The 72,089-nt window shown below is 45.5% G+C and overlaps 1 protein-coding gene across 1 annotated transcript; it reads left to right on the top strand.

Annotated features, from left to right (window-relative positions):
* Positions 1-19,116: 19,116 nt before the first annotated feature.
* Positions 19,117-69,078, top strand: pde1a (phosphodiesterase 1A, calmodulin-dependent). Its single transcript, XM_056579310.1, has 16 exons — positions 19,117-19,170; positions 27,329-27,355; positions 45,511-45,624; positions 45,758-45,940; positions 46,596-46,662; positions 46,743-46,859; positions 51,308-51,448; positions 54,286-54,386; positions 58,551-58,676; positions 62,548-62,649; positions 65,976-66,096; positions 66,689-66,770; positions 66,880-67,000; positions 67,739-67,923; positions 68,244-68,438; positions 68,960-69,078. Exons 1-16 carry the CDS (start codon positions 19,148-19,150, stop codon positions 69,076-69,078), a joined length of 1,824 nt encoding a protein of 607 aa, XP_056435285.1. The 5' UTR covers positions 19,117-19,147.
* The last annotated feature ends 3,011 nt before the right edge of the window (positions 69,079-72,089 follow it).

Here is a 72,089-nt window from a genome sequence, read left to right as displayed (position 1 = left end):
CCAGCAGGGGGTGGTGTAGTTGGGGAAGGGCAGGGCTGGAGTGGTCCAGCAGGGGGCGCTGTAGTTGGGGAAGGGCAGGGCTGGAGTGGCCCAGCAGGGGGCAGTGTAGTTGGGGAAGGGCAGGGTCGGAGTGGTCCAGTAGGGGGCGCTGTAGTTGGGGAAGGGCAGAGTCGGAGTGGTCCAGTAGGGGGCGCTGTAGTTGGGGAAGGGCAGAGTCGGAGTGGTCCAGCAGGGGGCGCTGTAGTTGGGGAAGGGCAGAGTCGGAGTGGTCCAGTAGGGGGCGGTGTAGTTGGGGAAGGGCAGTTGGGGAAGGGCAGAGTTGGAGAGGTCCAGTAGGGGGCGCTGTAGTTGGGGAAGGGCAGAGTCGGAGTGGTCCAGTAGGGGGCGCTGTAGTTGGGGAAGGGCAGAGTCGGAGTGGTCCAGTAGGGGGCGGTGTAGTTGGGGAAGGGCAAGGTCGGAGTGGTCCAGCAGGGGGCGCTGTAGTTGGGGAAGGGCAGAGTCGGAGTGGTCCAGTAGGGGGCGCTGTAGTTGGGGAAGGGGCGGAGTCGGAGTGGTCCAGTAGGGGGCGCTGTAGTTGGGGAAGGGCAGAGTCGGAGTGGTCCAGCAGGGGGCGCTGTAGTTGGGGAAGGGCAGAGTCGGAGTGGTCCAGTAGGGGGCGGTGTAGTTGGGGAAGGGCAGAGTCGGAGTGGTCCAGCAGGGGGCGCTGTAGTTGGGGAAGGGCGGGGCTGGAGTGGTACAGCAGGGGGTGGTGTAGTTGGGGAAGGGCAGGGCTGGAGTGGTCCAGCAGGGGGCGCTGTAGTTGGGGAAGGGCAGGGCTGGAGTGGCCCAGCAGGGGGCAGTGTAGTTGGGGAAGGGCAGGGTCGGAGTGGTCCAGTAGGGGGCGCTGTAGTTGGGGAAGGGCAGAGTCGGAGTGGTCCAGTAGGGGGCGCTGTAGTTGGGGAAGGGCAGAGTCGGAGTGGTCCAGCAGGGGGCGCTGTAGTTGGGGAAGGGCAGAGTCGGAGTGGTCCAGTAGGGGGCGCTGTAGTTGGGGAAGGGCAGAGTCGGAGTGGTCCAGTAGGGGGCGCTGTAGTTGGGGAAGGGCAGAGTCGGAGTGGTCCAGTAGGGGGCGCTGTAGTTGGGGAAGGGCAGAGTCGGAGTGGTCCAGTAGGGGGCGCTGTAGTTGGGGAAGGGCAGAGTCGGAGTGGTCCAGTAGGGGGCGCTGTAGTTGGGGAAGGGCAGAGTCGGAGTGGTCCAGTAGGGGGCGCTGTAGTTGGGGAAGGGCAGAGTCGGAGTGATCCAGTAGGGGGCGCTGTAGTTGGGGAAGGGCAGAGTCGGAGTGGTCCAGTAGGGGGCGCTGTAGTTGGGGAAGGGCAGAGTCGGAGTGGTCCAGTAGGGGGCGGTGTAGTTGGGGAAGGGCAGGGCTGGAGTGGTCCAGATTTGGCGGAGGGGGAGGTGTGGCTTGGGACTGAGTGAGAGAACTCAAAAAATGGCGGCCGTGGTGCTATAACTCTGTGTGACCTGTCTAACACACAAGAGCGGATGAGAGGCTAGGGGGTAACTCTTGTCACTTTTGGAGGAGGAGAACGAGAAAAAAGGAAGAAAAAACAGGGGGGGAAGCAAAAAACAACAACAGGGCCTAGAGGCGTCATTCACTACATCCAGACATTCCTCATAGCCAATAATCGTTATCTATCCTTTATTGATTAATCTGCTTCAACAGACTAAACCGTCAACCAAGCGGCAAAGAGATGTTGTTTAGTATCGCATAGATATGCGACAGGTCCAGCAGTAATTCAAAGAAACACAGTAAAAGAGATATCACTTATCCTTGTCAACTTATCTAGGTCTAGTTTTTAACGGGTCCAACAGTAAATGGAAGCAACGCCGTAAAAGGTTATCTGTCATTTGTAAATTTATCTAAGTTTTAGTTTTAACGGGGTCCAACAGTAAATGGAAGCAACACGGTAAAAAGGTTATTTATCATTGTCAATTTATCTATTTCCGCAGGTTAAGCCATAGACCGAAGCAATACGTCAGAGAGACATTATTCATTATTATCAATCTATCTATTCTTTCCTTTACCCGTTTTAACGGGCGAAGATAGAGCGGACCACGCATACACTCACTGATTCACTCACAGATTCTCTCTTTCGCGCAGACGCACACAGACACATATCAACAGACTTCTCATTCTGTGTCCCGCACCCACAATCATCAGATACGGCAAAATAGCGTTGAGCATAACAAAGCAAGCAAGCGTTGCACACATAGCCGGGTTATCATTAATTGATTTATTTCTATATTTAGCCGGCCCACAAATACGCTTGTTCTCTTTCTTTCTCTCTCTCTGGGCCTCTCACACACACACACACACACAGTCTCTCCGTCTCAACCTCTCTGGGCCTCTTACACACACACACACACAGCCTCTCTCACGCATACACACACTGTCTCTCTGTGTGTCACTCGTGCCCCAGGCATACGGTTTCCTCTGCAAAGGGACTCTAACCTTCTTACCACATAGAATTATTTAATACACATTCATTACTTGGCCATCGGTAGTCTTGTATCACTATGACCGATTCTTATAGGCCCTAGGGTCTCGAGGGTATTTCATTCACCATGCAACGAGCCTAGTTTCTTCTCTTTTCCTCTGGGTTCCACCCGCGGCCCAGGCATTTATTACTAGGCCATCGGTAGTCTTGTATCACTATGACCGATTCTTATAGGCCCTTCTCTTTCTTCTCATTCCCTCTGGGTTCCACCCGCGGCCCAGGCATTTATTACCACATAGAATTATTTAATACACATTCATTACTTGGCCATCGGTAGTCTTGTATCACTATGACCGATTCTTATAGGCCCTAGGGTCTCGAGGGTATTCTTTCACCATGCAACGAGCCGATATTCGATGTGTCACGCGTTCAGGGTCAATCGGATTTATGGGGAAATACTGAGATGCAGTCCTATTCGTCCCCACGAGATATCCTGTAGCGAACCGCTCTCACAGTCTCACCTCCTAATGTGATTCCTATATAACTATGCAGAGTTTGGATTTTATCAACAGGTTCTGCCTACCTTTTGTTGGGCCCGAGGTGAGACTGCAGGAACCGGTCCGGTGCTCCGGGGTCCCGAGGTCGTGCCGCTCTCCGTCTCTCGTTTCCCAGTTGCGTGTTCAATTCAGAAAAAATCACGTCGAGGGTCACCAAATTGTTGGGAAAAACGGTCTGTCTAGTTACTGGACCAGATGAAATGAGACGGAGAGGTAATAAAGTCTGTCGGCACGAGGACCTTGGATTTATTAAGTAAAGTGGCAACGGTTATACAGAGTCATAAAGCGTGAGAGATCGAATATGTCTAAGTCCCTAATCAGCGCTGATGGTTCGTCCAGAGCTTCGCCTCCGTGGAAGGTCTGCTTCAGAAGAAGGGGGGCAGAGTACCTGTGTGATACAGTTTTATGCTGTCTCTTCCTCTCGATGAGGTGTGTGCGTTTAAGATGTGTATGGTTCTGTGTGTCTTTGCTTGACCTTGCTTCCCAGGCCCTAGTGTATGCAGGTGTATCTTCTTGTGTTCTTCCTGATGGGGGAGAGCCTCACAGAATCTCCTGTTTGTGGCCCTCCCGTTCTGAGGATGAAACGGTGCATTGTCTGAGTGTTTACATTTGCTTGGAGGAGAAATGGGGCCTTGGTTCTGGCCTTCACCTGACTATGTTATCCAGTATGTGTTATGTGTTAAAAGCTGACTATATTGTATCGTGACTGCCATGTGTTGTGCTCCTCAAGCTAGGGTGGGAGTTAGCTATATTTATATGTGCTCAGCAGGTTATTTTGCCCAACAACGCCACCCGGAAAGCTGTTGTCGCGGTAGCATTGGCAGAGTACCAGGCGGTCCAAAATAGGTAGGCCACAGGCAGAGATACGGACTGCTGAGTTCTTCGAAGAAAGTAGTCCAATCTGGATCGCTTTTAACTCACTTTATTTGTCAAAGTATTTCGGTATGGTAACTACAGAGCAAAAGGAGGGGAATTGTATCGAACACGTGCTGAGCGACTCCCAGCTGATCAAAACTCTAACCCGCAAGTCTGAGCTACCGAAAGTTTCTGACCTCCAACCTCTCTGTCGAGATTGATAGGGTCAAGTCAGCGTGGCTTATGTGAAGTGGGCGTGGCCGGTGTGAGGTATTAGCCTCGGCTTCCTCACCTATCTAACCCGGGGATTCCACCGGACGCGTTACGGCAACGTTACGGCTGCGGCACGTCTTGGCCGCGACTTTGCCCTGCTTGCATTTCCACCGGGCGCGTTACGGCAGCGCAACGCTGCCTTGCGAGCCAGCCGTATTCCCGCGAGATCACGAGATCCCGCGATAATCCTAAACCTAATGTACTCACCTTCCACTCCCAAAACTACTGCAATTAAATGCCAGGCTTTGTCCTTTCTGACATTGTTCTTATAAAAAGGATGATTTGAGACCCTTTGATTGATTGACTGCTGACCTGGTGCCATCGGTCATGACGTAATAATGTTGGTGTTTTATTTATTGTGTTTTATTTTGAAAATTGAGCGGAATGCTCTATGGCTTTTACTTTTTCACTTCCTGCCCTGATCGATCTGCTCTGTTGAAATTGACGCGGTTCAGCAGCGGCTCGCGGCAAAAATAGGAATGCTACGGAATGATAGCGCTGCGGCGCGGCACGCCGCTCCTGGGACGCTGCTGAGACGTTCCGCAGCCGCGCCCGGTGGAAATCGTCTCATTGATTAGAGTGGAACCTATCTGCTGCGGTGACCGCGGCCAAGACGTGCCGCTGCCGTAACGTTGCCGTAACGCGTCCGGTGGAATCAGGCCGTGAGACGCTGCGTTCCTCCTGACCCGGGGATTCCACCGGACGCGTTACGGCGACGTTACGGTTGCGGCACGTCTTGGCCACGACTTTGCCCTGCTTGCATTTCCACCGGGCGCGTTATGGCAGCGCAGCGGCAGCCGTATTCACGCGAGATCACGAGATCCCGCGATAATCCTAAACCAAATGTACTCACCTTCCACTCCCAAAACTACTGCAATTAAATACCACGCTTTGTCCTTCCGGCTATTGCCCTTATAAAAAGGATGATTTAGTACATAAATGACGTTGTGATAGGCTACATGAGCTGAGTATTGTGCTTTATTTTGAAAATGGACCGGATGCTCTTTGGCTTTTACTTTTTCACTTCCTGGCCTGCTCGATCTGCTCTGTTGAAATTGACGCGGTTCAGCAGCGGCTCGCGGCAAAAATAGGAATGCTACGGAATGATAGCGCTGCGGCGCGGCACGCCGCTCCTGGGACGCTGCTGAGACGCTCCGCAGCCGCGCCCGGTGGAAATAGTCTCATTGATTAGAGTGGAACCTATCTGCTTCGGTGACCGCGGCCAAGACGTGCCGCTGCCGTAACGTTGCCGTAACGCGTCCGGTGGAATCAGGCCGTGAAGGTGCTGCCTTCTGTGGATGGAGCAGCTATTGCAGCCTTCAGTGAGCTCCTGCTCCCCTTGTGGCTATGTACAGTATTTACGGCTTATATGTTTGGTCCTGCTTCCTAGTGGTTATGTGAGGGTGATACAGCTTGTGTGTTTGAATCTGCTTCCTAGAGACTATGTGGGGGCAGCTTATGTTCTTAAAATAACAGGACGCAGTAAGGTATTGCAGTAATACGAGTGATTGAAATTGCCATTTTAACCACCAAAGCGGCCCAAGCACAATGAAAACAGTTCAAGCTTCAAGTCACACTGGGCGCAGCCATCTTGAATTCTGTCTCGGAATTTTGCTCGGTAACCACTGAGCTCAACCGAGATGGCGAGTTCGCCGTCCGAGGAAAATGGGCGTGTTAGTGCGTGTCGCTAGGCAACGTCCTACGAGACGGATGGATAATAAAACGTAGCATCAGAAAGAAGCTTCTCTAATCGCCAAGGACATATGTGGCCTGTTAGTATGAATGTGTGAATTATGTCACGGATTGGGTCTTAGTCTTGTGGCTATAGGGTCTTTGAATAGTGGCTATAGGGTCTTAACCTAGTGGCTAGGGTCTTATTCTAGTGGTTATAGGGTCTTAATCTAGTGGCTAGGGTCTTAGTCTACTGCCTATAGGGCAGGGGTGCCCAAATTCTTCCCAGTGGAGGGCAACATTTTAATCTGAGGGTCGTGGGCCACAATGTTAATTTTGGGGTACATTAAATTAATTATGGGAATATATTTAATGCATGTGCAAAATAAACACTATCACAAAGTAATTTTGAAAAATTAATGACACTGTTTTATTGTGCTTTAGATTTATGTAAAAAGATTGACAGAACACCAATCTGGCTTTTTTCAATTAGAAAAATAATTGAAGAACTATGAAATATTTGAAGCAGACGGTGATCATAACTAGGCCTTTGGCCTATACCTTCAAATACACAGACATTAAGTGCAATAGGCAAAGTAATATGGGACAAAACATTCCCCAATGGGAATGCATTCTTCACTGGTTTGATCATCAGTTTTAAATCAGTAATAGTAGTAGAATTGGACAACATCCTGAGAAGGTTTGTAGAAATCACTACTGTACTTACTAGTGCAATAAATAAAGTGATATGGGACAAAACATGCCCCCATTAATTGTACAGAGCAGAACATACTCCAAGGTGAAACATTGGAGTCGTAGGGTTAGTTGGAGACATGAAGCCTGTCCTTGGTTTTTTCAATTTTCTCAATATCAGGCTCCAGCTGACTAAGTGACACTTAGAATTTCATGTAGATAAGAGTGAGACAAAGGCAAAAAAAATAAATATATATTTTCTTTTTATTGTTATATATTATACAGTGGGCAAGGCACTGGCCAAATATAATCAGTCAAACTTGGCCTGCGGGCCCCAAATTGGGCAGCCATGCTATAGGGTCTCTGTGTAAATACATCTACTGTTGCCTAGTCTGGACACATCATCAGCCTGGAATCATCAGACGTTTCGGGTCTTTCAACATAATACGCCCTTGTCCAGATGACCCAGCCGGGGCTGATCTGACCCCAGCTTGTGTCCAGATGACCAGCTAGCTACCATGACTCCATGGCTCTCCTGTTTTGAGCCACAGCCATCTTGAGGCCCTCTCTGCTGCATCGTTGGTACTGCGGATGGCTCTCCTCCTCTCTCCCTTGATGCCCAAACTGCTGAAGGCTCTGTTCAGGAAACTGCAAAAACCCCTACATCCAACCTCCACCGGGAGACCCCTTGCTCTCCAACCAGCCTGCTGACGGACACTGACCAGCCCTGCGTACTTGGATAGCTTCCGCCTACTCTAATCTATCTTTTCTACATTTGTAGTGTTTGGCACATATTACATATAAGTGTGTATATATATATATATTAGTGGTGGGCATAGATTTTTTTTTTAATCTAGATTAATTTTGGAATTAATCTAGATTAAAATGGCAAACTGCAAAAAAATCCTTTTGTTTACCTTGACAGCTGTCAATTATACTTGGCAACGGTGAATTATCAAATATAATTCACCGCCGGAAGTTGTGAAGTGCCCATGCAAGTGAACGGAGCATAAACAAAAATAATTGACAGCTGAACGTTGGGAAGGCCCATGCAAGTGAATGGAGCAGTCTACAGCATTGAGAAGAGCCGTGTAATAATCCATAATAATGTAAGGTTCAGAAGTTAAATATTTGAAAGTTGTAGAATGAATTAATATAATTTATATTGGAGTTAATTTGCTAGAAATGTACTTACAATGTTTAGTCAGTTAATCATTTACATATTTATGTCACTCAATTTTTACTTAGATATTTACATGTTTAAATATTAAACACAGTCAGGATATTCTGTTGAATCTGCCGATTCCCTCACGTTTACCTCAGTCTAAATTCTAGCTTCTGATTGGTTAGTTCGGTCACGTGATGGGTCCGAACAAGGAAGTGTTTGAAAATAGATTAACAGCGATATTTTTTTTATCGCCCGATAAAAGTTTTGCGTTAACGCAGCCGTTAACGCCGATAACGCAGCCGTTAACGCCGATAACGGCCCACCACTAATATATATATATATATATATATATATATATATATATATGTAGCGGTTGCGTACTCTCTCGTTGTGTTGTGATTGAGACCACGATGGAACCATTGGCAGCCAGCCGTTTATTCTGGTGGAATATTTAACATGGGAAATGCTCTTTGAGAACCCTCACAATGGCAGCCTCTCCCAGGGGTATACGTAGACTAGCCATTTACATGGAAATAAATATCACATTAAACAAATTAATATTTGAATGGGCGTTTGGTGACATACCTGGTGGAATATTTAACATGGGAAATGCTCTTTGAGAACCCTCACAATGGCAGCCTAACATGAGAGAAAGACAAGCTGAAATACACATTCTTGGCGAAGTCCACGCTAGCTAAGTAGCTACGACCAAAGCACATGGTAGCCAAGCTAGCGATCCTAAGCCTAAAGTCCATTTAAATGTAATTACAGATTCCAAGGAACACAATATATATATACAAGCAACCAAGTATTAATACAGTATTATGTACATTTAGACTCCCGTAATACATCGCCAAAGTGTGGATTCATATTTAACTGCTCTGACTACCTACCTCTCCCAGCCGGGGTATACGTAGACTGAGGAGAGGAGGCAGCAACGTACAATACAACCCCCGCATTCCGCTAGGGGGAGCTCTAGCACTCCAACCAAGGCTCCCACTACCACAGCCAGCGCAAGGATCTCGCTGGCAATGGCAAGTGGGAAGCATTAACCCTGCTACATTCCCCTCTACTGATTTCCACTTGCCCATCCAAAGAACAACCATACAAGTGCTGTGAGAACCCCTGAAACAAACCAAATCAGGCACAGTAAACAACATACAAATACACAGTGAATAACAAAACAAAAATTCAGTACTGTTCATACTACAGGTATCAAGCATTCCAGTCAGTGACCATCCCTGAAGAATTAGAATGAGGAAGGCTGCAAAGCCTCCCAACACCCATAGGAAAACATGCCCGTTTACATGTTAGGCTACCTGATACCACATAATTTACACAGTACAGTCGACGACCACCTGGACCCACAACATTCTATGTCACACAGGTCCCTGCACCATTCAGAGCTTTATCCCTTCTGAGGAAGAAAGGAAAAACAACAAAAAAAAACAAAAAAAAAAAAAAAAAAACGGCATTTTAATATACACAAAAATAAATAAATAAAATAAAATAAATAAAATCAGAAAAATCAAAATCCATAAACCTTAGAACCCAGCCAAAACTCTCTGGTGCATATTTTGGATGAGCCTGACAACAGGTCTAATAATCCTCCCACATCTAGATCTCACACCTAGCATTATATCACTGCCAGCAGTATCGGGCTGAGGATGCTGTACCCTATCTACAGTCAGTGAACCTTCAACAGAAGACCGCAAAACAGGTGCTGACACAGGGTCAAGTCGCAAGTCAGTCTGGTCCGAAGGACAGTCAACGTCAGCCGTCAAGTCAGGTGGAACTGTCCAATCGTCTGCATCCCCAGGTAAGTCACAGGAGGTAGTCTGGGCCGGAGGGTCAACATTCTCCTCCAGGTCAAGAGGTGCGTCACAAGAGACAGTCCGAACAGGTCTGTCAGCCAACAAGACATCCAGCGGATCTCCATTAGAGTCTGGGAGTCGTGAGATCCAAGAAACAGTCCTGTCCTCTGAATCACAATCAGGCAGGACGGTAGAACCCACATCACCATCCGGAAAGGAATCATCTGTAGCAAAGTCACTCACACAGGAACCGTCATTCTCGGACCCAGGTGGGATAGGCAAGAAATTGACAGGCATTATCAAATTTCTATGGACCAACTTCTTTCGATCCGTTGTACAGTTCTTGATCCTGAATGTGTGTGTGTTTTCGTGTTTCTCCACAACAGTGTGCAGGTGACTGTCCCAGCGATCAGCCAACTTTCTCTTCCCACGCTCTCCTTTGTTGGCTAAAAGAACCCTGTCTCCAACTTCCACAGCCGCGCCCCTGAACTTCCTGTTGTATAAGGCAGCTTGTCTCTGCTGCTGTTTAGTAGAGGTGGTCTGAGCGATTTTTATGGCCTCTGCCAGATCATGCCTGAGACCCTGCACATAGGCGTCATAATCCACCAGCTGATCATCCTGAAGGACAGACCCAAACAACAGGTCGACTGGCAGCCTGGGTGTCCGCCCAAACATCAGCTGAAATGGAGCAAACCCTGTGGTCTCGTGCACTGTAGCATTATAGGCGAAGGTGAGAGATTTCAGATGCTGCGGCCACCTGTGCTTGGCCTTGGGCGGCAAGGCTCTTATCATTCCACCAAGGGTGCGATTGAATCTCTCAACAGCTCCATTGCCCATGGGGTGGTACGGGGTGGTGCGCGATTTCTGGACACCAGCAGCAATGAGCATCTCGGCTATAAGACTGCTTTCGAAGTTGGCCCCCTGGTCCGAATGTATGCGCTCAGGAAAGCCGTATACACAGAAGAAGTTGTTCCAAAGTTGATTTGCAACAGCTTTTGCTGACTGGTTTGGACAGAGGTATGCCTGAGCCAGTTTGGTAAAATGGTCGGTAACAACAAGCACATCAAGTGACTTGTTAGAAGAATCTTCAGCCGACCAAAAGTCAATGCAAACCAACTCGAGAGGCCTAGATGTCACTATGCTCTCGAGTGGCGCCCTGCCCTCCGGCTCTGGAGACTTGCTAAATACACAGCGGCGACAACACCGCACGTATTCCTTCACGTCTCTCTCCATGCCTTGCCAGTAGAATCTCTGTCTAGAGAGGTAGAGCGTTCGTCTTTGGCCTTGATGACCAGCTTCATCATGCACACCTCTGAGGACCTCTTCCCTCAGTACCAAGGGCACAACATACTGGTACGTCTTCCGCTGTGTGACAACATCCTTCGAAACACGATAGAGGACGCCTTGTTTGATGGAAAGTTTCTCCCAATGCCTGAGGAGCCTCAAAGTGTCAGCTGGCTCATGCCCACGCTCACGCCTTGATGGACGTCTCTGCCTCTCCACAAAGTGAAGCACCCGACTCAAGCAAGGGTCTGCACGTTGTGAAGCCATCAACGTCTCTTTGGGCAAGGGACGGATGTCGGAATGCTCACGTGGTTGGATGGATTGCACAAGCTGAGGAAGGAGAAAGGCTTGGGGAGGCACATGCTCCTGGCCCAATGACCGCTCCAAGACAGCAGAGACGGCCTGATTGGAAACGGAAGGGCCCAAGGACACTGCCACAGCACTGCTGAGAGATGGCATGACTCGCGGATTGCAGGATTGACGGAACGCATCCTGCACACGGTCAAGGTTCAAGGCGTTCGCCTCCTCCATGAGTGCATCATACGGGACCCTGGTGAGACGATGAAGCATACTGGGCTGCACAAAAGGCTCCCGGCTGAGGGCGTCCGCCACAACATTCTTAGGACCGGGGATGTATCTTATTTCAAAGTCGAACGGGGCGAGCTTAGCCACCCATCTCTGTTCACAAGCATCGAGTCTGGACTTACTCAGAATGTAGGTCAACGAATTATTGTCCGTCCATGCCGTAAACTTGTGGCCTCTCAGCCAGTGGCTGAATTTGTCACAGACAGCCCATTTGAGCGCCAGAAACTCCAACCTATGTGCTGGGTAGCGAGACTGGGCATAGTTGAGAGATTTGCTGGCGAATGCAATCGGACGTGCTACATTATCCCCCTCAGTCAGTTGAGATAACACCGCACCCAGACCATTGGAGGAGGCGTCCACTGAGAGCAAAAAGGGCTTGCTGAAGTCTGGGTGAGCCAGAGCAGCATTATCTAGCAACGCTAGTTTTAGCCTCTTGAAAGCCTCTCCGCATTCCACTGTCCAGTCAGTAGAGGTAAGTTTCCTTGTTACAGGGGTTTTCCTTTTCCCCTTACTGTAACGTGGCCTCTTGACTCCATAGGTAAGTGCAAAGAGGGGCTTGCTGATCTTCGAGTAGCCCTCAAAGAATTGCTGGTAGAACCCAACCATACCAAGGAATGATCTTATCTTGGTGGGAGATGGGACAATGCCGGACTCATCCATCAAGTCTTTCTCGCTGAGATTTACAATGGCCTTGACCTTCTCAGGGTCTGTGGCAATGCCATGTTTGTCAATGATGTGCCCCAAAAACCTCACAGATGGCCGCAGGAGGTGGCACTTTTTGGGGGCTAACTTTAGATTGTGCACCTTCAATCTCTCAAAAACCATTTCTAGTCTTTGCAAAGCTAGCTGTTCGTTAGGAGCAAAAACCAAAATGTCATCCAAATAGCAGAGGAGGCTTAAGAAGTTTTGGTCACCAAAGATAGCCATCATCATCCTCATGAATGTTGCCGGGCTGTAACACAGACCCTGCGGGAGTCTGTTGTACTCATAAAGCCCAAATGGGGAGGTGAACGCAGTAAACTTCTTATCCTCCTCGTGTACTTCCACATTGTAGTATCCCGAGGTCAAGTCCATGGTCGAGAAAAATGTATTCCCCCCCAGAGCTGCCAAAGCGTCGGCCTGATGAGGCAGAGGGTGGGCATCCTTTACGGTACGCGCATTCAGCCAGCGAAAATCCGTGCAGAGACGCAAGTCTCCATTCTTTTTCCAAACTAGGACAAGCGGCGATGCATACTCACTCGCAGATTTCCTTATGATCTCTCGCTCCTCCATCTCATTCAAAGCCGTTCGGAGCTTGTCATAGTGAGATGGAGCCAGCCGACGATACGGCAGCCTGAAGGGTTTGCTGTCACTCAGGCGGATTCGGTGGACAAACCCTTTGGCTGTACCGCAGTCCATGCTGTGGCGAGAGAAGATGGACACATACTTTGTCGGCAGATCAACCAGCTTTGCTTTCCAGAATGGAGACAAATCAGATGAGTCAATGTCAATGTCCTGCAGACCCAAGTCGTGAAGGGCTGACCTACAAGGCCTGGGCATAGAGCGCTCAGAGTCAACTGTCAAGCTCTTCTCGCTACCCGTGTCAGTCAGGTCAGTAGTCTTGGCTACATTACATTCAACACTGTCAGTCTCGTCAGTCCTGTACAAATAGTCATTGTCAAAGTCCTCAAGTGCCACACAGGGGGACGCGTCAGCAATCTTGCAGTTCCGTCTTAGAGTCACAGGTTTATTGGAGGGGTTGATAATTCTCACTGGGACCCAACCATCGCCCCATAGTGGCGTCACCAGTCGCCCTACCATGACGGTCCGTGGCACTGTTCGTGACTGACTTGGTTCCACTACCAGTGTGCTTCCAGCAGAGAGGCACACATGACCAGGCAAGCGCCCCCACACTAAGTGTTCTCGCATAGGCTCTAAAGTCACGGCATGCTTCAGCTTGACTGTGCCCACTTTTTCTGGGATTTCACTGCCTCTCCATTTCTCCACAGTGACGAACAGCTGCAGAAGACCGTCCTCCTTACCAGACGCCTGAGGTGAAAGAGATGCTGTCTCCCCGAAACTCCCAGGGTGTTTAGCCATTCGAATGAGGTGTTTTATAACGTTGCTGCCCAGAATCAGGTCATCACTCTGACCATCCACAACGAGTGTGGGCACGGAGATCTGGCAGTCATGGACTTTCATCTGCAGCTCGCAAACACCTACAGGACATGTCCTCAACCCTCCACAGCCAATCAGCACAACTGATGTCGGGGCAACAGAGTGAGGGGAAATAACACCTGCGTCCTGCAGCTTTGGAAGTAAGCGTGAGCTCATAGAACAGGCCATTGAACCACTGTCCAACATGGCACGCACCTCCACAGCATCATGAATCATCACACTAGTGTAGAAAAGATTGTCTTTCGCAGTCAGTCGCTGCGTGTTCTGAAAAATTAAAGTTGAATCACTGTCCGTCGTTGCACAAGCATGTGAAAAAACGGACTGAATATCATCGTCATATGGGGATGCGCCAGCTGACCCTTCACTAGACCCCTCCTCGTGCGGGTCAGCTAGTTTCCCTGCTGCGTGGGTGAACCAGGAGCAGGTGGGGCTGAGCAAGTGGCAGCTTGATGCCCAGCAGCATGGCAGCGGAAGCATAGACGTTCGTTCCGACAGTGGGAAGCAGTGTCATGGTCGTCGCAGCCACAAATAGCGCATGGCCCCCGAGCCCGGGTGCGACCGACACGTCTCTGTCTAGGCTGCCCGTAACGCTGAGGAGACTCCCGTTGTAACAAACGCTCCAGCAGAGTGACAATATGCCCAAGAACGTGACTCTCACCTGACGCCGGCCCGCCGGTCATGGCAGGTTGGGCAGCAGGAGTCACTGCAGTCTGCACGTGACTATGCACAGCATCAACAGCCTGAGAATATTGCAGGTGGTCTGTTGGACGTGCAGCTGAATGGCGCTGCTGAAGACGTTTTTTGTGATGGTGCTCATCAAGCCGTACCTGCACATCCATGGCAGTCCACTCCTCCAGTGGCCTACAGCTGAAGACCAGAGACAGTTCTCGATCGGGACAGTGAGTGATGAACATGACAGTCACTTCCCTAGAGGAGTCATCAATAGTTTTGCCTTGCCTTTTCAGCCCATCCGTAGCTGTGTCGAGTGCCTTGTTAAGCCGGATCCAATAGTCAACAGCACTTTCATTCTCTAAGGGCTTTGTGTCATAGAAGTCAGCAAGAGGCATGAAAGAAGTCACAGACTCACTAAAGTGTTGCTTGAGTATGTCGAAAATGGGCTGAGGACCTAACCGTAAGACCAAACTAGGCTTGCTACGCACCCCCACTCTCACAACATCACGTGCTCTACCCTGTAGCCTGCCCATTACTTCTTCCGCCTGATCACATAACTGAACATCCCTCTTAGTCAGATACACTTTAACACAGTCTTCCCACTCAGAAACCGAAAGTTTGTCAGTCTTGTCCCCCCTGAAGGGATGCGGTTCACCACTATGCTGGCTAACAGTCAGGCTCATCTTAGAGAGATCAGCAATGGTCGAAGGGGCCAAAGTAACATCACCAGTTGGGGCGGACCTAAGACAAGAGGCAATGTTCTCCCCAATACTAGTCCCTATCTGCTTAACTAAGTCAGTTAATACATGCACAGGGACATGGTCCACATCCCTATCCCCAGAAAATGCAGATGGACCAGCTAACTGATCAGCACTAGAAGAAACGTCACCACCCTCAGCACCATTCACTTTGGCCTGTTGAGGGGTGGATGTCAGGGGCCTCCCCCGAAAACCTCCTTTCTGGAGTGATGGGCTAAACATAAATGTCTGACCCCTGCCTAAAGCAGATAAGTTCAGCTCATCCATCTTTAATGAGTCACAATTTCCCAAAACCCAAAATGTACGTTATGCAGTGACAATAGTAAAGAAATAAAAACACATACACAACTAATGACACGTCAGTGTTCAAATGTCACGTTCAACTCAAAAGCAAAAAAAAAAGAAAACAATTTGCATTATGTGCACGAGGAGAAAGAAAAATAAAATAAAACACAAAAAAATTAAAACACATATATCTTTACAAGATGGTCGGCAGTAACCATATCCCTTGGTTCGAACTATTCCTCTTTATTTTTATTACTGAACCTGTCTACTAGAAGCAGCACGGGCGACTCACTGCACGGCCACGTCGTCGGTGCTCACGTGCCACGTGTTGAATGGCGATCCTCAATGACGCAGCAGACAGGCAGAGAAGAACGGGTCACGGCACCATTTGTAGCGGTTGCGTACTCTCTCGTTGCGTTGTGATTGAGACCACGATGGAACCATTGGCAGCCAGCCGTTTATTCTGGTGGAATATTTAACATGGGAAATGCTCTTTGAGAACCCTCACAATGGCAGCCTCTCCCAGCCGGGGTATACGTAGACTAGCCATTTACATGGAAATAAATATCACATTAAACAAATTAATATTTGAATGGGCGTTTGGTGACATACCTGGTGGAATATTTAACATGGGAAATGCTCTTTGAGAACCCTCACAATGGCAGCCTAACATGAGAGAAAGACAAGCTGAAATACACATCCTTGGCGAAGTCCACGCTAGCTAAGTAGCTACGACCAAAGCACATGGTAGCCAAGCTAGCGATCCTAAGCCTAAAGTCCATTTAAATGTAATTACAGATTCCAAGGAACACAATATATATGTACAAGCAACCAAGTATTAATACAGTATTATGTACATTTAGACTCCCGTAATACATCGCCAAAGTGTGGATTCATATTTAACTGCTCTGACTACCTACCTCTCCCAGCCGGGGTATACGTAGACTGAGGAGAGGAGGCAGCAACGTACAATACAACCCCCGCATTCTGCTAGGGGGAGCTCTAGCACTCCAACCAAGGCTCCCACTACCACAGCCAGCGCAAGGATCTCGCTGGCAATGGCAAGTGGGAAGCATTAACCCTGCTACATATACACATGTAGATTGGTCAGTTAAGAGGCTTGAGTGGTGAACACTATACTTGTCAGCACTATCCATGTCATTCCCTATTGCTCTGTCGTGGAGTATACTATCAGAACAATTATGTTTATAGTAAGCAGCAGGGCCGTTGCTACAATTCCTGGGCCCCTAGACAAGATTTACTGATGGGCCCCCCTGCGCTGAATTGTTGACGGGGGGAGGGGGGGGGGGGGGGGGTGGAAGGAGCACATTGTTGACCGGGGAAAGCAATTGTTGACGGGGGGGGGGGGGGGGGGGGGGGGGGGGGTGTACTATGGAAGTACTATGGGCTGGTGATAGAATAATAATTTAGAATAATTTTTTTTTTTTTTTTTTTTGTGGGCCCCCCCTGGGCTGTGGGCCCCCTGAATCGTCATCACCTTTCACCCCTTATCGACGGCCCTGGTAAGCAGTATTGTGAACATTCATCATAAAAGAGTAGACCCCACCAGAGGATGTAATGAAGGGGTTAGACCACTAGAGGGACTATCCCTGCTGAGAGATCCAACTGCCAAGACTGTGAAGCCTATCTGGTGTGAGAGCTGATTTCAGTCCATAAAATAATAATCATTTCATACCGATGGTTGCAGTACAACTCTCTATTCTTCTGTATTTTATAGACTGTGTGTTTTAAAACCCTCACATGGTCTTAATGTATTCACAATTTAATGTGCAACATCAATTAGATAAAACCCTCCAGAAGGTCCAAGCTTGAGCCCCCACCCTCCCTCACTGTGGGAACCCTGCCTTTCAGGTCAACAGTGAGATGGGATCAGGGTAGTGCTGGGATTGACCACCGGGGGGTCACGATGGCATTTTAACTGGGTCCTAGAGCATATACAAAACCTTCATCTTAAGAATGAAGCCCATGAATTTACTTATATTTCTATGTTAATGCATGGTTCAACAGCTTTTTTCTATTTTTAACATTTCATGAAGGTATGGTTGATAACTGCAATATTGGAAAATATTGTTTTTACTCTTGGGTCATGACCTAATGATTAATGACACATTTGGGTGAGGCTGAACAGTTGAACTACTGGTTTAGTGGTGAGGCTGTTCCTCTTCTAGCCCCAAGGAACAAGTTAGAACCACACAAACAACGTTAAACCAAAGGTAAATTAAACGGGCCCAGTGCTGAAAGAGCATTTTAAACGGGATGTGCAGTTAAAAATGCATTACTTGATATTTAACAATCTACCTTTAGGTGGTACGTTAGGTGGTACCCTCAGATCTTTGTAACATCTGCCCCTACATCCTTTTAAACACTCAGAGTAGAAAGGGTGTCTGCTCCATAATGTAACACTGATATTTGGCACATTCTGTGCCATAGCTAAGCTAGAGGTTGGCTACAGAACACCTGGAGCATGTTTACAGACCGTAAGATAACCCCTAACCATCCAAAGTGGGGTCAGGCCCGACATGGATCAGTGATCCTAGCCATGCCAAACAACAACCCGTCTACAATCATACTGACCGTCCATTTCTTCTGCTGGCTTAGGTGATTCTGTGCCACAAATCAAAGCATCCCATCAGCTGGCCCATCGGTACAGTAAGAGGAATGGTTTGCGGCGGGGATGTTTCAGAGGAAATACCAATCACAATGGAGCTAGTGAACTGAGGTAAGACACTCATCAGACCCAGACAGATAAGTGAGGGGAGACAATAACAGGCCAGGTTAAGACACACAGTATCTGTCAGACTGTCTGTCTGTCGGTCTTCCTACTGGCTGGTCAACCTGTACCTCCACCTGACTAATTCTAAAGTCTAATTCAGTGTAAAATCGGCAACTGCTTTTATGCAGAACAACGTGTTTCCATGGTGACAAATCAAAGGACACTCCACTGCCTGTGTTGTGAATTCAGCTCTCCTCTCCATCTACCATATTGCAACACAATGTACCATACTCTGTGCACCACCTTGCAACCACCACCTTGCTATATGCACCCCCTCTGCTGCAAGCACTAGATTACACTACGCTGCATGCATCAGCCTGCTGCACCACCATACACCCTGCTGCACCACCAGACAGCCTGCTGCACCACCAGACAGCCTGCTGCACCACCAGACAGCCTGCTGCACCACCAGACAGCCTGCTGCACCACCAGACATTGCGCTGCCCGCACCACCAGACATTGCGCTGCCCGCACCATTACACATCAACCCTTTCCTGTCATAAAGACTAGTGACATCATAGTAATTATGCATTAATAGGCTAATGACCACGCACATTCTTAGACACACACACACACACGCAGGCGCGCGCTCGCGCATGCATGCACAAACGCACACACACACAGAAAAGAGTGAAAGAAGAGGAGTGAGAGAAACAGGGAGAGTAAGATGTAGCAAGAAAGAGGGAGAGGAGGAAAGGCAGAGAGAGAGAGAGTGAGAGAAGGGGAGTGAGCATCTGTCTATTCGGAAAATTCCACCACTGATGGTTTTCATTGTGGAGTTACCACGGTAACCGCATTCCACTGCTCAGCTCTTCATCCTTCCCTGTTTGCTCTCTTGTTACCATAGTAATGGATTCAATCAGTGCATTGGAGCTTTTTAACATGTTTAGCATTCTAGCTATTTAAATGTCCAGCTGTGGAACTCAGTAAACTCTCTCCAAAGGAGATCGGGGGAGGGCGTTATGAACCAATAAGACATAAGGACGGGTAGTGGGAGGAGTCTAGTAGCTGAGTCAAGAGCAGAGCAAACAGCTCACAGACATCCTCCTCTTCTTCAGGATGGACGAAGAGGAGCCCAGCGCGTCACGACAAAACCAGCCGGACAGCATGTGGATCCACCTGAAGGGAATGTGAGTCTATAGATTTATATATAACAATAATATAACATTTAGAACAGGCATGTGAAGAGAATGTGAGTCTATAGATTTATAACATCAATATAACATTTTGAACAGGCAACATGTGGATCCGATTGAAGGGAACGTGAGTCTATACATCGCTTTAATATCACATCAATATAACACTAGTGTAACATATAGAATAGTATGTATAGAGCCTATATATGGTCAACATGTGGATCTAAATATATAGAATAAAACATGATACAACATGAAAGATAGATGAGTACAAAACAGTATGAGTATATAGAACAGACCCCATGTGGATTTAACGACTGATGTTTCTAATGCAAACATAACATGCGTAACAAATGTTTTATCCATTTGTGGATGTGGTCAAGAGGAAGGGAGTTGTCTGTCAGAAACATAACAAGACACAACACATGTGGTTTCAGTATAATCATGCTTGTTGTTTCTCCACTTTGCTAAATAATGTGTATTGGGGCGTAGGAAGTATTATCAGCGTGGGGGACAGGTTTCACGGTATCCTGTAACAACAGTATCACACGGTGCATAAGCCCACTGCAGAGTCATTACACTGGAAAAAGGGTTTTAAGCCGTACTTCATCTGATTATTATTTTGTAATTCAATTCAAATAAACATTTTTTGTTTTATTTTTAAAAAAATTTTTATTTCAAATTACTGTGAAATATAGATATTTTTAATTAGGAGCTCAATTAAGAAATATCCATTTTGACAAATGTAAAATTTTAAGGTTGTGTATTCAACTGATTAATAATTTTGTCATTCAATCCAAATAATTTTTTTTGTTTTCTTCCTAAAACACTGTTATACTTGATTAGGAGCTCAATTTAGAAATATTTGTTCAGACAAATGTACAATTTCAAGGTTACGTACAAGCCTGCGCATGCGCATTAAATACATAGACGCTTACGACTACTGGACTAAACCGCAGTGTTGCCAACTTAGCGATTTTGTCGCTATATTTAGCTACTTTTCAGACCCCTTTGGCGACTTTTTTTCAAAACAGCGACAAGCGACAAATCTAGCTTATTTTTCAGCTGCTATTGGTGACTTTTGGCGACTTTTTGAGGTGAAAGCACTAGCCTTGACCAGAGTGACGATGACTCACTGGTTCTGTGAGCTAGGACAGTCTGTCTGTGTCTGGAGGGAGGTCTGAGGTAGAGCTGAGGTAGAGCGGGTTGGCTGGTAATCTGAAGGTTGTTGGTTCGATCCCCGGCTTCACCAAGCAGTGTATCGAGGTGTCTTTGGCAAAGCACCTAACCCTGACTGATGTCGCGATGTGATGTCGAATCCAGACAGAAGCGCCTCAAGGCCATGAAGTGGCGAGAGCCGAGCGGGAAAAAATGCTGATGATGATGATGTATACAATAATGAGAAACATTTGTTTGATTAAATTGTAATCTTTTTGATTGGATAAACCAAATTATTTCTGATAGATATTTCTTAAATGAGAATCAATTGTTGGAGTGAATCAATATTTTTTTGTTTAGGATTTAACATACGATTTAAATGTATTAACTTCATTCAAAGAATATAATTATACTTGGTGCCAAGTTGTATTATTTTGTTTTTATGAACATAGGAAATATTGTTTGAGGCAAGCTATATATTTGTCATTGGCTCAAGTTATGTAATGTAGATGTGAACCATTACCCATGTTTTTTTTAATTGGTTCAACAGAAGGCTTTTTCCAGTGTATTGACACAACGTCCATACCAGTATCTCTGAGTATTTACCCTATAAAACGATAAGTGAAACAAAAAAAAATGTTGGCGCTTCAACGTTGACGTTTGTATTCTCAGATGGAGCTATCAGTGTTAGCCACTCCCAGGCGGAGCTCCATAACCCAGAAGGCTCCCGGACTTCAGACTACTTCCACAAGCAATGTGTTCTCAGTATATATTTTCTTTATATTCTATAGTGTAAAATACTAAGATTAGATAAATGTATGGTCCATTACGTTTACATCTCTCAACTTCTTTAAACACAGTAAAAGCACACTGGAAAAAGGGATTTATGCCGCACTTCATCTGATTATTATTTTGTAATTCAATTCAAATAAACATTTTTTGTTTTATTTTTAAAATAACTTTTTTTTATTTCAAAATACTGTGAAATATAGATATTTTTAGTTAGGAGTTCAATTAAGAAATATCTATTTTGACAAATGTAAAATGTCAAGGTTACGTACAAGCCTGCGCATGCGCATTAAATACAAAGACGCTTACGACTACTGGACCAAACCGCAGTGTTGCCAACTTAGCGATTTTGTCGCTATATTTAGCTACTTTTCAGACCCCTTTGGCGACTTTTTTTCAAAACAGCGACAAGCGACAAATCGAGCTTCTTTTTCAGCTGCTATTGGTGACTTTTGGCGACTTTTTGAGGTGAAAGCACTAGTCTTGACCAGAGTGACAATGACTCACTGGCGGCAGTAGCTCAGGTGGTAGAGCGGGTTGGCTGGTATTCTGAAGGTTGTTGGTTCAATCCCCGGCTTCACCAAGCAGTGTATCGAGGTGTCTTCGGCAAAGCACCTAACCCTGACTGATGTCGCGATGTGATGTCGAATCCAGACAGAAGCGCATCAAGGCCATGAAGCGGCGAGAGCCGAGCGGGAAAAAATGATGATGATGATGCATACAATAATGAGAAACAATTGTTTGATTAAATTGTAATCTTTTTGATTGGATAAACCAAATTATTTCTGATAGATATTTCTTAAATGAGAACCAATTGTTGGAGTGAATCAATATTTTTTTGTTTAGGATTTAACATACGCTTTAAATGTATTAACTTCATTCAAAGAATAGAATTATACTTGGTGCCAAGTTGTATTATTTTGTTTTTATGAACATAGGAAATATTGTTTGAGGCAAGCTATATATTTGTCATTGGCTCAAGTTATGTAATATAGATGTGAACCATTACCCATGTTTTTTTTACTTGGTTCAACAGAAGGCTTTTTCCAGTGCAGTAAAACTCAGTATAGAACAGATAGTACTCAGTATAGAACAGACTGTACTCAGTATAGAACAGACACTACACAGTATAGAACAGACACTACTCAGTATAGAACAGACACTACTCAGTATAGATCAGACAAGCAATTTAAATACATTAAATACACACTGGACTAGTGCACTCACAAAATATATATTTAAAACATTCTGGTTTCACGGGACTGGTGCTGGGACTGGGACTAGGATCGACACTGGGACTGGGACAAGGATTACGAGGCCTACAGCCATGCTGATATTCAGTACAATAGCATGACCTTGAGTGTGATATTGCTTTTATACAACTACAAGTTCTACATGCACCATTTATTTGTTAACTGTAATAAGCAACAAAAGATTATGATTTGTTTGTTTATTTAATGATTTATTTGGCTCCGCCAAGACAAATAGATCCGCAACTGGACTGGTACTGAACTGTTGCCAAGCAACAGTTCATAACATAAACACACTAGCCAGTTAATAGCATTAACGGTTACTAGAACACCTGTAAAGCGGAGGGATACATGTATAGTTATATGTCCCAGTGCTGTTATACTCTATATCGGCACTCATGGAATGCCTCTTGTCCAATCAAATTACTTGGTTGGAAAAAAAACAACTAAAAACCTAACATTAACAAAACAACCTAGAACTGACAGTATACAATTGAAAAAAAATATATATCGTACTTTCAAAAACAGGAATAAATACAAACAGTGGTTACTTAACGTAGAACTGAGGTAGATTTGACTATAGCACACCTTGACTAGCCTGCAGGGGACGGCCTCTAGCAGAGGGCTTGAGGCTCTTCCCCACACCAATGGCCTAATTTTCCTGCGTTGACATGCACTGTCAGGTGTCTTAGCTGCTCCAGCAGGCCCTGTGGACAGGAGAGGGACAAATAAAATGCATTGTTAACTTTAAGACCAAATTAATATATATTTGTGTTTATCACAATATCATTTAGTGAAAAAGTATAAATTTATTCTTTGAATGAAGTTAATACATTTAAATAGTATGTTAAATCCTAAACAAAAAAATATTGATTCACTCAAACAATTGTTTCTCATTTAAGAAATATCTATCAGAAATAATTTGTTTTATCCAATCAAAAAGATTACAATTTAATCAAACAATTGTTTCTCAATTAAACATGAACATTTTTTTGTATACATCATCATTTTTTCCCGCTCAGCGCTCGCCGCTTCATGGCCTTGGGGCGCTTCTGCTGGAGAGTTGGAAATCTCTGTTCCAGCAGTGTCAAAGACACCTCGATACTCTGCTTGGTGAAGCCGAGGATCGAACCAACAACCTTCAGGTTACCAGCCAACCCGCTCTACCACCTGAGCTACTGCCGCCACAGAATATACAATATATATTAACAATCTAAATGGCAGAGTTAGACCTACTCCAGACCTCCCTCCAGACACAGACAGACTGTCCTAGCTCACAGAACCAGTGAGTCATCGTCACTCTGGTCAAGGCTAGTGCTTTCACCTCAAAAAGTCGCCAAAAGTCACCAATAGCAGCTGAAAAATAAGCTAGATTTGTCGCTTGTCGCTGTTTTGAAAAAAAGTCGCCAAAGGGGTCTGAAAAGTAGCTAAATATAGCGACAAAATCGCTAAGTTGGCAACACTGCGGTTTGGTCCAGTAGTCGTAAGCGTCTTTGTATTTAATGCGCATGCGCAGGCTTGTACGTAACCTTGAAATTGTACATTTGCCTGAACAAATATTTCTAAATTGAGCTCCTAATCAAATATAACAGTGTTTTAGGAAGAAAACAATTTTTTTTTATTTGGATTGAATGACAAAATTATTAATCAGTTCATACACAACCTTAAAATTTTACATTTGTCAAAATGGATATTTCTTAATTGAGCTCCTAATTAAAAATATCTATATTTCACAGTATTTTGAAATAAAAAAAAGTTATTTTAAAAATAAAACAAAAAATGTTTATTTGAATTGAATTACAAAATAATAATCAGATGAAGTACGGCTTAAAACCCTTTTTCCAGTGTAGCACCAGCCCGGAACTGGCTCTTGGTTATTTTTGGTGTGAAAGCCCCAACAGAGATAACCATGGCAACCGGTCAAACAGATTTTATTTTTGCCACCATTCTGCACGCGCATCCGCCGTGTTGATAAACAAATAATCCCCCTATTAATAAAGGCTTATTACAAGGACCTTAATATAAAGCGTTACCGACAGCTGTTATTTGAGAACATATAGATAACTCAAGATAGGCCTACAATATGCACGTTTATTTTTAAGATAGCTCCAGTCCAAATTAAGAAGAAAAAAAACAGATCTCCCTCCTCCTCAGAACCTCGCCCACAAGGAACATTTCCTCTACTGCTGGGTCTGAACCATTTACCTAGATCCCTTATAGTCAGTGTCTTCATAGAGATAATGTATCGTAGAGACCATTTCCAACTTTAAATAATAACTAATAGAATAGTTAATAATAGAAAATATCAGCAAATCTGGAGGGGAGGTTGATCCTTGTAGATATAGGTGGGATAGAGCTGAGATGGAGTCACATATATAGCTGATGAGATATAGAAAAGAGTAACAGATGTAGTTGAGATATTGAGATGAGATATAGGTATAGATGAGGTATAGGTGTAGGCCTATAGGTGAGATATAGGTATAGATGAGATATAAATGAGATATAGGTACAGATAAGATATAGCTATAGGTGAGATATAGGTAAATAGAGTATAGGTATTGATGATATAGGTATAGGTGAGATATACAGTGTAGGAATAGATGCTGTGATTGACAGACTGAGTGGTGAGATAGTGACCCGTCGGTAACCATGACAACAGAACCAGAGCTTTAAACTCATATTGCTCGCTTCTCTGCTTACAAACTGTAGTACATCAAAGACACACTAATGCATACACAATGTTACACACACACAAAAACACTGAATACAGAAGCAAACTCATTAACACACAAAAATACACACAGACACTCTCATACAAACAAACACAGAGACACACACACAGATTCATTAATGCACACAGTAATTCAGAGCAATGAAGACATTTATAGATAGGTACATAAACACATTGTGTGTGTGTGTGTGTGTGTGTGTGTGTGTGTGTGTGTGTGTGTGTGTGTGTGTGTGTGTGTGTGTGTGTTCACACTGTGTTGGTGGAGTCCGCTCAAAGTTCCTCCTTGTGTTTCTATGACAACGACAAGGCATTATGCCGCAGAAAGAGAGGGGGAGAAGGAGAGAGAAGGGGAGAGAGAGAGAGAGAGGGAGAGAGAGACAGAGGTAGAAAGAAGAGGGAGTGAAAGAAAGATGGAGGGAAATAAAGAGAGGAGACAGAGGGAAGAGAGGGGGAGGAGAGAGAGTGAGGAGAGATAGAGGGGGGAGAGAGAGAGAGAGGTTGCAGGCAGAGACAACCAGGGAGAGAGGAGAGAGATGGGGAATAGAGACAGAGAGATATACTGGGGAGAGAGAGCGGGAATGTTGTATTTAAATGTATTTAAATCCTTGTTTTTAAATGATAAACATAATCCCAGCCATCCCCTCTGTGTTGCCCCTCCCCCTGATAAGACCCTGCTGGCCCTGTATGTGAGGCTTTGGCAATGCAAACATGTTGTTGTCATGCTACCAAGGGCGTTGGAACCGGGGGGGACGGAGGGGACGTGTCCCCTCCAATTTTCGAGACGGGCGCATTTGTCCCCCCCAAAAATTATACCGCAAAATATCTTTTTTTTTTTAAATACTTTACTCACTTGCTTTTATTTTGAAAGCGCAACACAGCGTCTTGTCACCTGCCCCATGTATGGCAGCGCGCAGGGTTGGGGGCGGTTGGGAGTTATAAGGACTTCAGGCTGGAAACGCTTTCGAATCGCTGCCTAGAAGGCTATGCCTGCTTTCCATCGGGGACGTAAGCGCCGCGGTACGGCTGCGCCGCTGTCACCGCTGCTGATCGCTGCCAGCCTGCAACTCTAATCGCGTGATCTCGTGATCTCGCGTGAATACGGCTGTCTCGCAAGACAGCCATAAGCTGCCGCATCCCCTCAACGGCTCAGACTGTTTGGGATGCGGGTGTCTGCAGCTAACGCAACAGGTTAGAGCTGTTAAAATTAAAAGACAGCAGCAGAAGAGCAGAGAAGTTTTAGTGTCCTCCGCAGGCTCAAAACCTGGCTCCGGTCCACAATGTCTCAAAACAGACTCAACCATGTTGCTGTCTGTCATGTCCATCAGGATAGACTTGACTTACTGACAAGAAGTCAATTTGCAAGCATTTCGTGGCTGCAAATGACAGGAGAAGAAAACATTTTGGCTCTTTTGCCTAGGCCATTGTTTTTCAACCTTTTGTGTGTCACGGCACGTTTGACACTGTTGGATAACAGTGCTATCTAGCTTTTATTTGTATCAGTTCAATTTATATTTATCAGTTCATTACATCCATTCTAATGTCGTTTTCGTTTGCCTTCACACACCAATCAGTTAGTGGAAATGTTCGAATAATATCACATACTCGAGATTAAAAACAAGTTACATTTACGTTTACATTTAGGGCATTTAGCAGCCGCTTTTATCCAAAGCGACATTTGTCATAAGAAGTGCATCAATATATCGCTGTCGGTACAGAAAGGATGTTCATAGAACCGTTGGTGTATATGTTAAAATTCTTGATGCTGTTTTTCCCTTTAACCTTAACCTTTGCCTGTGTGTTCATTGAGGCATAAGATACAACTAAGAAAAGAAAAGGTATTCAGAAAATACGAATTCAATTCGTATTTAGATCAATATTTTTCACATGTTATTTATCAGTCTACAAAACTGTATGATAAGGCCTGCAATTAAATAATTGATTTGATATGTATCAGTTCAATACTGCCATTCAAAATGTGTTTTCCTTTACAAATGTATATTTTTAGAAGAATAAAATACATTTGTGAATGTTTTGCAGTGTAGTTCATTTATGACATATTTCTCTTCGAACCATCAATGGATCTGTCAGGTTTCCGATATGTGTCCCCTCCAATGTTAAACACGTTCCTACGCCCCTGCATGCTACAAATAATTAATCAAATGAGAGGGTAGAGGGGGAGAGATATCTGAACAGTGTTTCTAATTACCTCTATTTCTGTTAACAGGCACAAGTTCAAAAGCACGTCCCAGAGGTAAGACACACGCACGCACGCACACACACACACACACACACACACACACACACACACACACACACACACACACACACACACACACACACACACACACACACACACACTATGACTACATCATTAAACACTAGATCATTAAACACTAGATCATTAAACATTACATCACTACACAATATGACTACATCATTAAATACTATGACTACATCATTCAACACTAGATCATTAAACACTACATCATTACACACTATGACTACATCATTAAACACTATGACTAGAGAAAGAGAAACCGAGAAGGTTGTGTGGTCGGAGCTCTGCCCGGGCAGCAGTCTCTCTGAGACTCCAGTATGATGCCAGGGTGAGGCCTCTCTGAGACTCCAGTATGATGTCAGGGTGAGGCCTCTCTGAAACTCCAGTATGATGTCAGGCTGAGGCCTTTCTGAGACTCCAGCATGATGTCAGGGTGAGGCCTTTCTGAGACTCCAGCATGATGTCCGGATGAGGCCTCTCTTAGACTCCAGTACAGAGATGGAAATTAACTTTGCCCACCAGCCACTGTGGCAGGTAGATTTAAAAATCGACCAGCCACTCATCTTTTTTACCAGCCACTTTTTATACGCTATATATTTTTTTATATGCGTACATTTTAAACAATATAATAGTAACAATAGATAAGGAAAGTGTTTTTCATACACATCATTTTTTCCATCAGAAGTGATTTTTACTGTAATTAGGTGCTATCAAGGAACTTAATTGAAAATGTTACACTCTTGCCGCATTTGATAAACAATACACAGGTATCTGGCATGTTAAGTCATGTTTATTTCAAAAGGGGTTACGATGACAAGTTTGGGGATAATTCATCTGGTATTTTCAATAAAAAACAAATTGATATATTAACAATAAAACCACATGCATGGATACACCATCATAAGTCAATAGGAACTTCTTCTTTTTTCAGTGCACTGGCCTTTTAATTTTTTCTATTCAACCAGTATTGGATTGGAATGGATTGGATTCACTTCATTGTCATTGTGCAGAGTACAACGAAATTAGGTTTTGTGACCAACTGGAAGTGCAAAGGAGCAGTAAAATGCAGTTTGTACATGAATTATACAATATCAGAGCAGCATAGAGGTACAATAAGTGCAGTAAATATAAATATAAATAAATATAAATATAGTAATATAAATTCAAGTAGAGGGATAATTGTTCAGTCAACTAGCATGGATATAAATATAAATATAAATAAACATAAATATAGTATAATAAAATAGAGTACTATGGGTGTTGATACAGGGGATATGTAAATTCAAGTAGAGGGATAATTGTTCAGTCAACTAGGGGGGGGGGCAGACACTGAGGGGGAGGGGGGGGGGGGTAGAGTTTAGAAGGGTGACAGCCGCAGGGAAAAAGCTTCCCCTAAATCTGCTAGTCCGGGTCCGGAGAGACCTGTAGACCTGTAGATGATGCGTTGCACAGTTTTCACCACCCTCTGCAGGGCTTTCCGGTCAGAGACAGAGCAGTTGCCATACCATACTGCGACACAGTTGGTAAGGATGCTCTCAATGATGCAGCGGTAGAAGTTCACCAGGATCTGAGGAGACAGATGGGCCTTTTTTAATTTCCTCAAGAAGAAGAGACGCTGGTGAGCCTTCTTGATCAGCTTAGAGGTGTTGAGGGTCCAAGAGAGGTCCTCTGAGATGTGGACACCTAGGAACCTATAGCTGGTGACACGCTCAAACTCCACCAGTACCATGTATAATGAAATCTGCCCCTATAATGCAACATATGTATCCTCTCGGTATAGGAAGACTCATACTCTACCTATGCATTCGAAATTAAACATTTGAAAACAGACCATGAAGAAACAAGAACAAGAAACAATGACTCAATAAGTGCAAGACACATTGAAAAACGTCAGAATACATTAAACTATATCTATATATATATATCGGAACTCTCTCCAAAAAAAACCCTGTTGACAGTCACTCATTTTCAAAACGTGAAGGTGACTTTTTGAGGACTCGTGGTCCTTCGCGGCTTACAATTTTGGGTTTTGTGTCCCACTCTCAAAACTATTGGACCTGTGGCCATCCGAAGCATGTTTACGACAGAGAGCACAGAACATTGTCTGGCTCGTTCCGTCAAACACCAGCCAGTCACAGTGTTGCCCACTGTCCGATGTTCGCCATCTGTCATTAAAACAACGCTTATTTTTGGTGATGACAGGCGTACTATCATCCGCCACCTGTACCTGGCCTACACTCTCCTCAGCTGTTCTCTTTCCTCCGTCGAGGAAACCCAACATTGCTTTCTCTAGTAGTTCTTTCTTTATCTGTCAATAATTTGCCTAGCATACTATACTGAATGTTGATACCGGCATCTATGGTAACCGGTATATTATTCCGGATGTAGACAGTCGCAGTTCAGCAAAAGAGGCGTAGAAGAAGAAGGGGGCCGGATGTTGACAGTAAGTTGTGGGACTGTGCAGCGCTGTATGACAAACGTATTAAATATGCTAATTTGATCGGACCTGACTGGAAAGTATTGTGACACAATTCACCCGCCACCATACAAATCCACCCGTAAATGGTGTGTGGCGGGAGTTAATTTCCATCCCTGCTCCAGTATGATGTCAGGGCGAGGCCTCTCTGAGACTCCACTATGATATCAGGCTGAGGCCTCTCTGAGACTCCAGTATGATGTCAGGCTGAGGCCTCTCTGAGACTCCAGTATGATATCAGGGTGAGGCCTCTCTGAGACTCCAGTATGATGTCAGGGTGAGGCCTCTCTGAGACTCCCGTATGACATCAGGGTGAGGCCTCTCTGAGACTCCAGTATGATGCCAGGGTGAGGCCTCTCTGAGACTCAGACCAGTATGATGTCAGGGTGAGGCCTCTCTGAGACTCCAGTATGCTGCCAGGGTTACGACATTCGTCGTAAAAAATGTACCTTGTTAAATTCCCCTTAGCTTTTTTGTCCGTTCAGAAGTCTGTGTTTGCAAAATTCTTTAGTCTTGGTCATAGTTATATAGTTTATATATATTGATATAAATAGTTAGATATCAATCATTACAAAATATACACCAAAATACAAACCGCTGCTATCAAAATTATTGGTTGAACCATCCTTTGTGCTAGATGTCTGCACCATTTACTATGACCATTTACATGGTCATAGTTTTTATATAAATTCAAATAATAAACATAAAAGCAACCAGAGGAACCTTATAGGTGGTCAAAATTGGAAGGAAGTTGAGCCCGCTGGTTCCTGAAGGCCAAGGTTCTCATCCCAGTCCATGTGTTACCGTGCGAGGCAGTGAGGAGAAGTAACAGTTCTGCCAACAGGGCAAGACAGTAAAGCTGAATGACACAGTTGTGTTCAGTAACATTGTGACTTACCTGCTTCCATTTTCTCAAATCCCTTTGTCCCGCCATCTGAAACTTGTGCTCTATCTTCTCCCCTTACTGTGGCTCTATCCCCATCACTGTGGTGTCTTTTTTAGATGGAAGAGGACTGATTTGCTGATTGAAGACTTGTGCAAAGGATTTTCACAAAGGTGGATAAGAGTCTCATGGTTATGCAAGTAATCACCATCAACTGTTAATAGATATCCTCCTCTTGTTTACCAGATTTAATCCCATAACGTTGTGGGTCTTTCTATGAGATCTGTGTTAAATGTTTTGAAAAGGGTGTGAGAAATGTGTGAAACCAATGAAAAGCTTTTAACACATTTGCAAGAAAAGCCCTGCTGTGCTGAGGAGGTTGTGATGAATATCAGGTGGATGCCAGTTCCCTTAGCGTGTCTTAGCCAGAAGACAAGGCCATGCTGCAGCGAACCACAGGGGCCGCTCGCAGTAGGCCTACTATGTTTGGGTTCTGTGCAAAGGCTTATGAGTGGGAGATCACTAGGATTTAGGATCTTTGCAGTTCATATTGGGTTGTGTTCAGGGGCGGGGTGGGGCACTAATAGCCACCGGGAGAATCCTCCCCGGTCCGACCCTGCCCCCGGCCCCCCCCCACATGTTGGGGTCGCCGTGGTACACGGTATTAACGGTGTTGAGGCCAACACCGATTACTCAACACCGGCAACACCGTCAGTAATAAAAAAAAAAATCTGTAAAAATGAATGATGTAATTATAATTAAGAAAATAAAAATGTGTAAAATAGGCCACAGTTCTGCTCTGTGCGGAAGAGAATTGGCGCTCCGAGAATTAGCGCATTTTCTTACAAGACCGGTAACCATAGCAACGCCGGTAAACAAAAGCACTCCGGATGGCCGTAGTGATCCCCGCACTACAGCCATCCGGAGGCGCACAGAGCTTTAGGCAGTGATATTATGCATAGATATATATATTAACTAGATGCCTTACGGTGGCGTCTAGAACGTCACCATAGGCGGCCATCTTACCACAGCAAGCTGCTCACCCATAACATTGTGTGGGTAGTGGTACATGTACTTTTTAAATAACCATAACTTGCTCAATTTCCAACCGATTTACAAACGGTTTGGTTTATTACAAACGTTATTAACGTGGTTATGATATTGTACCTATTTTAGAACATTATTCTATTTTTCATTATTCTATCCAAAGCATGCAGTGTCATAACTACATCTCTGACGTTTATAACAAACCAAACCGTTTGAAAATCGTTTGAAAATTTTGCAAGTTATGGTTATTTAAGTATGTGTACCACTACCAACACAATGTTATGGGTGAGCAGCTTACTGTGGTAAGATGGCCGCCAGTGGTGACGTTCGACTCCATTGGCCAGCAGCGCGGACGAGGCATCTAGTTAATATATATATCTATGATATAATGTATAAAATGATATTATACTATTATATATAGAACGTTATAAGACGCTGTCACCCAGTGTGAGAGGAAAGTTGACGGAGAAGATGGCGGTTCACCTAGTTTCACAGTTTATACCGTTTATACTCGGTAATACCAGTGTTGACACGACTACTACTACATGCTCCAAATCTGTTAACATATTGTGGCGAGCAGCGCGGGAAGGACGAGACGGGAGCCCAGGTTGGAATGGCGGCGCAACTCTCGTGCCTCAATACACCACACGACCCCGAGAGCTGCCTTTATTCAAACACACAACAGAAAACACGTGTCGTGACAATTTCTCTATTAGATATTGCGTCTGAGACAGATGAGATCTTTAGATGCAAAAAAGCACACGATACTTGTAGACTATTAGTGGTCATATATTTGTAATAAAAATACGAACAAAGATACATCACAACATGCATCAACAAACAACATAACAGGCATACATTACAATAATCTGAGGCCTCAGATGGAAACTCTCACGGCGTGTTACTTCATATACTAAAGACACGCTTAGAGGAAAGTCCACTGAGTCTTCTAATCAATGAGTTCTTATTCGTTTGGGTTTATTAGGGGGTGGTCCCCCAATACCAAAAGCCTTTGTGTACCAGATGGTTATCTTTACAACTGCAGCTGTGGGGAATGCCATTGGAGGGGGTAGCGGCCGTGTCATCTAAACCCCTGGCTTGGTTGGCGCTAGCCAGGGGGTCGAGAAAACAGGCCCACACATCAAAGGATTGCATGGAGGGTGATTTACATGACAAGAAACATAGGAAAGGGCAGGCAATAAAAATGCATCACTCTACCCTTGACGGTTTACACTTTAAATGACCCAAAAGGAGCCCAGAAGGCAGACACTATATAAAATTACACAGAATAGCAACAAAACTTAAATTCATATAGACCAAAACAATACAACATGTAGATTTTCCATCACGATCCCCCCTTTGATTATTTTATAATCACAAATTCAAAAATCTATCATGTCCGACCATCAGAGGAGGTTGTTCAGACTATTTATACCACCGTTCGCTTTTACAGAAGGTAGCATAAAATCACCTAACATCACAATCAAGTCATCTGTTTCCATATATTCAAAAGTCATAAAAATAAAAAACAGAAAAGAAACCAAAACAAAGAAACAAGGCTACCTTTTAAAAACATTAAACAAAAATATTCTTATTTGATGTGTCCTTAATGCTGCTTTCGTGATACAAACACATGAGTAGTTGGCAAGCACTTAATGTTTACTACTCTAAACATTAATTGTCAATCCAGTCAGCATTAATAACACACAGTATAACCCAACATTTAAACGGTATTCCTCTTCTCTTTCCCATTGTCCTTCATGATGTCTCTGAGGGACCTACATGGGGTTTGTTTAATTATTATTATTATTTTTTTTTTTAGTAATTATTTCCTTTGGTTTGCTTTAGTATACCCAAGGTTGTTGTTGTGGGCTCCCCATCCCCCCTTTTGACGCATGATTCTCCCATGCGTCAATTTACCATAATAAGGGAAAGCCCAGGCCTGTAAGCATGGCTTGCTGTTGCGAGCGCACCAAAAACCTTCTACTTTAATTCTGAAAAACATTGTAGCATACATCATGGTTATGCTTTTTGGGGTTCAATTTTAACGTTTTGTGCCTTAATGAATTCTACCGCTGTCGTACATTTGAACTCTGTCTAACACATTTCTTTAACCTTTAACTTTTCTACTTGTCTATGTTTCTTCAAACCACTTTTCCTGACGACTTTCAAACCTTTCAGATGTAAGAAATTATCACACAATTTATACACAGTCCTAGTTACACATTAGATATTTCTCTTGTAATATGTATGCTGTGTCTAGTGCGATACTTTACATCCGCCTGGACACTGCTCTTCTCTCCATCCGCCTGGACACGCCTCCCCCTCTCTCTCTCTGCTTTCTGCCTCTCATTTGCATCACGGGCTGTCCTTTGAAGTGCCTGTCCCCACGTCTCTCCCGTCTCTGAGACCCTCCTTTGTCTCAATGTTCAGGCCACTTCCTTGTGGCTACACAGGCACCATGGAGGCCACCACTCTGGTGCTGTTGGTCCTGCTGGACTGTCTCCTTGTGTCGTCCAGCAGACCGGTCCGTAGCTCTTCAGGTGGGCCTCCCATGGTCTGTAACTTCATAAAGTCTGATGCAGAGGAGTTGTGACGTGGGGTATTTGCACTGTATTGGGCCACTGGTCGGGCTGAAAGCAGGAGGAGGAGGAGCGTTGTCCAGGTCCGGATCTATTTGAACAAAACTTGATGCAGATGGGTTATCTTTCTCCCCACCCCTTTCCTTATCTTGTCTTGCCTTACGTTCTCATCTATCTCTTCTCCTTCCATAACACATACTTCTTCCAATCTCTCTCATACGTTCATTAATTCACCTTGTTGCCATTTTGGCCATAAAACATTAACAAAATATCATAATATAAAAATCTGCATTTTCAATATTAGGCAATACACTTCTGTTGTCAGTGGGGGGTCAGTCGGGGTTAGTCAGGGTCAGTTGGAGTCATGTCATGGTTGTGTGATATGGTTGACCATTAAACTGGTGGTGATAGATTGTAATAATCGAGTATCCACTGTCTACAATAGCCCTTTGTTTATTATAACCATATCTAATATTAAATTTAGCTGATCAGGTCGCATAATGCTGGTGAGAACCATATAACAATCATTTGGTTGGTTGTGTTATGTGTTATGGTGCTCATACCTGCTCCTTGGACCTGGTCTGCTCCCGCGTCCCGTCAATGCGAAATCCCCCCTTCACCTCCGCCTCTTGGATGATTCACAGTCACTTCACGGGAAGGTGCGGATTCCCAGTAGTCCGCTTCATCGCTTTCCTCATTTCTAATCGGACAATCTTTTAACCAATGATCCTTGGAGCCACAATACAAACAGTCCCGGTTGATTACTCCACGGGACTTTCTCTCTTCTGGCCGGTCGGTTCCTTGGTCTTTGTAGGGACGGGTTGGCTTAGGATTCTCCAGGGCCTCCAGTTGGGCGAGCTGGAGCTTCTTGGTTATTTCTTCTTTTCTATTCTTCTCGAACTTTTCTTTCTTCATGAAGAGATTTTCTGCGTGGGTTGCGTGACTTATAATCAAATCAAGTCTGGCGGTACGCCACCCAATGCAGTGTGTCTCTATGAATTCCGATATTTTGTCGGCCAACGCATCCAGGAAGGCCGCGGTGAGATTTTCTTCGTACGGAGTCTGAACCACCCGGTCGGTTGGTACAGGCACTCCCCCGTGGATCTTGAACACCTTTTCAACGCGGTCATCAAGTCAGCCACCGTCTCGCCTTCTGTTTGTTTGATCTTTCGAATAGCGGTCCAATCTCTAACCATGGGGAACGCCCCCCTTGCCCGTTCACACAGTCCCTCTACCAGCCGGCGGTACACGGACCCTTGATCCCAATTGAGCATTAAATCCGCTTCGTCCCTCCCGGGCATGTCGCCTTGGATCCGACCCCACCTTAGGGTCAGTCTGTACGTACAGAGTTGGCGAACTTCGCTGATGGAGGCCTTGTGTTGTTGGACCAACTCTTGAAGGGCTGTGGCGAAGGCAGCCCCCCCCACTACAGATGGGTCTGGGAGCCATTCCGCTATGTCCTTAATGTCACTGGGTCTCCATGCACGGAAAATGTATGCTGGACTGCCATCCTGGGGGTTCAGTACTTCGATCATGGGGAATTGTCCATCCATCACGTCCCCATGTTGAGGAGTTTGGGAGAACGCAATTCCCTGGTTCCTCAAGCGGCTGGCGACGGGCTCCCGCTTGGTCGGTGTGGCCGTCGCCTGCTGTGGAGCTTTCCTCTGGCTACGAGTTGCAGGCCTATCTCCTGCCGTGCTGCAATCGGGTGCTTTCTCCTCATCTTTGAGGTCAGGGTAGAGATTGTCCGATGAGACGGCTTCATGGGCGTTGTCATACGGAGGAGGAGAAGGGGAATTCGCACGCGGTCCGTCGGTGCAGTCCAGGTCCGGGTCTATATCTCGGGTGACATTGAGATTAAAAATCCCTACACTCTCTACGCTCTCTGTCCCTGGCTGATTTTTTTTCCTATCCTGGCCCTCTCTTTCCCACAAATAAAACGCACACCAACATAGTTTGGAACTTTTCTTTTTCATTTCTGATTCCAACAATCGTCTCTCTAACTCCTGTAATCGTTTTAAGCTAAAACTCCCCATTTCAGGAAAGCCCAGTTTGCACCAATATTTTAAACCCTCCAGAGCCGCTTCACCATGCTTCTCCAACATCACCTTCGCAGGTCCCGTTATCTCAGTTTTTCCAGATTTGTTCCCCATATTTTAGATACTTTTACACTAGTTATTATTTAACAAATTATCTAATATCGCCGAAACCTCCTTGTTACTACACATATACACTACTACATATACATATATTTATTAATGAATGCCTATTATTATTATTTATTTATATATAACCCCAACAGCGCTTAACGGGTTTCCCTTTACCGTTTTGACAGACCCTCCTGCCCTTTCTTTTACATATATATACCATATATATATTGACGGAACTTTACTGGAGTTGCTTTACCGTATGTTCCTATAACAAAGTTCGAATCGTGGCCGATTTGTTCGAATATACGTTCCCAAAACAGTATATACCGTTTTCGTAACGGATTTATTGTAGCTTAAACAAGTATTTTGATCTCACCTGCTCGAATTCTTTTTTCCTTTGGATACCGTACTGAAGAACCACTAGTTTATCCCCCACAGGCACTCTCTCCTCGACCCCATTAGTCTGGTTACAGTCACCTGGAGGCGGGGTAGAGCTTTGGGACCGAGTCCGACTCGGACCTGTTTTGGAGCGATATTTCGTAGAATCTTCAGGTTAGGTATCCCGGACGAGCCCCCAACTGTCGTGACAATTTCTCTATTAGATATTATGTCTGAGACAGATGAGATCTTTAGATGCAAAAAAGCACACGATACTTGTAGACAATTAGTGGTCATATATTTGTAATAAAAATACGAACAAAGATACATCACAACATGCATCAACAAACAACATAACAGGCATACATTACAATAATCGGAGGCCTCAGATGGAAACTCTCACGGCGTGTTACTTCATATACTAAAGACACGCTTAGAGGAAAGTCCACTGAGTCTTCTAATCAATGAGTTCTTATTCGTTTGGGTTTATTAGGGGGTGGTCCCCCAATACCAAAAGCCTTTGTGTACCAGATGGTTATCTTTACAACTGCAGCTGTGGGGAATGCCATTGGAGGGGGTAGCGGCCGTGTCATCTAAACCCCTGGCTTGGTTGGCGCTAGCCAGGGGGTCGAGAAAACAGGCCCACACATCAAAGGATTGCATGGAGGGTGATTTACATGACAAGAAACATAGGAAAGGGCAGGCAATAAAAATGCATCACTCTACCCTTGACGGTTTACACTTTAAATGACCCAAAAGGAGCCCAGAAGGCAGACACTATATAAAATTACACAGAATAGCAACAAAACTTAAATTCATATAGACCAAAACAATATAACAATACAACATGTAGATTTTCCGATCACACTACACATCACAATTAACACACAAACAATAAAGAACCCCAAACCCGTTAACCCCACTTAACCTAATAACATAAACAAGTTATCTAAAGACAATAAAACCCCTTTTCCCCAAACAACATTATGAAAACCCCATTACCCAGACTCCCCAGGGGGTAGGAGTCGCCACACAGCCCCCACCTTAGGGGTCAGACGTCCCGACGACCCCAACACCCAATGCACAGTCCCGAGTGTTCAGGGGGCCAGCGCCGCCGCCTTGGCCCCTGCCAGTAGTGGCCCCGTTGCGGTGCAGCCTTCCCCTCGGGTTGGGACGCCCGTCTCCAACTGTCCGCAGAGGACCTGGGGGTGTGGTGGTCGGGAACCACCTCTTTCGGGGACCCCACCAGGTCCTGATGTAGGGGGGCTCTGGAGCGCCGTTCGGGCGTCCCATCCTCCGCCGCCCTCCGACATCTGGCCTTCCGACGGCCACGCCGGCGGCTGGGACGAGGGTGGGTGGCACGCTGCCCCGTCCACCCGCAGTCCTTGACCAGCCTAAGCTGCCGACACTGCTGCGGCTCAAGGTCAGCCCTGTCGTGCCGCCAAAGTGCACGGGAAGCCTCAGCCGCCTCGGTGGCGGCAAGGGTGGCCGTCCGGACCAGGCCCTTCCGCTGCCTGGACCTGACCTCCACGTTCTTTGTGCCGGGGGAGGCCGCTGGCCCAGCCGCGTCGACGGATGCACCATCAGGACGGCGGCAGAGCTCCACCTCAGCCCGTTCCGCCTTGTCCAGAGCTGCATCGAAGGTCTGGGGCGCGGTGAGGCGGACATGCTGCCCGAGACTCTCCGGCTGCAGTCCCCGCAGGAAAGCGTGGAGCGCCAGGGCCTCCCGTGTAGCCGCGGAGAATTCCGGGTAGCTGCGTCGGGTCAAGAGCTGGACGTCAGCAGCGTAGACGCCCAGGCTCTCCTCCTCCCTGCGGCGGTGAGAAGCCAGCAACTGCTTGCTCTCGTTGCGGGAGACCCGTTCACCCAACCGCCTCCCCAGTGCTCGGATCAGGGCCTGAAGGTCTCGCTGGTCCGCTTGGTCCAGGTCAAGCAGCACCCTTGCTGCCGTCCCCTCCAACGCCAGAGCCAGGTGGACAACCACCTCCTCGGCACCCCAGCCGTTGTGCCACGCCGCCAGCCGGAACTGGCCCAGGTATGGCTCCAACTGCGTTACGCCGGAGAACTTCGGCAGCCTAACCGCTGTCCTTGCCACCAGGGGGTGGTGGGCAGCTGCTGGTTCTCCGGCCCTTCCGGTCGTGGCCACAGGGGGGCGCTGCACTCCCATAGCGCAGGGTGCGTTGTTGTCCATGGGCTCGACCGCGAAGCTCAAATCCCTCTGCGCGTGCGCAGGCCACATTCCACTTCTGACACCAATGTGGCGAGCAGCGCGGGAAGGACGAGACGGGAGCCCAGGTTGGAATGGCGGCGCAACTCTCGTGCCTCAATACACCGCACGACCCCGAGAGCTGCCTTTATTCAAACACACAACAGAAAACACGGCACACCTGACCAACACACACAACACTCTCACTAATGGTCCCGATCACACTACACATCACAATTAACACACAAACAATAAAGAACCCCAAACCCGTTAACCCCACTTAACCTAATAACATAAACAAGTTAACTAAAGACAATAAAACCCCTTTTCCCCAAACAACATTATGAAAACCCCATTACCCAGACTCCCCAGGGGGTAGGAGTCGCCACAATATTCTCCATCCATTAAAAGAGAAAGATCAGTTAAGTCATTAATTCGTCTGAAATATACCAGCCAGCACATACACATTTGACTAGCAGCTTGTGCTAGCTCCCGCGGGGTCATCCCTATGTTCCCCGGGTCCTATGTTCCCCGCAATCTATCAATCTTTAAAAATATTGAAACTTTGACGCGACATTCGCGTGATGACAGCCAATCGGCGTTCAACAGCGTGGCCACTGAGTGACATGTGTAACGTAACAGCCAATCAGCGTTCAACCGGCCAACTCAGTGCAGTGCAGTCCGGGGTGAACTGCAGCATGGAGGAGAAAGTGATTGTTGCCGTTTGCGACTCCCGGAGATCTTTATATAATAGTATATAATATAATATGACTGTATAATAATATCACGGCCAAAAGCTCTGTGCGGATGGCCATAGCGCGGGGAGCTGTCGTAGGGATTGGGCTTCTCGGGGTTTGTTTACCGGCGTGTGAATAGACTGCGTCAGGTTCTCCGACGTCTCTCCCTCTTCCACAAAAGGTAAAGACATGCAATGGTAGTTATCTCGGCCGGAATTTGGCAGCAATGGTAGAAAAAGTAACAGACCGGGGAACATAGAACCCTTTTTTTGAAAAAGGGTCCTATGTTCCCCGGTCACATACATATCGGGGAACATAGGACCCCTTTTTGGGAAAAGCGGGGAACATAGGACCCTTTTTTTTTTTTAAAAAGGGTCCTGTGTTCCCCAGTCTCATACAAAGAGGGGAACATAGGACTCGGGGAACATAGGAGCCGGGGAACATAGACACGCTCCCGCTCCCGCCTAGCAATAACGTCAATGGTGGAGCTCTGGCTCAGTTTTTCCGTCAATTCACCTGCACAACTCGTTAATGCCTGACTTCGGAATAAATCTGTTATTTTTGAGCACTTAGATGCATCCCCCTCCAACATCCGCTTCTTCTTTATTCTGGCCTTTTCAGCCCCTCCTTTCTCTTCTCTCTTCTTGCCTTCCATGAGTGCCACAACAAGCAAAAGCAAGCAACCACAAACTTGCTCCCCTTCTCTGTCTGACGTGTCTTTAGGGTCATGCCATTAGACGTGGGGCCGCTCATATATCCCCCTACATTTCCGAAAATGGACTTGACCTGCAAGCTGTTTATTTGATAAACGCATTTCCCAATCCCAGGAGTCTTTGCTCCATTCTACGTCAATTCAAGAACAAAAAAATTAAAGTAAACTGTAGTTCGTATTATTTATTTATGGCCATGAAAGTTCTGTAACGCCTGAATAATGAAGAATTAAATGAAGTAAAAAAGAAAACGATATAAAGAAAAACCATGAATGAGACATAGAGAGTAAGCAAGTGGTATATATACATTGGTTGGATGTTCTCGAGACATATATTGTTTATTTTGGGGATTTTCACGGCGTCTTGACAGGGAATAAAACCGGCTTGCAGACGCCTCGCGGCCTCTCACAACTGTGGGCCGGTCCAACTGACTTCGCAGGCCGCTCACAATTGTGTGCCGGTCCACCTGACCTCGCTGGCCGGCCGGCCGACCGGGTAATCTCCCGATCGCCCCGACGGCCAATCCGCCTCTGGTTGTGTTTGTCTTGAGCAGGACTCGGAGCACGGTGACGTCCGTAACTGACAACAGCACTGCCATGTAGCCTTATATTGCGGGAAGCCATTTATCATGGCTTCCACTTAAATAATTCTGGGTCATTTCACTCAGTTAGGAACCTTCCTTAGAGAACGACCATTAGCAGCTAAAGAGACAAGATAGAGAGACCAGCTATTGAGACCAGCTAGTGAGACCAGCTAGTGAGACCAGCTAGACGAGACCAGCTAGTGAGACCAGCTAGTGAGACCAGCTAGTGAGATCTGCTAGTGAGGCCAGCTAGGGAGATCAGCTAGAGAGACCAGCTGGTGAGACCATCTAGTGAGACCAGCTATGGAGACCTGCATCTCCATTTCAACTGTTGTTTTAGCTGATGACACGCCTCTCTTAAGTTGGCCGTCCTGCACAAGGTCTGGGCTTGATAGATGGGGCCTGCAGGACAGGTCAGATTAACAGGCTGAAACCAGGATGTGGGACTGGGGGACATAGAAAACGCCATCAGACTAAATACTTTGGGGGGGGGAAAGTAGATGATACTAAGCGGCCAAGAGTTAAACTGACGTTGAACGAGAACTCACTTATCTGGAGATGAGTGAAAGGGAAGACGCAGATGAACACTTGGCGTAGATTGAGCAGAGGAAGTGAAGGGTGAATATTCGTGTACATTGAGCAGAGGAAGCGGAGGGTGAACAGGAGAGCTGAAGCCTGGACCAAGCTTACCAATCCACACACAGCCAAACAGAGGAACAAGAGAGAGAGACTGGGCCAGCCTCGGGTGAGGTTGAAGTACCTAGCCCATGGGCTGGCCAGGGAGAAAAGAGGACGCTGCACCATCTCTTGGCTTTTGATAGACCCCAACCCCTGCAGGTGGTGTTCATCACAGATGAAGCACCTGGGCTGCACTACGCTGACACCACCCTCGCAGGTGGTGGTCATCTCAGATGAAGCTCTTGGGCGGCCGTCTTTCACACTGACCTCAATCCTTACAGCGCGCTGACCTAGCAAGCAAACCCTAACCCTAAGCATTTCATAGATTTAACAATATTTACTAAACAATACAGTCAGAATTGACGTAGCATTACTCCATAAGCTTTGTCTTTCTTAATGCCATGTTTGGGATAAAATTGCTCATGCATCTTTCAGAACTGCATTCTTTAACTGCGCATGTGTTGTCCAGAACTGAATCCTAAGTCTCAGAAACTAGTCTCCATCACTGGGCAGAGCTGCTGTCATAGACAGCGTTGCGGGAAGATACCAGTCGCACCGATGTATATATCATAAAATGTAATATTTGACGTGATATATATACACTCAGACATGTCCCTATACTATAATAAACCTTACCAAAAATCGTTTTCATGGGAACACATCGAGTACTACTACTAGTATCTCTTTCATTCCATTGTTAAACACTGTAATGCGCCTTCTCTAACCAACTGTCCTCCTATCTCTCACAAAACCATCTGCTTGGCTGCTTGGCTTCAAGACCGCACATTCCACGGAGACAGCTCTCCTCGTAGTGACTGAGTCACTCAGTGCTGCAAGAGCCTCGTCCCTCTAATCAGTTCTCATTCTCTTTGACCTGTCCGCGGCGTTCGCCACCTGACTCTGCGCTATCCTGGTTCACGTCCTACCTGACAAATCGCACCTATCAGGTCACATGCAATGGCTCCTTGTCCAGACCGTGCACTCTCGACACTGGATTCCCTCAAGGTTCTGTAGTGGGACCCCTTCTGTTCTCCCGAAATACCAGATCCCTGAGCTCCGTAATCACATTACACAGTTTCTCTTATCACTGCTATGCTGACGAGTAACGACCCTCAGTTATTCCTCTCTTTCCCCTCCTCTGACAGCACCCTGATTGCAACACGCATCTCAGAATGTCTGGCAAACGTCAACACTTGGACGACCGCCCATCACCTGAAGCTTAACCGAGGTTAAGCTTCAAGACTGAGCTCCTAATGCCAGGGAAAGATTGCCCTCACATGGACTTACTGGTCACTGTCAAGGACATTGCAGTATCTCCATCACCAATGGCAAGAAACCTCGGTGTGGTACTGGACATTCAGTTATGCTGCACTGCAAACATCACCGCGGTGGCCCGATCCTGCAGATTTGCCCTCTACAACATCCGCAGGATCCGGGCCCCTCACGAGGGAAGCAGCTCAGCTCCTGGTTCAAGCGCTCGTCATCTCATGCCTTGACTACTGCAACTTGCTCCTGGCTGGACTCCCTGCCTCCGCGATCAAACCTTTGCAGCGTATCCAGAACACTGCAGCACGCCTCGTGTTCAACCTACCAAAATTCTCCCATGTGACCCCCCTTTTCCGGGACCTCCACTGGCTCCCTGTAGTAGCTTGTATCAGGTTCAAGATAATAGTATTGACCTACAAGGTGGTTGATGGAACTTCCCCTGCCTACCTCCAAGCATTGGTCAGACCACACACCCCAGCTTGAGTGCTCAGCTCAACTACCTCAGCTGCACTCCTGGTACCGACATCGCAAGAGCAAGCAAAGGTTGATCATCAAAGTCACAACTCTCTCTGTTTTACAGCATAATACCCGATGGCTACAGTATTAGACCCTATGGCCTCAGTGTATTAGACCCAATGGCCACAGAATTAGACCCTATGGCTACAATATTAGACCCTATGGCCTGACAGCATTATAACCTATGGCCTCACAGCATTAGATCCTATGGCTTCAGCCTTAGACCCTATGGCCTCACAGCATTAGACCCTATGGCTTCAGCATTACAGCCTATTGCTACAGCATTAGACCTTATGGCTAGAGCATTAGACCCTATGGCATCTGCATTAGACCCTATAGCCTCACAGCATTTAACCCTAATATAATTATTTGCATGAACCTAATGTTGTATGATGTAAAATAGCTAAACAGGACAAAAGATATGTCCGGCAACAACATAAAAACAGGGGCAGCATATTAAGTCAAGTATTTATTGACTGACCTTGAAAATATTGTCTTACAAAAGCAAAATAAGTGGTATGAAATTGGTACATAGAAATACAATCATTTTACATTCCTTAACATTGCACAAACGATGTCTTTTCACACACAAATGAAATACAAAATCAGCTGAAAATACAGCATCTTGGTATTTGTTCAGATTGTAGGTTCAAGAGCTTTCACAACCTTGAAAACATTTCAAAGAGAGTGCAGTAAAACTATCTTGGAGTTGGAGTTGAATGGCAATGTTCACCCTGCCAATAGCCGCAAATCTCATCTCAATCTGTGTTACACGGCTCAGACGTAAAAAAGAAACGGGGCAGGAGACTGCGCGAAGATCCACATTTCTTGTTTTAATTGCGTGAAAAGCATGAATCAAACTGATCTTGGCATTCATAGAGCACAACACAAATCAAATCTCCCGCCGCGTCTCAAGGAGCCAGGCCCACTTTTATCCGGTTCACGGGGACACGCCCAGTATGCTGGCACACTCCAATTCTGGAACATTTGGGACCAGGCCTATGAGAGCAAAGGCAGACAAAACGAGTAGCACACAAAAAATGACAACTAAAAGGCCAATGTGGCCGCAACAATCTGTCACACCAGTCGATACCCAAGCAGTGCTGTCTGTCTTGCCGCCATCAGGGTGGAAGAGTAGGCAGGGGTAGCAGAAGACTGCGTTAGCTTCTTCACAGCCTGCAAGTCAGTTTTGACATCATGACATGTGTATGACATCACCCCCCATTAGACCTGGCCTCACAGCATTAGACCCTATGGCTACAGCCTTAGACCCTATGGCTACAGCATTAGACCCTATGGCCTCACATCATTAGACCCTATGGCATCATAGCATTATACCCTATACAGCATTAGACCCTATGGCCTCACAGTATTAGACCCGATGGCCACAGCATTAGACCCTATGTCTACAGCATTAGACCCTATGGCTACAGCATTAGACCCTATGGCTACATCATTAGACCCCATGGCTACAGCATTAAACCCTATGGCATCACAGCATTAGACCCTATGGCTACAGCATTAGACCATATGGCATCACAGCATTAGAACCCATGGCCTCACAGCATTAGACCCTATGGCTACAGCATTAGACCCTATGGCTACAGCATTAGACACAATGGCTACAGCATTAGACCCTATGGCCTCACAGCATTAGACCCTATGGCTACAGCATTAGACCCTATGGCTAAAGCATTAGACCCCATGGCTACAGCATTTAAACCTATGGCTACAGCATTATACCCTATGGCTACAGCATTAGACCATATGGCCTCACATTATTATACCCTATGGCTACAGCATTATACCATATAGCTACAGCATTAGACCTTATGGCTACAGCATTATACCATATAGCTACAGCATTAGACCCTATGGTTACAGCATTAGACCTGAAGGTGTGCTTTGATGTCCAGGCTCCGGGGGGTGCTGGCCCAGATGGATGAGGGGCTGGTGGACCTGGCGGAGCTCAGAAGGAACCTGGAGCTGGCTGCTTCTGTCCTGGAGGCGGTGTACGTCGATGAGAGCAGGTGGGCCCAGAACAAATACAACCCCCAATGCAGAGAGGACCCTCAAAGGTTACACATGTTGACAACAGTGTGTGTGTGTGTGAGTATGCTTGTGCGCGTGTGTGTGTGTGCGTGTGTGTATGTGCCCCCACAGACGTCTGCTGGATACTGAGGATGAGCTAAGTGAGCTGCAGGCGGAGTCGGTGCCAAGCGAGGTCCGCTATTGGCTGGCGTCGACCTTCAGCAGGAAACTGGGCGTGGCCCGGCGCCGGCCGGAGGAGAAGCCCCGGTTCAGGAGCATCGTCCACGCCGTGCAGGCTGGCATCTTCGTGGAGAGGTGAGGGACAGGAGGAGAGTTGAAAACACCTTAAAGGGGTGATATCATGCTTTTTCGACTTTCCCCTTTGCTTATGACGCTTATGTTATATGACGTATGCATACAAGTTTTACGTCTGCTAAACTAGAAAAATCTAAGTCTGAGCCAGGGGGATAATTTGCGAGCACCAAGAATGCCCCTCAATAAGTGTGGGAAACAGCTTGATTGCACTCAAACTTTACTTCCGTAATAGTGTGACGTGGGCGTCGCAGAAGTCCCTCCTCCCGGCAAGGTTTACAACTTCTCGGAGGGGGGGTGAATTTGCAGACACACACGCGTTAGACCAATCGCAACCGAGTGGGCTTGCTGATCAATCCCAGCCTACTCGGGAGGGGGGCCTTTAAGCGACATGATACAAATCAGAACGTTTTTGAAAGACGCTGAAATTGGTTTTGCAGAAATATACAGTGTGAGAATAATAAGTTGTATTGTTTACAGACAGGCATGTAACCGTATTCTAGAAGTACCTCCAAATGAATGTTATTAACCCTAAAAGAGCATTAAATGGGATCTTTAAAGAATCTACAGCCAGGAACCCAACACTGCTGGTACTATACTCTATAATGTATAATATATAGAACATATGATTTAGATTATATTTTCTGTCTGTCTGAAGGATCTACAGGCGTACATCCAACATGGCTGGTCTCACCTACCCTCCAGCCGCTCTCGCCTCTCTCAAGGTAAACAGGATGTGACATCATAGCTTTTGCCTACCTGGAGTGCTGGTGGCGTTGACAGCTTGTGAATGGTTGTTTTCCAGGAAATAGACAAGTGGTCCTTTGATGTCTTCGTGTTCCAAGAGGCGACCGGAGAACACGCACTCAAGTTCCTGACCTACGACCTCCTGACCCGATATGACCTTATCAACAGATACAGGGTAAACACACACACACACACACACACACACACACACACACACTACACACACACACACACTCTATACCCACACACACACACACTCACCCTATACCTACACGCACAAACACACACACACACACAAACACACACACACACACTATACTCAAACACTCTATACCCCCCCACACACACTCTATACCCACAAACACACACACTCACAGTGTCTATAAAGTGTGTCCATTGCATCATCCGGTAGAAGGATTAGAGCAGCTTATTTACGTGGCTCACAGGTTTATGTTCATGATTGAAGGACGTACCAAATTTCCTGGTTAGGGATTCAGGGGAGCAGTGAGTGGAGGTAAACCCTCCAGGTAATAAGTTCCGAGCCAAACACAGTAACTGTTTTTGGTTTGCCATTATGGAATATGGACTATGGATGTATAGATGTAGATTGGGGCGCTTAATCAGGTTGGATGTTTTTCTTGGCTTAAAGGACAGGTACAACTGAACATGTCTGTGTGGTAGTGGTAAGAGACGCCCCAAAAGCAGCTTGCCAGAGGTTCTATAAGGGAGAGCAGAATAGGTCTGGGTATTGTTCCCTGGGGTGCACCACACAGCGGTTTGAGTGGATAAAGAGGCTAAGGGTGTTCTACATTATATATTAGCTAAGTATATATCTTGAGTAGTCTGGGATGTAACCAGCTGCCAGGGAGATGTTTAGACTCTTTATCCAGCTGTTTCCAAACTGAGACAGGGAGTCTCCAACAGAAGGTTTGAGAGAAGGAGGGAGGCATAATGTTGGATCTGATACCGTTGATCCTGGCAACGCTAAACACAGCAGAAGATTTTGATGGTTTTGAAGATTATTAAGCTTCTCTAAAGTCCTAAATAGAAACCTGGTTTTGCCTGTTGGCTTAATCAGTAATAATAAGCTAAGTAGACAGCTCATGATTTCTTACGAAGGGACGATAATTCTTTCATGTGTAGATGGTTGACAGCTCGGTCCTTCTCCATCTGCACTCAGCTTTTTCTCACATTCAGAGAGGCTGTACATAGTCAGATACATAGAGGCTGTACATAGAGGCTGTATATAGAGTCAGGTACATAGAGGCTGTATATAGAGTCTGTATATAGAGTTAGGTACATAGAGTCAAGTACATAGAGGCTGTACATAGAGTCAGATAGATAGAGGCTGTACATCATGGTACATCAACGGGGCCCCTGGGGGGCGTTCGCACAACCTAGGGGGGCGCTGGGAACGTGATTCCATTTTTGGTTTAAAAAAAAAATAAAAAAAAAAATTTAATTCTCTTTCTTTTTTTGGGTGAAAAAATAGGCTACCTGAAATAAATAGCCTATTTTCATTTATTGGTTTCTAACCCCTCTACCGTCTCAGCTACTTTTTACTGTCTATGCGCAGTGGAACAGTGATAATACAGCGCGGTTCGGTCCTGCACACGCCCGGACTCCCGTTACATCAGCTATAGTCATGATCTCTATAGTAACGCTGATATACATAACCCAAGTTCGCGGGTTAACAGTTCAATAACCAACACAACATAATCAAACATGGCCGATAGCAAGAAAATAAATAAATAATTGTTTTATAGCCCGTTTTCCTCCTTCCTCTTGTTCAGTTCCAGCTGCTCTGAGCGTAGTCTCCACGAAAAGACCGTTGCATTTCAAATACAAAATATATAGGCCTAATTAGGCCTCTGCGTGCGATCTGTTTTCGTGGAGTCCGCGTTGCCCGGGCCGCGGTGCCCGTGGTTCCTGGGCCATTTATTCATTCGTTCACGGGGCACGACGGGAGACGTGGCGGCCGGGAGTCGCGGGAGTGCCCGCACCGCGGTCACGGTGAATGAATGTTCAATCCAACCATTTTTCTCTCTCTCTCTCTCTCTCTCTCTCTCTCTCTCTCTCTCTCTCTCTCTCTCTCTCTCTCTCTCTCTCTCGCTCTCTCGCTCTCTCGCTCTCTCTCTCTCGCTCTCTCTCTCTCTCTCTCGCTATTAGTGACCAACGCAAAATCAATGAAAAACGATGCATTGACAACTTTAAGCAATAATAATAATAATAATAATAATACATTTAATTTAGAGGCGCCTTTCAAGACACCCAAGGTCACCTTACATAGCATATAGTCATCATACATTTTTTAAAAAAAACAAGACATTGTGGAAAAAATAAATAAATAAATAAATAAACGTAAGCAATAAGAAATAAATAAAACAAAATAAAACAAAGAAAAAAAAACAATCAAAACAGTGATCAGTTAGACGTTGTGTGCGAGTTTGAACAGGTGAGTTTTGAGTTGTGACTTGAAGGTTGTAATGGTGTCTGACTGTTTTATGTGTGGGGGGAGGGAGAGCCTGTAACACTATAACACGAGTGTGAGTGGGGTTGTTAGTTTATTTTATTTGGGGGTGGGCGCCAGAGGATCAGGGTAAGGTCAGGGGGGCGTTTGCTCAAAAAAGGTTGAGAACCACTGCTGTACATAGAGGCTATATATAGAGGCTGTAAGTCAGATACATAGAGGCTGTATATATAGGCTGTATATAGAGTCAGGTACATAGAGGCTGTATATAGAGTCAGGTACATCCAGTCAGATACATAGAGGCTGTATATGGAGTCAGGTACATAGAGGCTGTATATAGAGTCAGGTACATAGAGGATGTACATAGAGTCTGTATATAGAGGCTGTATATAGAGTCAGGTACATAGAGTCAGATACATAGAGGCTGTATATAGGGTCAGGTACATAGAGGCTGTACATAGAGTCAGGTCCGTAAAGGCTGTATATAGAGGCTGTATATAGAGTCAGGTCCATAGAGGCTGTGTATAGAGTAAGGTACATAGAGGCTGTATATAGAGTCAGGTACATAGAGGCTGTACATAGAGTCAGATACATAGAGGCTGTGCATAGAGTCGGTATATAGTGGCTGTATATAGAGTCAGGTACATAGAGGCTGTATATAGAGTCAGGTACATAGAGACTGTATGTAGAGGTTCATTCAGGGGATGAATCAGCACATGATAAAGACCTGGTTGATAGGGGATCAATGGCATCTCAAGTACCTGAGCATAAGTGGTTGAATATGTTTGATCTGTGGCTGGCCCTCCTGTTGAGCATCGATTAAGCGGAGCACATTAATATAGTCTGCATAATGGTTGCAGGTTGAATAACGACATTTATATTTAATCCCCTACAATAATAACTATCCCTATCAAAATGGAGAATCAGTGAGAACATTGGAGAATGTTTGGTATTCGGAGGGGGGGGGGGCATTACTATCTTAGACCAGGCCTGGAACCACGGTTATAGTTGCCTATTCTGACCAGACAGAAGCAGCTGATCATATAACTGACAGGTTACCCTCAGTGTAGACAACCAGACAGAAGCAGGTGATCATAGAACTGACAGGTTACCCTCAGTGTAGACGACCAGACAGAAGCAGCTGATCATAGAACTGACAGGTAACCCTCGGTGTAGACGACCAGACAGAAGCAGCTGATCATAGAACTGACAGGTTACCCTCAGTGTAGACTACCAGACATAAACAGGTGATCATAGAACTGACAGGTTACCCTCAGTGTAGACTACTAAACAGGAGCAGCTGATCATAAAACTGACAGGTTACCATCGGTATACTATTTAGTGCCAAAATATCACTGAGTTTGTAGAAAAACTACAACTACAACAATCTTGTTTGGTTGTTGCTGCCACCCGTGTTGAATAAGTGATGACGCGACACATTGGTAATCAAGGCGGCACAGTTTGACTCGACATGGCCGAAAGTGCCAACGGAAAAAAGCCATTCCAAGCCCCCATTGTATCATGTGTGTTAGTGCTTATGGTTATGCTCTGCCAAGCCACCGTGCGATACAGTTGTGTGATGTGGCTTTTTACTGCCTGTTTCAGTGCCTGCAACGTTACCTGACTATTAAACGGTTGTGCATTGTGGGTAGTTTGAAGTTAATCTTTGGCCTTGGATCGGCAAGGCAATCCGATTTACTCTCTTAGCCCCCCCTAAAATTTGATTTCTGCCTACATTAGTGCTTCAGATGGTCCCAAAGACCACTGCTAAAGACCACAAGTCTCCCAAAATGGCCAGTAAGCCTCAGTGAGTTCAGAGAGCTGCATTCAGTGGACAGAGCTCACATGAGCATAGACATAATGTCCATCCCAATATGAAGGGTGGTGAAGACATGTAGTACAAATGTTTTGTCTGACAGAGATCTACTGTGAGTCTACTGTGTTAGTTTGACAGGTGTGCAATGTGTATAATGTGTGTCTAATGTGTGTCTAATTTGTGTATAATGTGTGTATAATGTGTGTATAATGTGTGTTTTATGTAGATCCGGTAGTGGGTTGGTTCCGTACATGGAGGCTCTGCCGGCAGGCTAGTGTTTAGAATGTCCTTGTAACGTTTATGTTTATACCAATGTGTAATAATGTGTGTTATGTAGATCCCGCTAGGTGCTCTGGTTCAGTATGTGGAAGCTCTGGAGGCCGGCTACAGCAGGAACAGGAACCCCTACCACAACCTGACCCACGCTGCTGACGTCCTACAGACCGCACACTACCTGATGCTGCACACTGGAGTCATGGTATACGTTATGCTAACACTATACTTTATTAACACTCTGGACTCATGGTAAATGTTATGCTAACACTATACTATATAAACACACTGGAGTAATGGTATAGGATATTCATATTCTTTTTTGCAGGTTTATCCCTATAGGTTTATCCATATTTTCAGGTTATCCATATAGGTTTATCCATAGATGGATACACCAAACTGAGTGAACAACACAACACCCGGAGCCCGTCCTACCTGGGCCTTGTCTGGTTGGAGGAGGTGAATGCGATGCATACGCCACAGGCTTCCATTCTTCCTCCCAGCTCTGGAGAAGGACGCTTCCGAAGCCTTACATGATGCATCAGCTGAGCATTGCTGTCCTATTGAGGGTCCTGCATGGCCCGCACAGGAGGAGACGACAGCGTAGTAAACCATGGGGCCTGCTACACCTCCCAGACCCTGCAATGTTTCTCTTTGAGGTCACAGAGCAGCTTGTCCTTTTTTGCCCGCCAGGGAATAAAATATACAAGCTGGTTGACCATCCTGCGAAAACTCCTTAACTAACCTTTTGAGGTGGCATTTGTGGGCTCCTGCATCTCTCACCACCCGTCCACATTCAGGGAGAGTCCTGCTTTGGAGCGACATGCTCTCCCCACCCCCACACCAAGAGGTCATTTATGTTGCATACCACATCTTCTATCCCCTCGATGTCCTCATCCCTCACACTGGGAGTGTTCGGGTGCTGAGGCAATGCTGCAGGACGAGGGTTGAGGTGAATCCACCTGTAGGTGCAATGAATGCCATGTACGGCTGTTTCCCCTGCAAGTGGAATTTGCCAAATCCCATGTTGCGATCCAGTTTACTGAACAGCGCAGTCCTACAGAAGACGGCCTCTGGTTTCAGCTTGACGCTGCAGGGTTGTTGTACCTCACTTCGCCCACTGACTGGGTGTTGAGGGTCTCCATGTCTATGCTGTCGACACAGAGGATTAGCCTCAGGGCTGAGATGGCCGGGCTCCCGTGCTTTCGACCCCATGGACCCCCTGGTGGACCCCCAACCCTCTGGTTGGCTCCTATCCTCATTCAGTCTGGCCGCACCACCAGGGGAATCCTGCCAGGACCAAACTAGTCTGGGACACAACGGTGACATCCACTGCTGTGTCAAGTTGTCAAGTTTGAGAGATATGTTTTTGTCCATTATGTCGAAGACCACAGTATATGAATCAGCATCCATTGTCACAGAGCCTAGAAGAAGCTTTCTTCCCCTTCCTCAATCCCATGCACAGCTTACCCAGCAAGGGCACGGCACTTTGCAGCAGGCCGGGCCCCCCTGCTAAGGGGGGGCATGCTTGCCCCCCTGCTTAGAGGGAAGCGGGCTGGACCCCCCTGCTTGGGAGGAGACAGGCCGGGCCCCTCTGCTTAGGAGGAGACAGGCCGGGCCCCCAAGCTTAGGAGGAGACAGGCTGGACCCCCCAGCTTAGGGGGAAGCACGCCGGCCCCCCTGCTTAGGGTGAGGCAGGCCTCCGCTTTGGGTCACTTGCAGCTTTTTGGATTTCTTCCCTGACAAATGTGGGGCTTTTATTTCTGAATTTGCTAATATTTGTCTTTTCCTTTCGCCCCCTTTTTCTTTAGTACTCTGTCCACGAAACTAACATCCCTCTGTGATTCCCCACTGTGTTGAACCGCTGTTTGATCTCCTCTCATTGTCCTCCCATGTTAACAGATAGATCCATGTCTAGAGCCATGTGTCTGCCAGCAAAACCACCATCCTGTCCCTGATGCAATCACACTGCAACGCTCCCTAACTCCAGGGCCCTGTAATCACCGTCAGACTGCACAACGCAACAGTCTGCCATGCTTCTTGCTTGCACATATTTAAAAGTTTTTTTTTCACTTCAAAGAAAGACTGAAAGCCATCCCTCACTTTAGTGTATCACTGAGCTTTAATGAACACTGAGCCTCTCAGAACATCCTCAGCTTCATCTCCCGTATAACAGATCAAAGTATTCACCTGATTCTCTTCAGAGCTTCTAAAGTGCTCGCTCCACAGAATCTCTCCCATTTCTGCAACCAGCTAGTCGACGCACGACTTGGAGAATTATTGTAATGTGGCCATTGTTATAAAACTTGGGGAGCGAGTTGAGCACGCCAAGGAAACAACCTATTTTTAGGGCCAGCCCTAGACAAAGGCATTTGACTATTTAATCAACACTTTCCAAAATACATAATATGTGCGCTGATGTATTTCTTAAGATGTCGGAAAATGACTGCTGAACAATTTTTGATTACAATCTTTGCAAATGTTCACCATTTGCTGGACTAATTTACTAAAGCATACGTCTGCACTATGCACACACTATATCGACACTCTATATGTCCATATATATATATATATATATATATATATATATACTAGTGTGTGTATACCATATCACTGTGATATGGTAGTGGTAGAGGCAGTGTTGATATAGTACATTTACATTTAGGGCATTTAGCAGACGCTTTTATCCAAAGCGACTTACAATAAGTACATTTGTCATAAGAAGTGCATCAATATATCGCTGTCGGTACAGAAAGGATGTTCATAGAACCAAGTGCAACTACCACAATCGCTAGTCTAAATGTAAATGAAAATGTATAGTATAGTGTGTGTCATGGTATATATTATACTATATTCACAGTTAACTATATCAACAGTACTTAAAATATAAGTATAAATAAATATATGCATACTACCTCAATAACATATGTGTGTGTGTGTGTGTGTGTGTGTGTGTGTGTGTGTGTGTGTGTGTGTGTGTGTGTGTGTGTGTGTGTGTGTGTGTGTGTGTGTGTGTGTGTGTGTGTGTGTGTGTGTGTGCAGCATTGGCTCAGTGAACTGGAGATCCTAGCGATGGTCTTCGCTGCAGCAATCCATGACTTCGAACACACCGGGACCACCAACAACTTCCACATACAGACCAGGTACACACATTGTACTACACACAAACACAAACACACACACAACCACACACTGTAACACACACACACACACACACACACACAAACACACACACACACACACACTGTACTACACACTACCTCAACTACACAACCCACACCAGATACACACTAGCAAGTCAGCCCAGTTCTACTAGTTCAGACAAGATATACACATTAAATAAGTGCACTCAACAATGAAGCTAAAACCCAAAGAGTCAGTAAAGTGATCAGTCTGATCAAATAAGTTTCTGCTTTAAGCGCTCTAATATAGGAACAAGTGATAGAGAATTGTAAATGTATATGTATATGCATATATGTATACATATCCAGGTTTATTGTTTGATATTTGCTGGACGATGGGCCTGTTGGCAGCAGTGAGTGATGAGCTGTGAGCAGCTGGGGAGCAGAGGAGGCTGAGGAGCTCTCGTTCCACCAGCTGGAGGATGAGGGAGTGATGATGAGGCTGAGGGCCCACACAAGCAGACCAGCAGAGGGGAGCTGCACTGGTCTAAACGCCAGAGGAGAATACCAAAATAAACTCCCAGACAAGATGATCACTACCAGTTCAGACCAGATGCACTGTACCAGTTCAGACCAGATACACCGTACACTGGAAAAAGGGATTTATGCCGCACTTCATCTGATTATTATTTTGTAATTCAATTCAAATAAACATTTTTTGTTTTATTTTTAAAATAACTTTTTTTTACTTCAAAATACTGTGAAATATAGATATTTTTAGTTAGGAGTTCAATTAAGAAATATCTATTTTGACAAATGTAAAATGTCAAGGTTACGTACAAGCCTGCGCATGCGCATTAAATACAAAGACGCTTACGACTACTGGACCAAACCGCAGTGTTGGCAACTTAGCGATTTTGTCGCTATATTTAGCTACTTTTCAGACCCCTTTGGCGACTTTTTTTCAAAACAGCGACAAGCGACAAATCTAGCTTATTTTTCAGCTGCTATTGGTGACTTTTGGCGACTTTTTGAGGTGAAAGCACTACCCTTGACCAGAGTGACAATGACCCACTGGCGGCAGTAGCTCAGGTGGTAGAGCGGGTTGGCTGGTAATCTGAAGGTTGTTGGTTCAATCCCCGGCTTCACCAAGCAGTGTATTGAGGTGTCTTTGGCAAAGCACCTAACCCTGACTGATGTCGCGATGTGATGTCGAATCCAGACAGAAGCGCCTCAAGGCCATGAAGCGGCGAGAGCCGAGCGGGAAAAAATGATGATGATGTATACAATAATGAGAAACAATTGTTTGATTAAATTGTAATCTTTTTGAGTGAATCAATATTTTTTTGTTTAGGATTTAACATACGATTTAAATGTATTAACTTCATTCAAAGAATAGAATTATACTTGGTGCCAAGTTGTATTATTTTGTTTTTATGAACATAGGAAATATTGTTTGAGGCAAGCTATATATTTGTCATTGGCTCAAGTTATGTAATATAGATGTGAACCATTACCCATATTTTTTTTACTTGGTTCAACAGAAGACTTTTTCCAGTGTACCAGTTCAGACCAGAATCACTGTACCAGTTCAGATCAGATACACTGAACCAGTTCAGACCAGTCAAGACCAAGCGTAATGAGAAGAGCGGGGCTGCATCCGAATACTCATACTTGCATACTATATAGTATGCATTTTGTAGTATGCGAAAAATATAGCGCGTCCGAATACTCAGTACGCATTCTGTAGTACGGAAGACGTTTCCGAATGCGTACTACCCCCAAAGTAAACCACGGACCTCACTATGCTATCCCACAATGCAACCGGAGTCTGGTAACAAACGAAGAAGAGATGGCTGACCCGGACACCACCAACAGCGGCTTTTTATTTGTGTGTGTGTGTTCAATAAAAAAGGAAAAATTAACTTCAATCGTCTTTTTCACAGAGTAACAAATAACTGTAAATGTATTATTATTCCAAAAAAATTACTTACCAAATGTCCACATATTTACATCATAACCTGCCGGTAAGTCGCTCTACGAGATGACCGACGCCGACGCCTTCTAGCAGCGATATCCATTTCAAGAGCCATTCGTGTAGAAAGAGACATTTTTTATTTAATAGCAACGATAACAAGACGGAAAAAAGGTACATTTTGCCGCCATCTGGGGGGAGATACGTCATCTCCAAACATCCGGTGGAGTTTCGGCGGTGTTCGGAAGCGTTCGGAGCAGGGACGTGCACAGGAATTTTGAGGGGCAGTTGCTCTGACCTGAAAAAAGGGCACCCCCCCCCCCCCATGCAGCTCTTTAACCCTGTACTTTCTAGCATGGTCCTCTCATATATGGTGATCAGCACTTAGGCCTACCTGCCTATGTGCCTCCTCCTGGTCCACATTTTCTGAGTGTCTGGAGGCTTGTGGCTGCTCCTCATCTTAAATGTAATGTAATTATGAAAAATTCCCATTAGTAGGCTAAAATATGAGTCTGATTAATTTATCAATTAGCCTACACAGTAGGCCTATAATTTTCACTAATTTTCACTATGCAAAGTCTCTGTCCCACCTGCTGTTTGGCTTTTTCGTAGCCAACCCTGTAGTGATGTGCTCCTCTTTGCTGCCTCCTTTAGTTGTCTCTCTCTCTCTCCTGAATCCTCCTCTTTTCACTGGGCATTTCGGCTTCACTTAACAATAACAAACAATACCCAAAATAGTGATAAGATTTAGGCATGAACCATTTTGAATGAAAGAATTCATGTGATGCATTACTTCCATCATTTATTCTTCTTGTTAAAACGAAATGTTAGAAACTATCAGCAGACATGTAGCTTAGTTTGCCTACCAAAAGAAAAGTGTAGACTATAGTGATAACGGGCTGCTTGTCTGCAAGCTAGCTAGCTGTCTGATTATTTAGGCTAAACGTTACGTGGCAAACTGAGCCTGGATTTATGAAGATTGTAATTCATTTCATAAAACGTGATGATGATTGTTTGTTTGTTATACATCTCAAATTCACCTTTTCCGACAACATCAAGGCAGTCGTCTCACAGGTGCCGGTGTTCCGGTCGCGTGCAGCGCTGCAGCTAAGTAAAGCAGCTTTCACACGCCACGCGGCAACTCGCCGCCTCCATTCATTTCAATGAGGGAAGGGCGGCAGAGGGGAGGCGGCAAAAGCGGCTGTTGCCGCGCGGCAGAGTTTGCCCTCCCCCTACTGACTTTCACTCTCAGTGCCCGAACGGAATTGAATGAGGCTACGCTTACTTTATGAAATGTTTCGAGTGGCGATTTTTTTTATCTAGGCCTACATGAAATTCTGCATCCATTAAATGATTAACATTTTTTTTTTTTTTTTTTTCTCGGAAGGGCCATGTGAGTCGAGGAGGGCATATGGGCAGTTGCCCAAGCAACCTGAGCAACCCCCCTGTGCACGTCCCTGGTTCGGAGGCGTTCTACGCATAGCTGTAGACCGTACTACACTGTCAAGTGTAGTATGGTCAAGTAGTAGACACTGGACAGAAATAGTATGTACTAAGTATTCGGATGCAGCCTAAGAAAGCTGCATGTCGTTCATATTGGGGCCTGCAGGGGGTGCAAGAGGAACGACATGGGATTGATGCCCGTAGAACAAACCCACTCTCTGCTCGGTGAAGACCTCAGTAGCTCATTCATCTTCATGTCACGTGGTTTTCAAGGTCCTTCTGAGTTTTGGCCGTAGACAAGTGCAAGGCGGAGACCAAGCCCCGCCAACAATGTTCAAAATATGGACCGTTTCTGCTGCTGCTGGTAGGAACATCTAGATTCTAGAACAATAGCTGGGGTCTGTATAAAGCTCATCAGCATGACATCCCTCCATATTTCTTCCACATTCTTTGCCGTAATTTTTTAGACCAGTTCAGACCAGATCCACGTGACAGTTTATAGCCCGCTCAGAGGAGGGCTGGAGGATAATGGACTCCATGATTTACGGATATCTAACTAATGTCTAATTATGCTCTAGATGTAGCATCAGCTAGCTCAGAGAAGGTCTGACCCGTGTCCTCTCCCAAGGTCAGAGAGGGTCTGAACCTGAGTCAGGTGGGGATATCTAACTTATGTCTAATAGAGCATCAGCTCAGAGAGGGTCTGACCCGGTCCCCTTCCTAAGCTCAGAAAGGGTCTGACCTGAGACCCCCCCCCCCCTCCTCAGGTCAGAGGTGGCCCTCCTGTACAACGACCGCTCGGTGCTGGAGAACCACCACGTGAGCGCCGCCTACAGGCTGATGGCAGAGGACGAGATGAACATCTTCACCAACCTCAACAAGGAGGACTGGAGGTCAGGAGATAGACACACACACACACACACACTCAGCGACACACAAAGACAAAGACACACACACACACTCGGCGACACACAGAGACAAAGACACACACACACACACACACACTAAAGGGACACACACTCAGAGACACACACACACACATACACTGAGAGACAAACACACACACTCAAACACACACATACACACAGAGACACATACACGTTCAGAGACAAACAGAGAGAGACACACACACACACTCAGAGATACACACACACACACACACACACACACACACACACACACACTCAGACACACACACACACTGACATACACACACACACACTAACACACACACACACACACACATACACTCTGGTTAATCCCAACCACAAACCATCTATGAAGGTATTATTGTAGCAAAAGTCTTTAGCACCTGTAACTGCAGAATTTGAATGCGTACACTAAAGTCACAGTAAATTTGAAGTCGTATATATTTATTTTGCATGTGTACTCTAAAGTCACAAATGTGTAACAGTACATTTGTAGTCGTAAATATTTTTTATACCATTGTAAACACAAAATAGGGTCTACGAGTACGCAAATCTGTGTTACAGGTGCACAAATCCTTTTGCTACAATTATTGCAGCGCAGTTGGTGCAAAACACATTCGCACACCCATGTTTCATAATCTGAGAACATGCCCAAAAGGTGTGCATTCGTAAACCCAAATTTGAACTAATGCATCAGAAGTTGCACATCTGTGAACGCTATGTTAATTCAGCATTTTAATGAGCGAGCACAAAACCATTTTACAACTGCTCGAATCTGCTCCTGCAAGTCTCAGTTGTGGGTTTTTTTGCAGGTTGTTTTGCACCACGTCTAGGTGGTAAATGTGTAGCAAAAGTATTCGTATCCGTAGATGACAGAGCGTCCGTGAGTGGGACAAAATAGTCCCGCCCATAATTTCCTAATCCAATGAAAATCGCCGGCAGGGATGCATTTCTCAAATTACACTGGGACCCACCGCGTGCCAGCCATGGAGCTATAAAGATCGCAGCACACTCAGCGCGGGATAGGCCTACGTTTCTTTCTGGAAAAGTGAAGAGGGCGTCCTGCTGAACGGAGGTGGGTATCCTACATTATGTTAAATGAAATGACTTAGTTCAAGTGAATTCCCCCCAAAGTATTTAATTAACATGCCGCAAATGTCCTTCAATGTATTTTAATGGTCGCCATAACATAAATTCAGAAATGTTAATGCAATACTTTGGGGAGAATTCACTTTAACTAAGTCATTTCATTTAACATAATGTAGGATACCCACCTCCGTTCAGTAGGACGCCCTCTTCACTTCTCCAGAAAGAAACGTACCCGCGCTGAGTATGCTGCGATCTTTATAGCTCCATGGCTGGCACGCGGTGGGTCCCAGTCAGGGACGGCTGGTATAAATGGGCTAACAGGGCTAAGCCCTCCCTACCTTTTACAGTGAAAATGAAAAAAATATTATTAAAAACTTAGAACATATTGTTTTAAATTTTGGTAGAACCTAAAGGAGCAACAGCACCAAAAAGTGACAGAAAAACCCAGGATATATATATCTTTGTTTTTTTCCTGTGAATGGGCTAAATGTATTCAGCCCAAGCGGAGTAGCGTAAGCTTCCATTCAATTTTGAATGACAGGTATGGTGACACGCCCCCTTCATATGCTTCCCATTCGGGCTAAAGTCATTCAGCCCAGTAGCGTAAGCGGCCATTTTATTGCGATTGACAGGGGTCGTGACACGCCCCCATTTGGGCTAATTTCATTTAGCCCAAGCGCAGTAGCGTAAGCTTCCATTGACGTTTGATTGACAGGTGCCCTGACACGCCCCCTTCATATGCCTCCCATTTGGGCTAAATTAGTTTAGCCCAAAGGCTGACCTAGCACAGTAAGCTACAGTACAGTGACCTTCGACTAATCGCAGCACAGTAGCGCAAGTGCAGTATGGCGGGCGTTAGCATGAAAATGAACGAAGTGGATTATTTACTTTCTAATCGGTTTTCTTGAATGTCTTTGGAGGAAAAATTGGAAGTGAAAAGATTGGGGACACATCAACCAAACGATGTACAGATTTACTGTCAGGAGTGCGGTCAGAATATGGCCGGTAATAGTGCATTTGTAAGCGGGTCAACTACGTTTCGTATCGAAACATTAAAAAAGCTGTCTAAATAACCCAACATGACGTGACAAGTGTGTAGAGATAGTGGCCCCTCTCCAAGCTGCATTTCAGCGACAGGCAGTAACAATAAGGTTCTCTAATGAATCGGAAATGATCTCATTTAATGTTGCATACAACATTGCCAAAGAGGAGTTGCCATTCTCAATTTAAATCCGAAATTATTCTCATGAAGAGAAATGGATTAAACATCAACCCGACGTATAGCAATGAGATGGCATGTGCACAATTCATTGCAGTAGGCCTAATGGGCGACACCTTAAAGCAAAAGACAGCTGCGGACGTCGGAAACGCCACATAGGCCTACATGACCTTCATGATTGACGGCGACACAGACGTCTCTACCAAAGAGTGTGTGATCGTCTACAGCCCATGGTCTACAGCCGCATTTTGCGCAAAGGGAGACCAGTCAACATTTTAATTGTGTAATACTTTAAGCACAAAAAAAGTTTTTCTTTGCTTAATGGTTTGGTTCGAAATGTTCAATTTCAGCTCAGTGAAGCACTTTAAACACCTTATTTTTCTTTTTATTTATAATTGTGCTTCAAATAAAGACATGCCTTTCTCTACACCTTAATCTTGTTTAAAAATCATTCACATTATATGAAAGTTATGAACAGAGATATAAAGGTGACCTCATGGCGTCTGGAGCCCTGTGAAGTATTGATAAATGTAATGCATTCTTTAGCCCACCCACCCAAAATCACCACCAGCCGTCACTGGTCCCAGTGTAATTTGAGAAATGCATCCCTGCCGGCGATTTTCATTGGATTAGGAAATTATGGGCGGGACTATTTTGTCCCGCCCACGGACGCTCTGTCATCTACGGATACGAATACTTTTGCTACACATTTACCACCTAGACGTGGTGCAAAACAACCTGCAAAAAAACCCACAGCTGAGACTTGCAGGAGCAGATTCGAGCAGTTGTAAAATGGATTTGTGTTCGCTCATTAAAATGCTGAATTAACATAGCGTTCTTTATCATTTTATTTGTGAGGAAAGTTTTCACAGATGTGCATCTTCTGATGCATTAGTTCAAATTTGGGTTTACGAATGCACACCTTTTGGGCATGTTCTCAGATTATGAAACACGGGTGTGCGAATGTGCTTTGCACCAACTGCGCTGCAATAATTGTAGCAAAAGGATTTGTGCACCTGTAACACAGATTTGCGTACTCGTAGACCCTATTTTGTGTTTACAATGGTATAAAAAATATTTACGACTACAAATGTACTGTTACACATTTGTGACTTTAGAGTACACTTGCAAAATAAATATATACGACTTCAAATTGACTGTGACTTTAGTGTACGCATTCAAATTCTGCAGTTACAGGTGCTAAAGACTTTTGCTACAATAATACCTTCATACCCATCACCCTGCCCTAACACACAGTGTGTGTGTGTGTGTGTGTGTGTGTGTGTGTGTGTGTGTATGTCTGTGTCTGTGTGTGTGTGTCTGTGTGTGGGTGTGTGTGTGCATTGTGTCTCATCTGTGTGTGTCTCAGTGTGTGTGTGTGTGTGTGTGTGTGTGTGTGTGTGTGTGTGTCTGTGTGTGTGTTTGTGTGTCTCTGTGTGTGTGTGTGTGTGTGTGTGTGTGTGTGTGTGTGTGTGTGTGTGTGTGTGTGTGTGTGTGTGTCTGGGTATGTGTGTGTGTGTGTTCCAGGGAGCTGAGGGCTCTGGTCATAGAGATGGTGATGTCCACTGACATGTCCTGCCACTTCCAGCAGATCAAGACCATCAGAAACCACCTCCCCCAGAGCCACGAGTCAGTAACAGTGTTCCCCTCACTCCAACCATCACCATCTCCCCCAGAACCATGAGTCAGTACCAGTGTTCCCATCACCCCCACCATCATTACTACCTCCACCATCACTCCCACCTTCTTTCCCACCTCCACCATCTCTCCCACCATCCCTCCCACCATCCCATCCACCATCTCTCCCACCACCTCTTCCACCTACACCATCCCTCCCACCTCCATCATCCCTCCCACCATCACTCTCACCATCTCTCTCACCATCTCTCCCACCATCCCTCCCACCATCTCTCCCACTACCAGCATCACTCCCACCTCCACCATCACTCCCAACATCTCTCCCACCAACCCTCCAACTCCACCATGTTTGTATTTGAGTGTCAGGCTGTTTTAAAGTGTGTATTACTGTTTGACAGCGCACATCCAGGTAACTCCATACTAGGGCTTTGACTCCGAACTTCGTTATTCAAATATAATTTGAATGTCAAAATTATAAATCAATATTAGAACGAATATTAGGCAGCCCTTAAGGGTGCACTCACACTAGGCCATCTGGCCGTGGCCGTTGGCCGTTTTCACACCTAACCATGCTCAAATGGCCCCATTGTTCTCTGGCCTGCACTCACACTAGGCCATCTGGCCGTGGCCCTTGGCCGTCGCAACTGTGGCCTGGCCACGGTAGGCTCTTGTACATACGTCATCACGTCGTAAGTAACACGTCATCACCAAGCGCCGCTGCATGGACCATAATAAAGTCTGCCGCCAGTCAGAGTTCTAACAACAATGGACAACAACACAGAGAACACAGTTCGTACTTTGCTGAGTCTGTTTCTTATTTGGATATATGTTTACCGTTTAATGGGAATGAAGGCTCGTCGCCTTTATTATGTCCGTGGTTGTCGCATGGACTATACGTCATCCAGCTCAGGTTGCGTAGCCGTGCGTGTGCGCGGGTCGGCTCATTAGCATCTGTACCGTAGCGGCCCGTACCGTAGCAGCACACCTCTCCCAAGTGGCCAAATTGGCCTGGCCTGGCCAGACTGGCCACACTCACACTGGCAAGTTTGAGCAGGTGTGCACCCTAATATTCGAACCTGTTATGGGCATTCTTTTTTGTAAATGTCTTTGCTTGAACGTTGTTTTCAATTCAGAGGCTTTTTCACGCCTGGTGAAGTTGTGAATCACAAGCTCATTGGCAAGGCTATTATTGGTCATCTGGGCTCCTGTAGGTGGCGTTGCGTTCTGGTTTGCGTTAATTTTGTACGTTATAGCAAAACAATGGCCGCGTCAACACTGACAACAGCCCCCGAGGAGATCGAAATTTACACTCCTGACTATTTCATAGGCAAAGTGTGGCGCTACTTTGGGTTCGAAAAAATACAGGGGAAAATAACCGGTAAGGATAAAGTAATATGTAGAATATGTAGGACTAAATTCTCCTACCACACAACCAGCAACTTGAGAGCTCACCTGTCTACACTACATCCCGGCAAGCTGCACTCAACGTCAATTTGACGTTGACTGATACACTGACCTCTGGTGGACAGAACATATACAACTTGAGTTTTATACAATATAGGTCTTACTGAAGACATTTAATGGTCAAAATATTATTAAGACATTTTCGAATATTAATATTAATAAACAAACAAACTTGTTCAAACAAACTTCAACTTCAAATATGATTTTTGGGCAAAAGTCAAAGCCCTACTCCATATTGGACCCACAACGCACGCTTCAATACAGCTGCTGGTGCAAGAGTATGAACCACCAACACCATCACCACACTAAAGGCCAAAGTATTGAGGGATTATCAGTCTACGTCACTCCCCACTTTACGCACATGTCGTTTGCAGAAAGAGAGGAGAGAGACAAGAGCCGCAATCATGTCTTGTTGTGCGGTTGGTTGCACAAACCCTTTTAATAAGACAGATTATCCCATTTATTCTACTTCTTGCTTGCCAACATAATAAAACAATTCAAATACTTTAATAATTAAGCTTTTTCTTATTCGTATTGCATGCTTTTTAAATGTATAATCTGTTTCAGTTCATCTCCCTCAAAAAGTAGTCCCCTTTAATTACGATCGATCAAACATGTTTTTGACACCTCAAAGGGCATTATACCGCTTATACCATGGTCACTTGCCGAAGAAAATAAATTAAGATCATTCATTTATATTGTCATGCGTTTTACAATCCAAATATAACGTTTTTCACATAAATATGACAGACCTTAGCTACGACTTAGCAACGAGAGGTATTCTAGAGATGAGCCAGAGAGCTAACGTTATGGATTGTACATATTTATAACTCGAAATTCGTCCCAGCCTTTATACCAAAGATACTCTAGGGTCTATAGCATATAACCACGTTGTCTGATTACAGTTTATTTAATTTTGCACAATTTACCAGCTCTCGTTTTGAAGAATAATCACCGCGCCATTCGTTTCAATGGGACTCGCGATGGTCTATCTATACTTTCAACATAAAGTGTACATATTTATAATTCGAAATTCGTCCCAGCCTTTATACCACAGATACTATAGGGTCTATAGCATATAACCGTGTTTTCTCATTACAGTTTAATGTAGCAGTAAGCTGTCAAAATCGCTAATTAACACCGCAACTGCAAATTAACCACACAGAGATAACCATGGCAACCGGTCAAACAAATTTTCTTTTCATTCTGTGCGCGCATCCGCCGTGTTAATAAACAAATAATCCCCCTACACTACTCCGTATCCGTAATCCATATCCGGTCTCCGTAACTACGGAGACTGCCTTGAGCATTCGAAGTTCTCCGTCGGGATGTCGGATATGCAATGAAATTCGCCGCCCAATCGCGCTGATTTGTTGACTACAAATCATGTAAAAAGTTTTGTAAATAAACTTCCAAAGCTTTACAAATCCTATTTGGTGTTTTATTGGTCCTTTATGTGCAAAGTAAACAATGTACAAAGTAAATAGGTGCAAAGTCAAACGGGAGAATTTATTCCGGAAATTAATTTGTTAGAGGACCAATCACAGCCCTTACCGTCTCTGTTGCGTCGACGGATAGTTTAAAAATATTGGATGCGCACGTAAGCTACGAAGAGGTTCTCCGCCAGGCTCTCCGGCTACGGAGAGGGCTCTCTGTGTCTACGTACAGCACTTTACGGAGGACTATAAACCAGCCTTAACCCTCAACCCTCATTCAAACATCAATCTTTAACTCCCGGGACATCTACTACCAACATCATCACCACCACTAACCCTCACCCTTTCATAACCCTCACCCCTTTATAACCCTCATCCCCGGCCTCCCAGGACATCTGTCTGTCTGCTGTCTCCCAGGATGGACAAGGTGAAGGTGTTGTCTCTGATGCTCCACGCGGCAGACATCAGTCATCCAGCAAAGACCTGGTGTCTGCACCACACCTGGACCCACCACCTGATGGAGGAGTTCTTCAGACAGGTAACACACACTAACACACAGTACATACGCTAACATACATCCTACTACACACCTGGACCCACCAGCTGATGGAGTTCTTCAGACAGGTAACACACAGTACACACACTAACACACATCCTACTACACACATGAACCCACCACCTGATGGAGGTAACACACATCCTACATGCACACTAACTAACCCCAACACAAACCAACAAATACTACCACTAAGCCCAACACAAACCAACACATGCTATTACTTACTCCAACACAGACTAACAAATACGATCAATAACCCCAACACAACTGGCCCCTGCACCACCACTGGTATGGAGGTTAGGTCTCGTGGTCTGGTCTTGGGATCTAGTGGTCTGGGGGTCAGGGCGAAAGGGAAATCAAGGGATCTTGGGGCCCTGTCTTGGAGTGGAGTGTAGGGGTCTGGGGCCGTGTCTGGGGGTGAAGTCTAGGGTTCTGGGGCCGTGTCTGGGGGTGAAGTCTAGGGGTCTGGGGCCGTGTCTTGGGGTGAGGTCTATAGGGGTCTTGGGGTCTGTCTTGGGGTGAGGTCTAGACTTCTTCCTGGAGTCTCATGGCCCTGGTCCTTTCCTTCCAGGGGGATAGAGAGGTGCAGTTGGGACTTCCTTTCTCGCCGCTATGCGACCGGAAAGCCACCATGATCGGCCAATCACAGATAGGTATACACCAGCAGAACCTCCTCCTCTGATACCACATGACAGATGTGTGTGTGTGTGTGTGTGTGTGCGTGTTGGTAGTAGACTTCATAGTGTGCGTGTGTGTGTGTAGGTTTCATAGACTTCATCGTGGAGCCTACCTTCAGCATCCTTATAGACGCCACCGAGAAGGTGATGCTGCCGCTGATAGACGAGGAGAGACTGGCCAGGGAGAGCGGACTCAGGAGGTCCAGGTACAGAGATATAAGCTCTTTACATCCAAGTCAATTGGATGGACTCAATTTTTTTCCTTTATTTCATTCATCTGGGATTTAAAATTATGATAATCAAATCTTGGATAAAACTTTATCTTAAAATTTTTATTAAATTCTTTTAATAGAAAATTATTAAGACAGCTTTTTGTCAAACATGAAGAGTTATCCCGCCCTTCCCTAGCTTATGGGACCTCGTCATATTTTCAGACCATTCCATTCTTTGTAGAGTTGCAGTTTAGCTCAGCTTCAATCCCTCCTCATAGCTCAATCCCTCCTCATACCTCAATCTATCCTATATCTTAACCCTGAATCCCTCAGTCCAACCTAATACCTCAAGCCTATCTCATTTAAGACCTCCCCTTGGAGTCTCTCGCTGTATTTACATCACCTCCATTAAAACATGAGATCCTTCAGGGCTTTAGAAAGCCGTGGTTTGTTAGGGAAGACCTCAACGTCTTCGGTGGGAATCAGAGAGTCTTTCACACTGACCAGTCTGCACCCTCATAGCCCCCCTGATACAGTTACCGGTACTGGTCAATATGTGACAATGCAGGTATCCAGGAAGCACATGTTACCTAGGTAATGTTATTACATGTATATGTAGGCTAATGAGGGCCGGCTAACACTAATGTTGTACTATTAGTACATCTTACTGTTAACTGTAAATTTTACTATCATGTTAATACTGATAACTAAAACATGAAGTATGTGTACTAGTCTAACAGGAAGTGGATCGGTTACCGTGGATTCAGTCCAGCGGCACAGCAGTAGTCGTCATGGAAATAGAGAGGACGGACAGACAGACTTCTCCCTGGCCGCCGTGGACCTGCCGTCCCTGCGTCGGCGCCTGGCCGGCCTCATCAGCAGCAACAAGGAGCGCTGGAAGGAGCTGTCCTCCCAAGGTACCACAGACACTCTCAGACACCAGGAGCTGTCCACTACCACAGACACTCTCAGACACTAGGAGCTGTCCACTACCACAGACACTCTCAGACACCAGGAGCTATCCACTACCACAGACACTCTCAGACACCAGGAGCTGTCCACTACCACAGACAATCTCAGACACCAGGAGCTATCCACTACCACAGACACTCTCAGACACCAGGAGATGTCCACTACCACAGACACTCTTAGACACCAGGAGCTGTCCACTACCACAGACACTCTCAGACACCAGGAGCTCTCCTCCCAAGGTACCACAGATACTCTCATACACCAGGAGCTGTCCACAACCACAGCACTCTCATACACCAGGAGCTTCCCACTACCACAGACAATCTCAGACAGCAGGAGCTGTCCACTACCACAGACACTCTCAGATACCAGGAGTTGTCCACTACCACAGACACTCTCAGATACCAGGAGCTGTCCACTACCACAGACACTCTCATACACCAGGAGCTCTCCTCCCAAGGTACCACAGATACTCTCATACACCAGGAGCTGTCCACAACCACAGCACTCTCATACACCAGGAGCTGCCCACTACCACAGATACTCTATGACACCAGCTGGAGGCCAGCTCATTGAGGTCGATAGAGAAGGAGAGAGATTGTGAGATATCTATATCTAGATCGATAGACAGATAGATATACTTACATGTATAAACCATATCTGTTCTGTTGGGTTTAGAGTGTGTTAATGTTAACAGTCCCATGATATGCCACCAGCTGTGAGTGTGATTAGCCGTCACAAGCCGTTTTGAAAATCTGTCTCTTAAGACATAACAAGTGGGTGTTTCCACCTAGATGTGGGACGGATAGATGAGCAACGTTTGCTACAGTCCAATCGGTAGGCTGGTAGACTGATCTATCGGCTTGTAATGGCTAATCACATGGTGGCATGTCATGGGACCTTTGAGTGTTTCTCCAGAAACAGTGAAAAAGGAACCAAAGAGTTCTCCTGGGCATGGAGAACTCTCTGGTGACCACCCAGGCCCAGAGGAGGTCTCCTTCCCCAGCCCTGATGGACAGCACCGCCCCCCCTCACATCCTGCCCCCCCACTGGAGAAGACTACGTTGAACGGTGCGTCCAACCCCCCCAAACATCGTTAAAACCCCATCACCTCTAAATGTACAACAGTAATCTAGTCCTTAGAACCTTATTATCTCTGCATGTAAAACACAGAGCAATACCTTCAGAACCTCATTGTCTTTACATATAGAACGGTCTACTTTAGAACCTCATTGTCGTTACGTACAGAACGGTCTACTTTAGAACCTCATTATCATTGCATGTACATTTACATTTAAGGCATTAGAGACGCTTTTATCCAAAGCGACTTACCTCATTTAATTCACACATTGACACAGCAACCGCAGAGTCAACCATGCAAGGCAACAACCAGCTCGTCAGGAGCAGTTAGGGTTAAGTGTCTTGCTCAGGGACACATCGACACTCTGCTAGGAGGAGCTGGGGATCGAACTAGCAACCTTTCGGTTACAAGACAACTGCTCTACCCCCTGAGCTAAGCCTACCACCTGCCTATAGAACATTTACAATTTCACGCACTTAACTCCATGTTGTCATGGTTACTGTTTTTCAGGGGAGGGGCCTGAGGCGGATGTTATTGGGGATGCCTGACAACACTCTGCAGTGGCATGGCAACTATCACCTTGGTAACCTATGCCTTGGCAGAGAACAACATTGCAACCCACTATGGCATTGAGCCAGCAGGACTGCTGGTCCCGGGACAGCGGCCATGCCACTGTCCCACCGTCACGCTCTGTCACCCCTGGTCATTCTGTCTTTTGCAAGAGAGAACGTTGTGAATTTAGAATAAAGAATTGCTGGGAAATATTTACTATGATTAATATGCGTCTTGGTTAATACCTAAAGTATGACTTATACGGTTAATTGGAAAAACAATTTAAATGTGCTGCATGTATGAGGGAGGGGCGTGGCAGAGCTCTCCAGAACCCAGAAGAGGAGTCAGCGTGGGCCGGTGATCGTGCTTTAGACCGTCCTCTGTTGTGTTTGTGTTTGATCGATTATCCTGTTGACAGATGTACTGTACACGTGCTATTACAGAAAACAAACACCTTTAAACCTGTGTTCTACTGCTTCTCTTTTGGAACCAGATTAACTATATGATCTCTCTCACACACACACACACACACACACACACACACACACACACACACACACACACACACACACACACACACACACACACACACACACACACACACACACACACACACACACACACAAACACCAAGGTTTCTAGCAGACTAGGTAGGTGCTACTGGTCAAACTGAAATGTGGATCTGTGTGGGCTGGACGGCTCACCAATGAGGAGATCTCACCAGCCTGAGGAGAACTCACCAGCCTGAGGAGATCTCACCAGCCTGAGGAGAACTCACCAGCGTGAGGAGAACTCACCAGCTTGAGGAGAACTCACCAGCCTGAGATCTCCCAGCCTGAGGAGATCTCAGTCGGGTTGAGCTGAAGGTGGACCTGGCTGAGATTTGTGCCGATACCGTGTTGCCTTCTGGGGGAAGGGAAGTAGGAATTTGGGCGTCAAGGACGGATCCAAGTGAGGATTTGTACATTGAGAAGAGGGTGAGAACCCTTTCGGAGGAGCGGGTCATCTGACCAGTGAGGACGTGGACATTGAGAAGAGGAGGGTAAGAACCCTTTTGGAGGAGCGGGTCATTTGACCAGTGAGGACGTGTAGTCGAATAACTACTACTAAGGACTGGTTCATCTGATGACGTGGAGAGGCAGAGGCTAGATGGATAGAAACAAAAGTGTATTTTAACCCCAGGGGGGGGAATTCAAAAAGGCAAACTAGAGATATTAGATTAAATAGTGCCAAAATAAGATAAGTAGAATCCAAAAACCAATATTAAGCATTTAATATAATTATAATAAACATTGACACACCAACAACGAAAAACTTGTCTTACTTGTTTAATCTAAGGTCTGAACTGTAAACGTACAAAATCAAGTATACATTCAGGGGGGGGGGGGGGGGAGCCTAAAGCTGCTCCCCCAGAACTGCCTCCAGACTACTCTAGTGGGGGGAGGGAAGGAGCCTGAGGCTGCTCCCCCATGGAGGAGGCTTAAGAGACCTTCTGGAGGTGGCCTGTTCCAGAATTCAGGCTGAAGTCTGTGGTGGAGAAGGTGAAAGGGTTAAAGTAGGGTTTAACCCCCCTCCTTCCGTCGGGTTAGAGAGCATCCACTAAGCGTTAGACAGAACTTAAACTCAGTCCAGGCCAAGTACTACCCTAGAAATGAACTGACTTACTGAATACATGACTATTAAAAGTTAACTATATTCAGCTATCTTGAAAAGAGTGATGCTGTTTATTTGAAAATAAATATCTTTATTGAATCATTCATCCACTACAATAAAAGTCAACGAACACAAACATTTATTAAACAGCAGCAAAAGATTGTAATTTAGTAAAAGAGTGCCCCCATAGCTTTTATTTTAGCAACTTCTATTAACTTAGCCAATAGCTTTAGCTGACATTTGCAACAGTTTAGCCATACAGATGGTGTTTGGGTTTACTGTGGTTGGTCACATAGTTAGAAAACACTGTGATGCACAAGATCATTCTGCAACATCATTCCCCATTAGGACTTTTAACATAATCTCATTATAAAAAACATGGATCTTAAAGAATGACCATCAGTGAAATTGTATTCACGATATCATAGATATGTTACAGAGTGACGGACAGGTTAGCATTTAGTGCTGTTTTGTTCTCCTTAAGCCTGAGTTCATCGGATTGCAGGCTGGCTTCGACACTCTTAAGCAAGCCTCTTCATCCCAGAGTATCAATACCTTCATATCTACAACCCATGATTGTCTTTATTCACACATAGATGGAGTCAGGCTTTAAGACAAAAAAAAAGCTGTTAATTTACAAACACATTAATTTTACTTTCCCTCAGACAGACGTTGCTAACGGTTGTTCACATCAGTGGAAGATCTACTTGAGTGTGTAGTTACTCATTGGAATGCTAAGAAGTATTGAAGTGGAATAAGACTTCCCTGTTGTTGAAATGTAGGAATGACTTCCACCACTGGGAAATGGTCCCAATCCATAATCAT

This window comes from Gadus chalcogrammus, chromosome 20 (assembly GCF_026213295.1).
Source record: "Gadus chalcogrammus isolate NIFS_2021 chromosome 20, NIFS_Gcha_1.0, whole genome shotgun sequence".
NCBI classification, from domain to species: domain Eukaryota; kingdom Metazoa; phylum Chordata; class Actinopteri; order Gadiformes; family Gadidae; genus Gadus; species Gadus chalcogrammus.
The sequence above is the reverse complement of the archived record's forward strand: the minus strand, read 5'-3'. Positions and strand labels throughout refer to the sequence as shown.

What these genes read in the sequence shown, in the direction of transcription:
- pde1a (XM_056579310.1), top strand. Translation starts at nt 19,148, where the DNA reads ATGTGGATCCACCTGAAGGGAAT. An exon ending in TTCAAAAGCACGTCCCAGAG is followed by an intron (nt 27,356 to 45,510) that starts GTAAGACACACG and finishes TTTGATGTCCAG; the next exon opens with GCTCCGGGGGGTGCTGGCCC. An exon ending in GAAGGAGCTGTCCTCCCAAG is followed by an intron (nt 67,924 to 68,243) that starts GTACCACAGACA and finishes CTCATACACCAG; the next exon opens with GAGCTGTCCACAACCACAGC.